The 52,649-nt window shown below is 42.1% G+C and overlaps 1 protein-coding gene across 1 annotated transcript; it reads right to left on the bottom strand.

The window, feature by feature from the left end:
* Positions 1-3,142: 3,142 nt before the first annotated feature.
* CLMN (calmin) lies at positions 3,143-46,194 on the bottom strand. The gene is made up of 13 exons (XM_053475262.1): positions 46,032-46,194; positions 16,971-17,032; positions 12,542-12,637; positions 11,758-11,841; positions 10,330-10,422; positions 9,904-10,094; positions 8,466-8,659; positions 8,026-8,108; positions 6,522-7,865; positions 5,623-5,783; positions 5,202-5,253; positions 4,667-4,728; positions 3,143-3,918 (listed from the first exon to the last, which is right to left on the bottom strand). Exons 1-13 carry the CDS (start codon positions 46,111-46,113, stop codon positions 3,732-3,734), a joined length of 2,691 nt encoding a protein of 896 aa, XP_053331237.1. The 5' UTR covers positions 46,114-46,194; the 3' UTR covers positions 3,143-3,731.
* Between the last annotated feature and the right edge of the window lie 6,455 nt (positions 46,195-52,649).

Here is a 52,649-nt window from a genome sequence, read left to right as displayed (position 1 = left end):
CGACGAAACTAGAATAGGCAAAGGCGAACCCATAGATTAGATAAACACGGCTTGGCTTGCCAGTTTACAATCTAGAGGGAAGGAATAGAGCGAAGAGGAACCTAAGATATTGAGAAAGAAGAGGATGGATGGATGATCGGTGGGAGCGAGTTCCAGGGGCAGCTAGAGCAAGGAAAGGGAAGAGTTGATTCAAGAGGAGAGCCATAGCCCACGGGAAGAACGTAAAGATGGGGGAGTATTTTGTCGGGGGGAGCAGAAATGTGTTCTGGAGGGATTTAGATTATTAAAAGGTTTTTAAATGTCATTCTTGAGCGACTCCGTTGTTTTTAACAAGTCTACTCTTCTCTACGGGATCCTCTCCTACCGGAATCCTTACTATTCAGGAACCGTATGTCTATCCCATGCATGTTTAAGTTCCCTTAATGTGTTAACTTCTACCGCTAATGTTGTGAGGCTGCTCCACCTTTCTACTACCTCCTCAATAAAGGAGGGGGGATCAGACAAGTCTTTTTCTAACCCCTATAACCGAAGAATACATGCAATAGACTGCAATATGTAATAATAAATTATTAATAATACCATTCTGGGCATTAAGTAGTATCATTAATTCTGTATAGAAAAGTACTATAGAGTTTATATACTGATACATTTTCGGGTTCATTTCACATAATGTTTCTAATCATACAGTAGTTTAACCCTTCGTTACCTATCAGTCTTGTATAATGAATGTATATATCTTGCCCATCCATATCGTTATACGTAGCAATCTACCACCAAAGCGGTCTATTGATGATCTGTGTTTACGGCAAAGTTGTTTATTAAAACTATATTAAAATACACATACTCCCAAAAACTCCAATAATCACACGGGTCGGGATTCAGAAATAAATCATTTTTATTAACAAGATAAAGTCACATAATATTTACACCTTTCCGCTCTTTAGTGCGTTCAATTAGTGCATTGATTAGTTCTAAAGACTATTTTTGACGCAAAAAAAACAAAAAACAAAAATCACTGCATCTAAAACCATATTTAAGTGCAAATATTCAACAAATCTTATTAATGGAAGCCCATCGTCACTAAAAAAAGAAAAAGAAAAAAGTACTATACATTGATGGCATTATTAAAATAAATGTGTTTCTCTTTAATATATGGTAGCGATGCTTAGAAGCCCGTGTGGCCGTTGTACCGCACTCCAGAATATGATGGTGCTATATAAATCAATAAATAGTAATCATTAAACAGTGCTCGATACATCCTGGCAATACGGCAAGCTAATGTATAGGACAAGAGAATGAATGATGTATGTCATGTTAAACATCACTGTACGGCCATATATGCAAATGTAGAGCATATCATTTGCATATGGGGCTGCATGGTAATGTCACAGTGTGGGCCCGATTAACAGTCCAATAACCCCTTTTTTCTCTTGATCTGTATATTTGCTTGCAGCTCGACAATGTAGAGATATAACGTTCTGACGTCATTTAGCGTCTTTTTAGACAAAAATTACATTGCTCAGCGTTGCTTCTTTATGGCAAAGATCACCCAACCAGCTAAAGTGTTTCCTAATCAGGTTAATTGTATTTTATCTCAAAGGTGACATTTTTTCTGTTTGGCTTCTATTATGGTACTTTAGTCACAAGCTTCATAATGTACAAAAATATCTTTAAATTTACAAAAAAAATAAAAGTGCAGATAAATAATTATATATATATATATTTTTTGGAATGGGATAAAACACTGCTTTGCAGGATGTCGAATTTATTTATTTTTTATTAGAAAAATTACAAATGCAGGATAAATATTTTAAATTTCCAGCCTACTACATGTCCTTCATTTTGGTAGAAAAAAATATTACTTTACAAATATTGCCATCTTTATTCTTTGAAAATACATGAATAAATATCTTCCTATAGTTACCCCAAAATAGGATATTCTTCTTTATAGAAGCTGTCGGACCCATTCACTCTGTATTCACTCTGCTATATTCTATCAATCTCGCCATATACACATAATTACATACAGTTTTAGATGCACGGATAATTCATGTGTGGCCCCAAATATATTTATGAAAGACTTTTTATTGCATGTTAAAAGAATATAAATAATGATCAATAAGCATCACCTTTGGTTTTGGGGGGTTGGATCCCCTATGCACAGGTGGGGATCTATGGGGGAAAGTCAAGAGGGGCATCTCTGGGTTTATAGGATGCCTAGAATGAGACGTTCTGTAATTAAATACAACTTATATGTTAAAGTAGATATGCAATAGTAATTTAATTATGGTGAATCTGTACCACCTAAACATACAATTTGACGGCAGATAAGAACCATTACGCTCTGCCAGTCTTCCTGCTGTAAAGACTCGGACCTTAATCAGTCCTTGGACTCCTCTTAGTTTCAGGAGCCGCATGTCTATCCCATGCATGTTTCAATTCCCTCACTGTATTAACCTCTACCACTTCTGCTGGGAGACTAATGCACTTATCTACCATCCACTAAGTAAAGTATAACATCCTCGCATTACATCTAAGCCTCTGACCCTCTAGTTTCTTGTAAAATTTCTCCTCCTTTGATATAAGCTTTCCCCCTGGTACTTAAATCCATTTTTTTACACATTCTTAAAACTTTAAAGAGGGCTGTGTGTGACAGCTTAGTCTGTAACATCCTTTAGCCACCGGGTACATATAAAGATTCCTGTTACAGAAAGAGATAATGTTCTGGTCTCTGGTCAATGTAATGGAATCTTCTCAATGGCAGAGGTGGACTTCCATAATACATCCCCTTAAAATAATGATTTCAGGCGACACCGTTCATTGAACACTGATTCAAATCGCCATGCCGAACAGTATGTCCCTAGTTGGGGGGATGCATGGAAACCCATCTACAGCCTTAACTAATGGTGACCGCGTGTAACACGGTTTGAGAAATGGTCTTCTCCATCATGGCAACCAGTTCAAAGTCCACTTTTAAAACGTTGGACCAAAATGGTCCATATTGGTGAACTTTCCCCTTTTAGGGAGGTTCTTTTATAACAGTCTTCTAACTATTAAAAAGCAAGAGTGAATGGTTATTGGGGGTTGGACTCAATTATATCGTACAAGAGAACCTAAGGGTTATCCTGAACAGCAGAAGTGAATTTCTGGATGCAAAGATGTACGAGATTCGCTCGACCCATAGAGGACATCAACCTAATAGCCGTTTCTAGACTCTGAATTCAAATCCCTCTGCACACGAGAACCAAGAACCCCAGATATACATTTCACCTTCCATTCCCACAGAAAAATACTATACAAAGCGTAAGACTAACTCATACTAACTGATTCTCTGAAATCCTTGAGGGCCACTGTTTGAAGGGTCCCCAGTCAGGCAACAATGTGCTAAAACATGAAAGCATCTGGTCAAATGATTGCTTTTCTTATATTTGCTACAACGTTTAGTAGTCTCGCAATGATTATGAGTGTCTCTGGCAGCCGTGGAGTTATAAAGAGGCAGTGAAAGGGTTATTTACAAAAAGGCACAAACTTGACACATGCAGCTATGCTCACACTCATTCCGTGCTCTCTCCTATGAATACACGCTTCCTTAAATGCCAAGTAGGCAAGCAAAGGATTGAACAAACCCCCCATCTTTTTGGTGCCTAAAAGGGGTTCAATTATTGCTGGAGAGTACCCCGCGGATACAGGAGCGTGCCCGTCGTTGATACTTTCTACCCACCGCTCTGATTTTACTCGTTGTTTGAGAAAAATGCAACTTTGCTCATATCCAGTTCAGGAAGAATCAGCATGCAGTAGAATAAGACCCAGAGCAGAAAGATAGCATAGAACATGTCTGGAGAGCGGCTCACGGAGTAGTTGTCTTCGAAGCCAGAAGCATCCATTTCTGCGGCTTGGACGTCGCCGACCCTCCGTTTCCTGCAAATACAGCAAATTAGGAAATTGATAAATAAGCAGACTTATCAATGCACCCCTGTCCCCTACTTGGAAGCCATTCCGTTACTGAACACCCCTTTGAAAATCGAGGGCTTCATTCAATGCTCAATCTCTAAAATCTAGATCCTGCACTGAAATCATGCAAATTATTTACTGCTCAATGTATGTAGGTTTGCCTTAAATATATCATAATGACAGCACAATACGCACAGTTTCCACATCCTAACCACTACACATCAAACAAAGTCAAAGGAAAAGTTCTCATTCATGACAGTACGGGTGGTTGCCACAGCAGAAGCTCATTACAGCTACCAGTGTGAGTGCTAGTATGTTTGCCTGGACAACGGAGAGCAGGGAGAAGTGGACGAAGAAAGAAGAATGAATACAGAAGAGGCGAGGCAAGAAGGGGAGCTGCGGAAAAGGAGAAGGGGACACGGAAGTGGTATGTGGAGAAGGTAGGGAGACATTGAGAGAGAGATTATGCAAGTCTGCGAGTTATTATGCCAACAGCTTAGTAAAGTACACACATTTTACATTTACTATGCAGCCTATTTGTTTTCAAGCCATAGTCTGATATTTTTTATTTATGAGTTTTGGTTTGAAAACAGATTTTTGTTTTAGAATATGAGGGTTTTTTTTTCTTCTTCTGGATCAACAGCGAGGTTGAATTGGTTGAGGTGCGTTTTTTCAAACCAAGATGACTACATAACTATTGTTCCAAAAGACTTACCTGATTTCCGTTTCATGCATAAACTTCCTATCCACGCTCTCACCGGGAAAGGCTTTAAAATTCTATTAAAGAAATGACAATGTCGTAAGTAATCATAATTGAAGTAATTAAACTTAAATTTATCCTGGAAAACACCCTTAATTTGTTACAACATAACTAATGCAAGGCTGGACAGAAACTCGTTCTTAAAATCCCCTTAGATGGAATTTCCCGACTGAGTCTTTCCTTATTGGCTCCAGGATTCGCACAAAGTAGAAACGGTAGCTGGAGTAACTCTGAGCTGGAAGCCAGCAGGTAATAAGGCATTCTTTTATCTTATACCCCCCAACCCTGATCGGCTCCTTTCTTGTCACTCTTAAGACACAATGACTTGCACCCCAAGGCAGGACTTGCCTTAACACAAAAAGATAATTTGGAAAATCGGTGGTTTTGATGTTCCCACTGAGGTGACTGGTTTGGCAGGGTACAGGATATATTACGCATGACTCTTTCCACATGTTCCGTGTTCCCTGTCAATTACATGATATGAACTAACCGTTTGGCCTGGAATATACCGCTCGTTTCCATTGGTATCACTACAAGGTGATCTGCAAGAGAAAAATTGCAATATTTCTTGGGAGGGAAATAGAATATAGTTCAAAAGACACAATTCTAATGATTTTATACAACATATCCCCAAAACTGACAATAAAAATCCTGTTTTGTTTTACCCCATACTGATAAAAGCTACTACCTGTAAGCTACATGCAGTTTACACACCCAAGGTTTTATCTAAAAATATATTCAGGTAAAAGCCATAAACCATAATTTATTGGTAATGAAACAATGGATCTTCAGGGATGACGTCCGATAACGATGGCTTATTGTAGAATTGCCACGTGGCTAGCATTCCGCTGACAACAGACTTTGGCTCAATAATATCCTAATGGAAAACAGGACCCGGTGTTATTACTTACTTATTAATTAAGGGGTCTTTGAGCTTTTCTTCTCCCACTCCACCTTCCGATATACCTCCTTGTTCTATTATGTCCTGGAATTCCTTTCCCTGAGAGAGTCCACCATTATTTGATGTGGGTTGGTCCGAGAGCTTCCAGGGTCCGCCAGCTCTTTCAGAGCTCTACGGGTCATAAGAAAAGAAGTCGATGAGCTCTTGTTACCTGCCATTTTATTGAAATACCAATAATTTTTTGTAACAATGAATATCCTGGAAGAAAAAATGTCTTTTTGGGGGTGTATGCCAAGTGCCTAACCTGTCCAAGTGCAGACAAAGGGTCCATAACAAGCATGACAGTGCCATGGCAAGACTTGGGAAGGTCACCCCTGGACCAGATCCTTATGTACACGCTAATTACATAGTTGGATACATTTACACAATAAAGATACAAGTAAACCCGTATGAGACGACTTTTCTACTAAAGAGCAGTCATTCCTCAGACCAGATAACGCTAATGGGGGAAATTATATATCAGTAACAATTCAGAATCAACAAAATCAATCTGCAGAAGATTATTTCTGGAACTCAGAAGATTAAATTTCTTAGCATATGAGAAATTTGCCTCAGTTTATTTTCTTTATAGTTTCATGCTTTGCTTTTATGTTTTTACTAGACCCATTAAGCCAGTTCTTGGCGATGCAGGAAAGTGAAGCCTAATTTTATTAGCTGATGTTTTCCAAATGTCTGCAGATGTAATTTGTTAATTGTAATCATTTTGACATAAATGTAATAAAGATATATATGTATCTGCTGTAGCGTTGCATAAAAAAGAAAATATGCAATTTCGTGTTTTGATGGACCCTGTGGCGACATAATGATAGAGAATGATATTAAGATTTGTGTCGACATTTGAGAATTTACCTGAATATTCTCTGTAGAACCAAAACGAGACGAGGGGTGGCTGTTTATATCATCGACGGATTCTCGGGAGGCCACCTTGTTGGATTTATCCATGGTATACATGCTACTGGCCGTCTGTTGACCTATCTGGGGGGACATCTTTTCCCACACTCCATCTTCTGTCCCTAAAGGGTAGTCCTCAGGCTCCGTAGTCAAAATTCCTTTATTTTTTCCCTTCTCGGGGGTGGTCTGCATGTACGGTCCGCCATTATTAGTTTCACTTTCCTCTTCTTGTGTCTTTGTTGACGAGGGATCTGCAGCCTTGCTGTGTTTGGGACCATCTGGAGAGGTTCCAACAAAAGCTTGCAAGACATCTGAGATGGGGACGCTGTAATGAGGATAGTAAAACAAATCGTGCGGGATAATAGAGATTTTAGCATCGTCTGCGCCGTCTGTATCAGCTGATTTTAAAGGTTGGGGACTTGGTTCAGGTGTGCTCAGACAAGACTTCTGAAGAGATCCTTTATGGTCAGGTGTATCTACTGTCATGGCGGTACTCGGTTTATGTGCTTGGAACACAGTATTCTGTTTTGGATGGTCGCTGTCCGGAGAGTTCTTGGCAACGTGCAACACATACTTGTATAAATCCACTTCTTCCTCTGGAGTAGTAGGAGATAACGTTTCACCGTTATCAGATATTATTGACAGCTTCTGCCTACCTTCATCTGGCTTCCGGCTTTCCAAGATATTATTACGTTTGACATTATCTTCGTTAAATAAAGTAATTGGTCTCGTTTCTGGGCCCATGGAAATATCTTCCAAAGAAGAAAAGCGGTCGTCGCTAACCTCGTAATTTAGCTCTTGCTCTGCTGATGCCGACGAAAGCGGACTTTCAGCCATACAGTCAATGTCGTTGGTGGGACCTTTTCCATTTGTGATGTAAAATGGCTCCTTGGCATCACCTGAGCTCGGCACGTAGCTGTCTACGATGGCTTTCCTGCCATCAGCAGATACTGTTCCGGGTGTTTTTACAGACCTATTAAAATTGTTCTTTGGCGTTCCTCCTCCGTTCGTGATAGGAAATCTGCCCTTAGCATCTCTTTCCAGCGGAGGAAAAGGTTTGTAATCTGTTGACGGCGGCGAAGGATTTTTGTGGATGTTCGGTTCTTCTGTTATGGAGTATTTCATGCAGTGGTGCATGTCTGTAGGAGTTATATGGGATTTGTCCAAATGCATGACATGGTTGCCATTCTCATTGTTATCCACATTTATAATCGTGCCTTCCTCTTCCGTTGGTCCATCCTTATAATGCACGTACGTCATTTCCAGTGGGAGATCTTCCCTTTTATTCTCTCTATAATCGTCCTGTAATTTAAAGGGTACAGCTTGTAACCAGGTTTTTTTAGTAAATTCTGTGTACAGCTTAATAAAACTTTTTTTTTCTTTTCACATGACAGGTCCATATAAAATCCAACATTCTGGGGTGTAGCACATTTCCTACGACTAAGAATCAGAAGGTACTCACAGCGTCGAGCTCTGGGAAGTGCTCGAGAAATTGAGTGACGTACGTCATGATGGATTGTTCATCAGGTGAGTCAACCATGAGATCTAACAGAAAAGAATGTGAAAAATAATTATTTCGAGCGTGTTCTGGAAATGCAACTGTCACTTTTTGACACGTTTCTGTGCAAATAGAGTGTGTTATGGACTTTTAATACAAGATAGACAATATTTATAAAGGCAAAACTAAAATTATTGTGGCATATACCATCCTCACGCATACTCATTCTTCAGGACAGGGGACACTACAGGACAGCAACAGAACGCTGTCTTTAAGGCAACATTCTGGTGGGATTTTAGCACATCTACTAAGCACGCTTCTCACTAATATAACTTTTCCGAAGTTTTGTTTTTCCTCTAATACTACCAAACACAAATGTTTGCACTCCATAAACTACAAGCTACCTTCGGGCTCCAAAAGTCTGGGTATATTGAGAGATTTTTCAGCGATGTTGAAGGCATCTTCGAGGTTATCTCGTGAAGACCTCTCCAAAGCTTTCTTTATGTCCACCAAGCTGAAATCTATTGCTTTTATTATGGCTAAAAAGGCAAGACCACTTCTCCAGCTACCGGCAAAATCCTGAACGGCCACACCGTACCTTAATAGAAAACAAAAAGAAGAAGACTGGGTCATGTCTCTAGATCACATTGAACAGAATAGATATTTATTTTTACAATTAATTTCTTGGTACAATAAAAAGGGGGAAAAGGAGATGGGGGAGAGTAAGGTGTAGAGGGAGATGGGGATTAAGATGGTGAGAAGAGTAGATCTTAGTGGGACAGAAGCATGAATGTGTGAGGGGGAGATAATTACAGGGAGGGAGCACATAAAGGAGTGAGAATGAAAATAAGGGAGAGACAGTGATAGAAGGGGAGAGCGAGGAGAGGGAGTGTTCTTTACTGGTGTAGAGTATTCCGTGATATTTGAGTTTTATTGTTTGGAAATAAAACAAATTTATCTCCGCCTGCCATAAAATCAAATGTTTGTTTTTGCTTTTAAAATAGACTTTACAGATGTTACATATGGACGCTGGTCCCATTAATGTTTTATTTGCCTTGCTGATGTCAAACAAACCTTGACATATGTTCTTTGAATGCTCTACTGGGTACAGCGCATGCACGTACCTTTATGAGATTAACCCTTTCACTGTGCAAGGGGCATGAATCATATTGTTAATAGGTTTCTCAATGCGTTTTCATTAAACGGCCCGTCCGGGTCTGCTGCCGGTCACAGGGATAAAGTTTATCAGCATAGCTGCTTGTCATACGGACTACGTCTAGAGAGCCTTCAGTGGGTTCTTCTTTTTACTTGCTTTAAAACTTGTTTTTACTTTATTTAAACATAATTTGTGAAATGGACATCCTTACATAGGTTTCATTAGTTTACTGGGCTCCTTTTAAAATACTGAAAACACTTTTTCTTGGTTAAACTTTTTTTTTTTTTTTCTAGAGTCTGTAAATTATATATCCTAAAACATTTTCTAAAGTATTTTTTAATATCTTATGTAACGGTTGAGGTTAGAAGCGGCCGCATTCCATCCCAGTAGGGAGATTAATAAAACCTGGAGCGTTAGTGTGCCTTGAGGACTGGCTGGCAACTTGTCTTAACAATAATTTACTGTAACTGGGGGCATTTAGGGTACAAATTATAAATCCAATTTCCTTAAACAAAGTTTTCAGAGTTCACATAAGGCTGCATTCAATCCTCCACCTTCAATACACATTTACAACAAAATATAGTAATCTTTTGTATTTTTTATAAAACTATATATATTTAAATGTATACACCATGGCAGCTATTGCCCTGTGGGGTCGTGCGCACTGGCCAATCGCGGTCTCTTACTTTCTTGTCCTTTGTTGAACCCAGTTGAGAAGCGCTTTGATTGCTTTGCGCTGATCCTTAATTGAAACGGACAAGCTTTTCTCCGTGCTGGGAGTGCTGGGCTGAGACGTTTCCGACTCGGTCCCGCTGGGCAACGAGGATAAACTAGATGAAGACGACATTCGGTTTAGGTTGCCTGTGAGTTCTTTAATCTGCGTTCAACAAAAGAAAAACCATAAGGGGATGGAGATTTTTTTTTAATGAGACAATGCAAAAGAGGTCTGAGAACATCCTGTGGTTACAAATGTGTCGAGATCAGGGCAGGAAGAATCTGGCATGATTCAGGGTTTAGTACCCCTTTAAATTAAATGGGAAAACTGGTCACAAATCTGGATTAGCATTTTTTTTTCCTGGCTACGTTTTGCATTTCTTCTGAAAAAGTTCTACCTGCAAGAACAAGATGATGTTCCAGATCAAGCCAAGAACCAGCGAGGGATTCCCATCTGCAATTTCTGCTGCGTCGATGCTTACCAGCTTTACCTGGAGAGAAACATGTCTTTAGAGAATAGCCTCCGACAAAGCATGGGAGCCTACAACATATGCCTAACCCTAAAGGCACCTTCAACCATTCTGTCTTCACAGTAGCGTGTAATATGAATAAATGGAATGACAGGCCTGGTGCTATACTTGTTTTGTGCGGATTCATTAACTCATTAGAGGAGGAAGTTTACTGAAAAGGTGGTAGATAAGCGAATCGCCCTCCCAGGAGAGGAGACGTTAATCCACTGAAAGAATTTAAACATGCGTGGGATAGGCATATAGCTCCTGAATCTAAGACGAGACTGATTAAGGTTTGACTCTTTACAGCAGGAATGATTGGCACTCTAGACGGCGGAATGGTTCTTATCTGCTGTCAAGTTTTTGTTTTATAGAAGGCTGCCCCCCTCCTCCTCCCGGGAAAGGTATCGACCGCAGCTCCATCGAAATCAAAAGCCTACAAGTAAAAGGCAAATCTGATTGAGTCTGAACTCATAAACTGGAATCTGCACAGTTTGCCAATTCCAGCTTAAATAAAATCTTTCTGGTTCAAGGAGGCCGTTAAACCCCACAAATCCGATCAGAAACCATGGCGCCCGCCCACTCCTACTGAGCCGAGGAAGTCACAGGGTCGGGCAACTTTGTGTTGGCTAAGGATGACGGGAGTCTCGGCTCAGAAACATGATTTAATGTTGCTGGCTTGCACAATTCTAAGAACAATGCCTCCACATAGAACAATGGGAGTCGTGTTAGGCCTAGCAGACAGGCCCTGGGCTTTTTTGTTACCCATGGTGTTTAAGTGTTATCAATAAGCTGTTTACTTGCAAATGTCAAGGAGCAGGGTATAAATGGATGGACTTAGATAGATATATTTTTAGAAGACCTAAGCAGCGTACATTACATCATGGAGTCTCCTTGCCGAAACATTTTCGGGCCATTCAATCTTTATATCATCTTCCCCCATAGCCAACCTTCATGCTCTTGGATTGTGGTGGGGCTCCCGTGGCCCTGTGGTTGTCTAACATGCATAATCAATGGGATTTTTGCTTTCAGTGAAGGTACAGGACATCGGTGATCGAGTATCGACGCCATAGGGTTCTTCTGAAAGCTTAAACCTACTTGCAAGTCCCCGGCAGATGTGGTATGAGGGGCCCGCTCCGCTGTAGAACCATTCCCCAAATAAATAGAACGTCCATCGAAAATAAAGACGAGCTTTTGATAAGTTTCAACAAGGCCCACCATGAGTCTAATCTAGAATGGCCGCCAGACGTTCATAAGCTGCGTCTGCAGAAACCTGCCCATTGATACAAGTCGCTTGTTACGATCACAATGACTCACGTTGCTGTCTTCCAGAAACTTTAGCGCCTTAGCTATGTTGTTGAGCCGGAATATGCGATGAGCTGAGGATTTGTACTCGTGGAGCTGGAAGGGGGAAAAAAAAGAGAGTTGTATTCACTGATTATTGGGCAGATGTCATTCAAATCAGGATTTATCATAAAAATGAATGGAGCAAATTTGACGGCGCAGTCTTTATGGATTATAGTAAAGCTCCATCTGGCACTGCGGTGTTCAAAGAAAAAAAAAAAAAAGATGGACAGACCAACAGATGGATCCTGTTTATAGGACTCTGTAAACTGAGTTTGCACCAAACATGCGTGTGTTACAATCTATCAATATTAGGTATAACTTCTGCCGGCGATAGTTCCAGGAACGGTACAGAGAGAAAATGTCAGCTTTCGAAATATATTTGTGTTCAAGTCACACCTTTAAACGCTGAATACATTATTGCTATGTTTTGGTGGATTCGGACTCGTATTGGGAATTTTGTATATCTGAAAAGTATAAGCCTTTAATTTTGGATTATCGAGCTGCACTGCAAAAATCTGTTAAAACACATTAAAGGATACGAAAGGCTAATGACTATAAGGGTCCTACTTGGTTTAAATTAGTAATGTTGAGCAATCAGTAAACACATTCTATTGGTTTCTATGGTCACTGCTCCATAGTTAGCCTCAAAAATATGGCTGTAAGTAAACAGAATTGGTGATTTTGCACCTGATGATAAATAACTGAATATTTCTCACTTGAGACGTGGAAGGCATATATTACCCCGTTAACTTACCAATCTCTGCCCTGTCAAGACTTCCAATAAAGCCATCAGGATTTTTCCATCTTGAATATCAACAAACAGATCTTTCACTTCAAGCGGTGGGCAGCACTACGAAGACATGATGAAGAAACATCAGGAACCGAGTTTTACAACATTGTGTCGCTGGCAGGGCTCTTTGTGTTTATTTGTAGGGTATCCTGACATATGCAATATGATCTCATCTTAGATATAACCACCAATATTTCATGGACATCCTACTAGCAAGTCTAGAACAGCACTCCGTTCTGCTTCAAGAGAAGTATTTTACAAGAAACCAGCCTTTTCCTTAGTCCTTAGTGTGAATGATATTTGTCCTTGAAGTGGAGCCATGTTGCACTTCTTATAAATTGTTAGAGATTAAGTAGCCAGGGGGGGGGTTATTATAGGACATTAAGAACTGAGGGGAGCTAAATAAAAGTTATCTAACTCAATCCTTAAAATAACAGTCTACCATTATTAGGTATGGGCTGACGGTAATAACCAAACACGGATCGTTGCTGATCACAGAGGCTCCATACTGTTCACAACGAAATTAGATTCAGTGTCCCTCTCAAATACCCCTGGACAGCCTTCCAGCTGGACCACAAAGCTGGATTTCCCTTTGTGTGTTTAGCCGGCAAGGGGGAAGCATTTTCTCATTGCGCATCCACCTGAGCACTTCCTGGACCAGATGCTGCTGTACGACAGGAAAAATCTCCGCCCTTCCTGTTAAATTAACTGCCTATAAAATTTAAGTGTATTAACGTCTGTCAGCCTGTGGAAACATTTGCATATATTTCTGTAAAATGCTTCAAAGTGCTCTCTGATATAAGAGTTCTTTGTATCTCTACTTTAAAATACAAATCAGCAATTCTTTTCTAATCCTTTGATGGTTGATTCCCTTTAATGTCTATATTTTCTTTTTAATTGTCTTGTGGGAGTGAATATCCTGATTTCTTCACTTGGAACTTGATTTATAGTCAATACTTCTGTGCATCTTAAAGCCACCATTGGTTCATTATCAAACAGGGAGCATCTCCGTAATCCCTCCTTTTCAACTCAATTGGGAACTAATTCCTTTAAAATGAGATGGATCAAGGTAATCAGTGATGGAAGGCTTTTAATCAGAAAGCAGATGTGGACGTTCTCAGGCCTTCTCCATGTTAGCTTTTAGGAAGTGGATCTATACTGTCCATAAAGCTTTTTTAGAGTTCTGTGGCTACAATTACGCCAAGCACCACATGTGCGGATCATCAACATCTGCGCATGCGGTTGGCTCGGCATGAATATCGCATAGAAGTGTCACGTAGATGTTATGTCATGTAATTTTAAGTGCTTTAGTTATTTTCCCAGGGGCCATAAGGAACATGAAGCACCCGAGTAGTGCAGATCTGCTTTTAGGGCCACCATCGGAGTACAGTAAGGCTGTCACACCTCTTTTTATAAGGTTCTTGCCAGCTGTCATGACAGGTAGTCCTTTAGGGTCTGCAAGAGGTCAACTGAGACCCTACAAAATTCTGAACTGCCTCTACTGGAGTAACCCACACCATGATAACCCCATGAAACTGAACAGAAGGGATACTTAATCAAATCAAATGCCGAAATACATATACTATGTGAATGCCACAATTTAGCTAAAATGTCTAAACAAAGTAACCAGTGTGCCTTTGATGTCAGATTAGGTACAAAGATTGTTTAAGTGCTAGAGGTGCAGGTAATGTCTGAAAAAGTTTCAAACAAGGCAAGAAACCTATCCGTAATGGTATAGGTGAAATAAAATGCTTTAAGAATTGCCCCCCTCCCCTCTAAATACGTGAAAGCCGAAACTGTCAAAGTCAGACACATCCCGGATTACCGGGCTCTACTTTCTATGACGTAAATGCGGAAACCATACAGTAAGAGTGTGTGGTAGGAGGAATGCCGGAATTCTCTTATAATGCAGACTTTGATCACATGGTAGATCAGTTCACAACTACATGCGTGCTCCGTCATCAATCATTGTCTGATTGAGCAGTGCCATGCACACTTTACTGTCCCGTGGCAGTAATCCAAACAGTTTATAAATCACCCCGACCTGAGAGGGAATAGAGGATCTGATTGTGTGACTTCAGGGTCTGCCTACCCGCGATTGCCGAATGTGGACTCTGCTTCATCCGTTGACCTAGAGTTCTGGGAAGTATCATTCAAAGCTGATGATGTTTGGGAATTAGTTCCCCCCACTCGAGAGTTCACAGAACCAACATAAATCAATATTTCAGAAGGATAAAGGACAGACACTGTCAAGAAACCCATTAACTGCCAGTTCTCTTTCATTCTGGCTGCTAAATCCTGTCTAATGAAACTATTTTAGATCTGTATGCACATTGCTATACAGCCTTCCTGTCCACCCTCTCTGTCATAGGATTGTTTTTAATGCCACCTCCAGACCAGTTGCCACCAAAGATGGTCTCTTTTTTTTAGAGGAGAAGTACAATGGAAAAAATATTGTTATCCTAGAGTGTAAACCCAAGTTTTGTATACAGTAATGTAGGTCGGATTTGAGAAATCCTGGTTTAGTCTAATTTTGTGCCAATAAACTTTATCTGCAAATATTTTATGAGCTGATGCTTTATGGCTATGCTAATGAAGTCCATTCCCCCCAGATTTCATTAGTCACAGTTTCCGACTTGGTGACTAACACCAAGCGGTATCATAAGGCGTCAGGGGGGTTTGTCTAGTAGATTGGGGTCCACATAACAGAGCGAGAACTCATACAAATGGCTGATATTTTTAAAAAGAAAATAGCATAATCTTTTGAAAAACCTATTTTTAATTTACTAGTAATACGATTTTTTCTTGCCATATGATGGTATTTGGGACAAAAAGTGTCCCCATGAGTATAATTTTTCCTTGGAAGCATAAGACGTTGCTCGTACTGGATGTATAGGGTGATAAAGAAGCCTTGACTGGATCTATTCTGGGTTCCATATTCTTAAACCATTCGTTTGAAGAGTTTACCCTTTTTTCCCCCAGCATGCTGTTACCCACTCAAAGCTTAGTGCTCCTCAATCATCGCATGTGCCCCCTTCTGTAACAATTTAAAGAATATTTCTGAATTCTGGATAAGAAAAAGTCTTTTCATAAAAGCTTCAATTTTATTGCTGTTTATTATAAATGTTAATGCACTTAAGGCCCTTTAGAAGTGCAAACGGTTTGAGTGCCAATGCATTTCTCACACTGTTTCAGAAGCCAAATATGGTTTTATTAGGTACCAATGAAGCAGCAATGAGCTAAAATTAAATCTAGAATATGGAAATCTAAGTGCTTTTTATACGCAACAACATTAAGACTCTCCCAGCATCAAAATATAAGTTCAATAGACATTTTATATTCCGCTTTATCTGCGTTGCCAGAAGACGTGAAATGCGTCTGGTTCTTGATTTAGTTTTTCCCCCTTAAGCATTACTGAGTGCAGTTTAATGAACAATTTAGCTTGACAGCCAAACGAGGGGTATGAATATAACCAGGCAATAGTTTGCTTAACAGTTTTATGCCTTTTTTGTGTAAATAAGAAAAAAAGTAAAATTAAGGAAAAAAAAAAAAAGACACGGTCAGACAAACCAGCACTTGTAATGTTCCTAAGGTTTCATGGGGCTGGCATGGGAATAAACACAGACCAGAAGGTTTTCTGCATGATTTAATTATTCTTCGCACACTACCAGCTTTCAGGGAAACCAGCGGCTTCGTAAAAAAACCCTTGACGGCTATCAGCCACGGTTATTCGTGGCGCAGAGATCAATCCACGGAGGGAAATGGATGCGCTTGGCTTGGAAACTCCAAGAGACCAACTTTTTAGAAGTGATTGGAACATCTGCTCCCCTTTCCTCAATTGGCACTTTACCGAACGGCATTAAACTTAAAAAATAAAAAAAATGCTGGACTATTTTGATTAAAGAATATCAAATGAATATTGATGTCTTTTTTTTTTGGATACGTAGAAGCAGACTAGTATGGATCGGGTAGCTATAAAGTGTCCGTAATTTAGCCCTCTTCCTCAGTATATAAAATCCCACTGGCGGTGAGCTCATCTCTCATCTCTCTATTGATTATTGATATCAAAGTCTGTTTGAAGCCAATAATAAGAATCCCGATTGCCGGCTGCCAAGGAGAACCGAGAGCTCCAGATCTGTTGATCACCGATGAAAGGCAGAGCTATGTTAAAAATGCAACATTTAACGCTAGTAACTCCGAAACAAAACGATACAAGAAAGAGAAAGAATCAACATATTTCCAGATGACGCATCAAGTTCTCGCAGATAACATAGAAAGAAATGGACTTTGCAGTTTGGCACCACCTGGCACCGACACGCTGGTATGATTTCCCGGCACACGGATGGTTTACACAATGTTCACGCTGATTAACTAAAACAGACAAGCGTCCTACCTTCTCCAAATGTAGATTCATCCATCGGGTAAACGTTCTTTTCTGTACATTCTCCCGTTCAACTAAAAAGAAGAAAAAAAAAAAGTCTCTTAAGATGCTATTTCCCACGTTATAAGAACAACTAGAAGCCAACTATTTGACAGTAACAATACCTTTATTACAGGTGCTAAATATAATGAAGCATTGTAGCAATTTAGACGTTATTTCTCACTCTAGTGTCATAAAAATGACTATTGAATCAATATGAAATCAATATAATCAATATGAAATGCCATGACTATTTTATTGCTCTTCGAAGTTATTGGTGAATGGTAACTAATCTGGGCCAAGCCCAAATGGGCTAAAGTCGGCAGCCCGTGGCACAGAGATGCCCGCATCAACATTGAGCTGGCCCACAAAGAACGCTCCGGGGGTTTGCACCCTGGTATCTGTCACTCCGGGCGTCGAATGAAGTACTCTATAAATGAGTTTTAAAAAAATGGTTCACAATCCAGCCAAAAACGGTTATTAAGCCATTATGTCGTCACCCCTGTTACCAGACGCCCCGTAGCGGTAATCGTGCATTTGGCTGCGCACAACAGAAAGACCCTTAAGAGATCCCGTATAGTGTATTATGTTACTAAAAGTGTTTGCTTACATTCCGCAGAGCCCGATAAATCGTAGAAGTTCTAGGAACGAAATATCTCGTAGAGGTATAATTCAAAAAAGTATGTTCATGTACAATAGCCTTGGTCCGTCATCAAGTCAGCAATCTTTTTAATTTATTTTTGCTCTTAATGCGTTTATTGCAAGACTGTTCTATGTTTTCCCTTTTTTTTTTTTTTATTAATACTGGTTTAGAAGAAGCCCGGTAAGCAGAAAGCATCTCCTTCTAATGTGTAAAATATGAAGAGTATATGACTTGTTTACCACCATATAAAACCAGTGACAGATGTGCGAGGAGTGGTAACGCAAATCTGTTGAGTAGCCCTATGGTACTGAAGAGGTTAATTCATTAAGAATTAGAGAAGCTGAGGATATAAAACTTACTCTCTTTTTCTGAGGTTAAAGTAGAGCTTCATACCTCCCAATATTTTAAACGTTCAAAGGGAGACTTTTGTTTCGAGGCATGGTCATAGATGTTGCTAGTGGTGGGACTTTACCAAATCTGTGACCCATTAACGTTTCTCCTAACACACTTCTGCTGTTTCTATACACATTATCGGGGCTTTTAGGGCTGTAGAGCCGTCATACCCAGCAAACATTATGGGCACCTAGAAAAGAGGGGCATCTGGGGAGTTAAGAAGGATTTGGGGCTCAAGGAGGGACTGTGCCTCCATTAAGAACAACTAAAACCGCGTGAGGCGGCAGTGAGATGGGATTAAACCCTTTTTCATTGTTAATTAGTTTAACTTCAATTAAGTTCAATTCAAAATCAGCCAATTCCTACTGGCACAAAATGTAAGCACAAGTAAAAATAACTTTTAGAAGAAGAGATGTGGGATGTCTAAATAGGTCACATGCAGGCCCCTGGGCCTCACGCTTCTTATATGCCTATTTAAACGGAATCTGATATTAACTTTAGAATTTCAGTTATAAAAACAGTAATAAACAGTCCTTAGTCTGTTAGTTCAGCCAGATTTGTGGCTTCTGAGATTCATAAAATGAACCGCTACAACAGCGTATCGTTAATTTGCATACAGGGGCAGATTGGAATTCATAAATTCTACTCTTTCATCCCAAATACTGTGAAATACTTCTAGGAAAAAGACGCATTTTCCCTCATACTTACACAGCGTCCACCCAGTGATATGTTTACCAATGGAGGGTAAACAATACCGCTGCCCCTCTTTAAGAAATTGAGCTCTACGATATGACATGTTTTAACAGGCAGTTTTTGGAAGATCAATGATCTCACTTGTACCTAGCACATTATGCAGTGGGATACCAAGGGACATGATCGCCCAAGAGGGTCCTCTGCCACCCCCGGTTTTGTACAAGAGGGACTGCTGTCTGGTAGAACCTGTCACCCTAGGCTTAGGGCCTAGGTCAGGATAAGTCCCTGCGTCCACCTGCTCACTGCTCAAGTTCAAGGAATGCGTTCCACCCCCTAATCTGCTGCTAAGGAGTTAAGTAAAATGATGTACAAAAGCCCAGTGGAATTATTCTTGTTGAGATTCACATGAACTTTATTTCTGACAAAGTTTTTCACAATCTCAGGGGAAATCAATTGACGGGAATCTGTCGGGAAGAAATAGAAAAATTCATTTTGGAGCTGTAGAACCCCGTGATACCCTCATATCCAGCAAACATTCTTAAAAAAAAGACCACCAGGGAGGAAGAAGGGCACATAATTTCCCTCCTAAACGACTGGTCTTAAAACAGATTTTGTATATAGGACATAGCATTAAGCAACAAAACAGATACTTTGAAACATAATATTTCTTGTGTCACTGCTTGTCCTCTTAGATTTACTTTACGAGGTTCTCTTTTCATATCTTTTCTCCCGTTTAATTTAATGGCTTCCATTTATCCTCTGTAACAATCTGATTTTCAATTCCTCCAAAGTGAACTGGCCTTTGATGCATATTTAATGAAGACAAATCCAGTGTGCGTAGCTCTCTGGGTTTCAGAGGAGCTCTGTTCAGATATGATTATTTTATCTTATCCAAAACAGGAAATAATATTTAAAAAAAAAAAGAAAAAAAAAAACACATTTCCTGATTAACTCAGGACACATCAAATGAAATCACCCTTAATATGTTACATTAATGTTTTGAAAGAATGGTTGAACAGTTCTCATGAAATATCTAATGTGTATTATAGTATAATGTGTATTGTATTTGTATATATCACAAGAATGAACAAACACACTAATAACAAATTATTGTATTGTTGTTGTCCATATTGAGTACATCATTCAAACATTCACAGTGTGAATTGGAAAAAGTCTGAACCCCTAGCCTAATCACTTCAACAAAAGCTAACTGGAGTCAGGAGTTAGCAAACCTGGAGTCCAATCAATGAAACTGGATTGGAAGTAGGGCTGCAACTAACGATTATTTTCATAATCGATTAGTTGGCCGATTATTTTTTCGATTAATCAGATTAAAAAAATGAATGTAAATTTTTCATTTATTTAAAATAATTTAATAAACAAAATGATGTTAAATACAAACAGCAGAATTAAAAAACATTTCTTGTCTTTATTTCCCAACCAGCCCCCCCAATTTATGCACATTTGAGCCCAGGCTTGCCACGCTGCCTCCCACATATGCCACTCCACGCTGCCTCCCACATATGCCACTCCACGCTGCCTCCCACATATGCCACTCCACGCCGCCTCCCACATATGCCACTCCACGCCGCCTCCCACATATGCCACTCCACGCTGCCTCTCACATATACCACTCCACGCCGCCTCCGACATATGCCACTGTGCCTGATACGCCTTATACCCCCTGATACACCACTCCATCCTCCCCAGAGATGCCACACTGCCTCCCACATATGCCACTCCACGCTGCCTCCCACATATGCCACTGTGCCTGATACGCCTTATACCCCCTGATACACCACTCCATCCTCCCCAGACATGCCACACTGCCCTCCCCACATATGCCACTCCACTCTACCCCCAGATATGCCACTGTGGCCCCAGATATGCCTTATACCCCCTGATACACCACTCTGTCCTCCCCAGACATGCCACACTGCCCTCCCCACAGATGCCTTATATACCGTATATGCCTTATACCCCCAGATATGTCTCTCCATCATCCCCAGATATGCCTTATACCCCCCCAGATATTTCAGTCCCTTCAGAGTCACAGACCCGTTCGCATCACACTGACACCATACTTTTATAAATAAGTACTGAGTTAATCTTCACTGCCCCCAGGATTTAGATTCCCCTTAGTTTGCCCCCCTTTATCTCTAACTTTATTAAATTAACCCTCAGTCCTTATTAAATTAACCCTAAACACCCCATTAACCATAACTGCCCCTAAATTAACCCTAAACACCCCATTAACCACAGCATCCCCTAAATTAACCCTAAACACCCCATTAACCACAGCATCCCCTAAATTAACCATAAAGACCCCATTAACCACAGCATCCCCTAAATTAACCATAAAGACCCCATCAACCACAGCATCCCTTAAATTAACCCTAAAGACCCCATCAACCACAACAGCCCCTAAATTAACCCTAAACACACCATTAACCACAACTGTCTCAAATTAACCCCAAACACCCCATTAACCACAGCTGCTCCTAAATTAACCCTAAACACCCCATTAACCATAACTGCCCCTAAATCAACCCTAAACACCCCATAAATCATAAGTGCCCCTAAATTAACCCCCACCTCCCCTAACTTTCAGCAGCCAAAATATTAATGTTATACTTAGATGAGTGTCACAGCCATGTGGTTCTGGAGAAGGAAGGGGCAGGGCCAGTTGTCACAGTGATTTCAGGGAGGGACTGGTAAGTAGAAGCTGCTGCTGTGAGTCACTGAAACGGATTATTTAATGAGGGGTATTTTTCAGAGAATGGTGGAGAGCATCATGTTTTGCTCAGGGGCTGGACAGCTTGCCATCATCGAGCGGACAATGAATTCCGAAGTTTATCGAGGCATCATACAGGATGACGCCAGGGTAAACCGTAAATCTACAGAATAGTTTCAAAAAAGGAAAAAACTCACCTTTTGGGACTGACGAGTCAGAGCCCAGACCTTAACCTATTAGAGATGCAGTTGAATGATCTCAAAAGAGCCGTTCACAGCAGACATCCTAGGCATATGGCTGAGCTTAAGCAGTTTTGTAAAGAATATTTGTCTAAAATTCCACCTAAACCTTGTGCAGGTCTGATCCGCAAGTACTGATAGCGCTTGTTTTCGGTTATTGCTGCCAAAGGAGGTTCGATTAGTTATTACATCCAAGGGTTCACTGTGAATGTTTAATGGGTGTGTTCAGTAAAGACGAGAGATTATCATTGTTTGTGTGTGTGTTAGTTTAAGCACATTGTGTTTGTCAATACTTGTGACTGATGTAGATCAGATCATGTATTTTGAAATCTAGCTACTTTTCTAACAGGTGCAGGGGAGTAATGAATGTGATGTCATGCAATTTGTTTGTCCGGTTCTTGGTACCCAAAGGGTTATACAGACCCAATCTCTTTTGTTCTTACAAGTCACCTGCTGTGTACTATGCTGCCCCGTACACGCTCAATCGATTGTTCCTGTTCAGGTCACACTGAACCTCCTGGTTGTAAATGCACCACTGCCATGTTTAGGCACAATTTGTTTGTTGGCCCATAACAAATAATCTACACAAACCGGTCTTTGTATAAACAGGGCCAGTTGTAAACTTGTGTGCTCAGCATACACATTCAGTCAATAGGAGTCGGCCAGGGGATCCCAGCAGGAAAGGGTTTCTTATGTCAGTGGTTTAAAACGCATCGTTTGGGAAAGGAAAACCACCAGTCATAGTGCATTCAGGGAATTTAAACATACGTTAGATATGCGTATGGCTCCTGAATATAACAGAAGACCGTGGCTTGGTGTCGTTACAACAAGCAGGCAGACTAGATGGGCTTAATGGTGGTCCTGAATCCGAAGCTCTTGCTCTGTTCCAAAAAGCAGGACAGAGGTAGAGCTCAGCTGGACAGCGGGATAAAGTGGCAAAATCTGTGTACTTGTGTGTGTATTTGTATGACCATGGAACAGAGAGAGAGAGAGAGAGAGCGAGAGCGAGCATGTGTATTATATTATCTTTTATTTATATAGCCCCAATAGTTTATGCAGCGCTTAATACAATATATAAATTCAAGGGGTATGACAAGACAAGGACTGACTAAGACAAACCGAGCCCTGCTCGCAAGCTTACAATCTAGAGGGAATTGGGTGAGAGGTAGTGTGGTGATTGTATCAATGACAATGAAGTTCTAGCAGCTAAGATGGTTTGGCTTCTCTGAAGAAGTGAGTTTTGAGAGGTTTCTTGAATGTCGGGAGGGAGGGTGAATGCTGAAGGTTTGGTGGAAGTAGATTCCAGAGCTATGGGGCAGCTCAAGTGAAATCTTGTAGACGGGAAAAGGAAGAGGTGATAAGTGAGGAGGAGAGCCTTAGCCCATGCTTAGAACGTAGGGATCGAGTAGGGGAGTATTTGCTTATGAGGGCAGAGATGTATGGAGGAACAGTATTATGGATGGCCTTATATGTCAGTACCAGGATTTTAAATTTGATTCTAAAGGTAATTGGGAGCCAGTGGAGGGTTTCACAGAGTGGGGAAGCAGAACAGGAGCGACACGCAAGGAAGATAAGCCTAGCAGCGGCATTTAGGACAGACTGTAGAGGAGAGAGTCCAGACAGTGGAGTGCCAACCAGAAGAGTGTTGCAGTAGTCAAGACTAAAATAAGTGAATGAACCAGAGGTTTTGTGGATTCTTGGGTGAGGAATGGGCAGATACGAGAGGTGCAAGTGGCAGGATCTGGCGAGGGACTGAATGTGAGGGATGAAGAAAAGGTTAGAGTCAAGGATGACCACAAGGCATCGGGCCTGGTTAGTAGGAGAGATAGTCGTGTTAATGGTGATTGTCAGGAACTGGGTCCATACAGACGACTGTAATGACCCAAGGCGCCCAAAGATGGAGTTCAGGATGCAGTAGCAGAGTCACAGGACCTGGTGCAGGGCGACTGCACTCACCCGGGTGATGAGCATCTAGGGTTGTGCAGCCACATACCAGCGCCCTGATATAGCAGCAGATGATGACTGAACAGAGCGGAACTTGGACATATCCTGCAAGCACCCTGGAGCAGGCATGATACATAGCACTGGAATCATGTGCAGGATGCTACAGGCTGGGAGTAGGGAAGCTAAGCAGAGTATATAGCAGAAACATAACAAGCAAGGGTCAGGGAGACCAAGCAAGAAACATAGCCAGACAAGATATACATAATACAGGGCACAACAGGGAACAAGACAAGGAATACTAAAGATCCGACATGAACAGGACAGGACACCCCTCTACCTGGGATTCCAAGACAGGACACCCCTCTCTACCTGGGATTCCAAGACAGGACACCCCTCTACCTGGGGTTCCAAGACAGGACACCCCTCTACCTGGGGTTCCAAGACAGGACACCCCTCTACCGGGGATTCAAGACAGGACAGGATACCCCACACATTACATCACAGACTGACATAAATACAGGTACTAGCCTAGGACTATATGATAACTATTGGAGATTCCGTCACATCTTATGGCCATAGTATGCTTAGCCCACCACTACGCCAAAGTACTTCAATGACTGTGGGTCCTAACGCTAAACCCAGCATACAAAAGGTACTAAACAAACTAAACATGAAATCACAACACAGAGACATACCTGCAGACTGAGACAAACAGAACACATGGGTGGAGTACACGTTATAAAAGAAACAGAGCTGAAGCAAAGAGCAGGACTGGAATCAAGGAATCAGAGGTTCAGGACAGAACATACATAAATCCAGAAATGGACCACAGCAAGACAGGGAAACAAAAGACATGCAGCTCCGCAGCCTGGGTAGAGCGTGACAGTATCCCCCTCCGAATGAGTGGCCTCCGGACGCGAACAGGGTCATCAACAGAATGAGACCCGCTCTCTGACGGGAGAACTGAAGAAACAAGTCAACCCAGGAACCAGCATACTCAGGAGTCTGGAGACTCTGCAGACGGAGTCCTTTAACGACCAGCCTACCGCTTAGCAGACCAACTACCTCCAAGACAGGAATCAGCATATCTGACAGGAAAATGAGGAAGCTGTCTCTAGCGGAGAACTTCTCATAGCCACCTTAAAGAGCGACCGCTGGCGACCAGCACTACCTCTTTGCTGGCTGGAGTCACCATGTACGGATTCCCTGGTCAAGGTGGACGTCCTCTACATAACAGGGGCAGGAGAACAGGAACACAGTGGACTAGCTGCATGTGCTGCAGACTCCACTCCGCGAACTCCTGGCCTTTTGCCTGCGGCCATGTGTCACGGCCTGAGTCCATACAGACGACACCCCTCTACCGGGGATACAGGTTACATCACAGACTGACACACAAATACAGGAACTAGCCTAGAACTATATGATTACTATTGGAGATTCCGTCAAATCATATGGCCATAGTATGCTTAGCCCACCACTACGCCAAAGTACTCCAATGACGGTGGGGCCTAACGCTAAACCCCGCTTACAGAGGTACTAATAAACTGAACATTGAATATATAGGACAACCAAGGACATACCTTTAGACTGCTGACTGAGACAAACAGAACACACGGCTAGGGCACACCTTATAGAGGAAACAGAGCTGAAGCAAAGAGCAGAACTAGAAGCAAGGAATGGAAGATCAGAACAGAGCATACGGAAATCCAGGAATGGATTGTAGCAAAACAGAGAAACTGTAGCAAGACAGATATGCAGCTCCACAGCCTGGGTAGCGCGTGACAGTGATAAAGAATTCAGGTAGTGGAGTGGAGGTGGAGGGAGGGAAGATAATGAGTTCAGTTTTGGAAAGATTAAGTTTCAGCTGTATATGTGTGTGAGCATGAATGTGTAATTGTGTGTGAGCAGGGGTGTGTAAGTGGGTTTACATTTGTTGTATGTTAGAAGGAGGAGCAAAGTTCAAAGAAGGCACAGACAAGTTGTTTGGGGGAAATGATGGCCTAGACTAGCTGTTGAGGTTGGGGTGCCCGGGGGCAATTTTCGCACCAGGGCCCTGTGGCTTCTAGTTACGCCCCTGCTTGTCACCTAATGTATCGGTTCCTCTTAGTTGTAGTTTTATCAGACCTTTTGACTGTATGGTCTATCAGAAGCACTGTGGAAGTTGTTGGCACTACATAAATAAAAACTAATACTTTTCAGAATCATGTGGAGCTGTGTATGTTTTTTCAGACCTTGTCCTAAAAGATTTTGCCGACATTGTGACCGATTTCCGCAGCCTTAGCAATAAAGCTCAGTGAGCACGGGGTCCATGGAGGGGACTGGGTTAACGGCCAAATGCAGGGTCTGGAGCCTGTCAATGCGTTTTTAATATAAACATACTGAATAAGCAAAGTCATCTATATCCGTGAGAGTTCAGCGTGAAGCCCGTCTGTGTATTTCACACAAGTAAGAAGGCGCTGTGTGTTTTGTCAGATAAACTGTAAAGCTGGGGCTGAGTTCTTACACCAACAATACCGTCAGATGTTGACACAAGGTGCTTCTCACAATAGAAGCTTTCATAACGTCCTAGAACAAGTGTTTGGCTTCTCACAGGGTTCAGCACCTCCCGAATTACCTCCAACAGTAATAATCCAATGACCTCGTCCAAATGAGAACTTACAACAGCCCTGCCTTATGATCGAGGCTTTGTTAGGTGCTCGCTTTTGGGGCATGTAGTTCCATTATGACACTTCACAGGCGCAGGGTTGGTCCTTGGAACGCCAGACAAAATAAGTGAGAAACTGCTTGTATCTAGCATTTTGTATTCTTACAGAGGACATGTCAGGTTTAAAAACCCAAATAAAAGCTGTTTTGTGCTGTTGCTGGTGACGCATCACAAAAGTGTCTATGGTTAATCGTATGGTCTACATGCTCCTAGTGTAGAAAATCATTTTATAGCAGAAGCTTGTAGAACATGCATTTAACTATAAACACTGTTCTGAGTCTTGCACCAGTTAAAAGTAATTAAAACAAAATAGCAGAAAAGTTAGAAAAATCAATCTAAAACAAGATACAAAGTTACCAAAATGTTCATTGAGGAACAGTTTGCTCAGCACCACAAGGTTCTCAAACAATTCACTGTTGGGTTTAATGGTGCAAGCCACCTTCACCCTTGGAATCCAGTATGTCTTGTAGACACAGCAGGTGCACCTTGTCCACCTTGCATACTTTTTATAAGGTGGGCTCCCGAATGAAATCCCTTTAAAACAAATCAAGACTTCACACAAGAAAACACAAAGGGCATGAGATGGTCTATTAATGGTAAATTCAGATCCTTTCAACTGTAGACCCCAGTAAATGTCTCTCTAACTTATCACGACTTTGCATGTTTGAGACGCAGTTTGAGTTAATGAGTGTCCTTCAGCATCTCAACGGCTGCCAAATATCAAGCCTGGAGCTTTTAGAATTTTACAGAAACACAGGAAATTACATGTCCGTACAGATCCCTTAAATATTAATATAAGGAACATTCAAGAGCACTGTGGCCCTTTAAACATTTCCATTACCGTTATGGCAATTGCACACACATGTCACCTGCTAGCATTCACTGCCACTTTCCATACCGAAGCAGGTTGATGTAATATTAACAATGGATGAATGGGTTTCCATTCCATGGGCACAGTATTAAAGCTACACTCATAGACCCACTGGGAAAATCACACCATAACTTTTTATGTTCCTAACATTTCCTAGCAAATGGTGGCAGGCGGCAAGACCGGGAACTTGGTGCATTTACGGATGGATGTAAGGGTTATGGCAACACAAGCCTTATAAATTTCGGAAATCTATATAAGCGACAATAACTTAAGTGCCTTTATTGCCAATACGATTCAGGAGGCCACCCGTTCTTTTAAAGCATATAAAACGGGAGAAGGATCCTTAGCCAACTGTAGTTTACTAGAGAGGAAAGGTTTCTCATTAAACATAATCAAAAACAAAAAAATACAACCACTTCTGCCAACATAGAGGCCATAACCAACTACTACATGGAACGGACAGGCTACTGTGCACTGTGTCAAACAAAACTTTTCTTGCTGAGAAAAACCCACATAGAAGCCAGATTTAATTACAATCTGGTCTATAATACCATAGAAAACCCAAATGTATATGCAAGTCTAGTTCTACAGCAAAAGTAGGTGGTGATCACATACGTTAACAAAATAAATAAATGGGAAGATTGTTGCTATAGAAAATATTTAAAAAAGACATCTAGGTAGTGGGGTACTTTACTCATTAGGAAGGTGCCACTATTGCCCCCAGAGTCTAAGCATGAGCGAGTATCTGTAAGTGTGCGTGATCAAGGAGGTGTATCTGTGAGCGTGGATGTGTATGTGTGTGAGCATAAATGTGTGTCAGTATGTATGAGTTTTGTGCGTGAGCATGAATGTGTATAGGGATGAGTGTTTGTGAGCATGTATGTTTAAATGTTTGTGTGTGAGAATGGAAGTGTGTGAGCATGTATGTGTAAGTGTGCGCTAGCATGAGGGTGTGTGTGTGCCCTGGGTGCCAAATACTCTAGCAATGCCCCTGCAACCTGGAAGTGGATCGAAAGTTTCTATAATGATTAGAGACTTTATACAAGTTATTGAATAAATTATATTTTTGGACACAGTGGAAAGAATTAAGACAACCCTGGTCATGAGAGCTTTAGTGTTTTAACCTAGTCCCTAAGAGTAAAAACGTAGCCCAGACAATGAAGCCTTTTTGCTTGTTCAGCACGGGACGTTTTGCTAGTATTTTGGGTATGGATTGTTAATACCAGTGGGATCAGTCTGGTAATTGTCATGGAGGATTCTCCGCTCTAACAGGACAAGCACTGGTACAATGAATGAGACTTTGTCGGCCCGTCTACTCCTGTTTTTCCTGCTGTAAAGACTCAGTCGTTGGTCTCGTCTTAGATTCAGGAGCCATACGCCTATCCCACGCATGTTTAAATTCCCTCACCGTATTAGCCTCAACCACTTCTGCTGGCAGGCTATTCCACTGATCTAATACTCTTGCATCACATTTAAGCATCAGACTCTCTAGTTTAAGATTACTAGTTTTTGAAGCTTCAAAACGCACTCCCCAGAATGCTGCCCGTAACAAAACATTCACGTAAACGGTAAACAGACGAAAACAAACAATAACATCGACTTCACACACAGAGCGATGGATATTATTACAGAATACAAACAAGACGTATAGTCTGGCATAACGGGTTCAAAGTAACAGAAATGTTTGTCTACGAGAAATAAATAAAAACCATAAAGAATGTCCTCTATAAACAGTGACCAGATTCTCCTCGGATTACAGAAGCAGAATGTAGCAGGAAGAAGAATTATTACATATTTACCATCAGAGGAATATTTTAACATTTCTGTGATTAACTATGTATAAAAAAAAACTGGAAAACACAACAAAACAAATAAGGACCACCATCATACAGGAAATGTAACGCAAAGTAGAGATATGAATATATATAAATATATTATATGAATATGTAATAATTTATAAATAAGTAGCATTTTGAGTTCCCATTTTATACTAATATAGTGATAAATGAACTTTTTTTGTTCACGTGTAGAATCAGGACTGATACAGGGGTAAAACTTTTCAAAGTGGACTGATCACCATAGCAACCAATGGAATATTTTTATTGGTTGGTTCCACTGGTTGCTAGGGTGAAAGACCACAATTTTCATTTTGCACCAGAATCACTTTTTCATCTCCAGTTCTTAACACCCTAGGTGATAGCAGCAACACGAATACTAAACTCGTCCCCCCTTTCATCCTACAAGAGGCATGTTTGTGCCACGGAAATGCGCCCAGGGCACCGCTAGAGAATAGCTTGGAATAATGCATTTTTAATGCCGGGGAAGCATTTGTAACAGTGTTCACTTTTAGAATCTGGTTGGGAAGAAATGTTTTCAATGTGTTAGCAAAGCTGTTAGCATCGCAGACAGCTGGGAAGCATGGCCCAGCTCCTCGGAGCTCATAACTTAGGAAAGGGTTAAACGGCCACAGGAGACGAGGCGACTCCCTGGTGTTTTGGGGGTTTGTATCTTTTTAGGAAAGTCCATAGGGGTGCAGTAGTGTTAAAACCCATCTCAAATGCCCATTAACCCTCAATAGAATAGAATCCATGTCTATTAATGAAACAGGAATATCAAGCAGAATGTTGTATCCCATTGTACAGTGCTACGGAATATGATGGCGCTATATAAAACAAATAATAATAATCTCAGTTTACAGATTATACTATACTATAATCCCCAAGATCTTCTAACAGCCTCCGGCATATAAAACATCACACTAAAGTAAAAGATTAATAAATTAAAAAAAAACAAAAAAAAAAACTCATGCATACACAAATACACACATTTGCAGGTCTTTATTGGGGGAGAAAAAGGGGCTTTGCACATATATTTTTGTTTACATACTAGAAATATTTTTTGTGACAAGCTCCTTGTGTTGGATTCATGCGTCGGTGGAGTACAACCCAACTAATCTGCCCCCCTCTATCTTCAAATAAAATTCAGATGTGTTTGATTTCGATATGGCCAAGGATTTAGGATTCAGGAATTTTGTAGAAGATAAAAACAAGACCTTTGAGGCGATCTAAGCCAATTGTTCTGAGAGCAGAGTTTAGCTTAAGGTGGATGGGAGCGCCCATTGTGTTCGTCAACACAACCAAAAATGACCCAAACGGCTCTCCTGCTCTGCAGATCTTACACACACAGAACACCGCAAGATTATTATTCTTTTTACTCGTTTATTTCCTAGTCTTTATCCCTCTGTTTTAAATTCCACACAATCCCGGATTTGGCTGCATGCTTTAACCCTCATTTGCCTCCCTCTCTCTGTCGCTGCTCCCGGACCCCCGATTAACAACCGAGCCAAGGTCAGACAGAGAATTCGCTTGTTAAAGCGTCAGGCTCCAAATACTTTCTACGATGTTATTAGATACAAACATTGCTATCATTTTGCAGCTTTATAGGTTGTTAAGGAAGCAATCCTTAAATAATATAAAACTTTTGTAATGTAAAATTTAGGAAAATGGTTGTTTTAAAGATGGCCACTACACAGGTACAATAATAACTACTAGAGTCAGTGCTAAGGTATCTATACTGGTCCTTTCAACTGGACATCAATAAATTAACTATTTTAAGGGAATTTCCCTTAACTTAAAGGGGAATTGTCAATGTCGCAAAAATCTTGCATTTTGCATTTCTATAGACTAAATATATTATGGTGGGTAAAGGTGATGGAAAACCCTTCCACTAAAATTAAGGGGGTAGTAGAAGCATTATTAAAACACTCATCTACAGACAAGATGCAAATATATAATTAGGAGCCATGGGGTCCTTTAGTAAAAGCTGATTGGCTCCTGCTAATCTTGTGGGGGGGGATTATGCCATGTTTTGGCAAAGTAAAATGATCCCCTCACTGGCCAAAATAGTGATTTTTTTTGATTTTTTTTATCACCCATAGCATCTTTATAAATAACCACCACTGTGTTTCAAGTAAAAGTATATATTAGGAGAAAAACGAGTCTGCACTATTTCAGCCATTAGACATCCTCCCCCAGCAGTCAAAATGCTTAAACTAGGTAGCCGCGCTTTTAAAGGACATCAACCCAGCCTGCAATGCAAATAACCCGCGTTTAGCTTTTGCTCTTTGTTTGCATTTCAGGTTCATGGTATAATGGATGCAAAATATGACCAATAATAGATCTTGTTTTGCTTATATTCTCCACACACAGCTGGGGTGTTATTCAGTTTGAAAAGTAGTTCATAAGATAGGATGTGGCATTCTTTGAGATGTCACCCGATTCAGTCGTCTGACTTCATAGGGATCTACTCCATACATTCTATGCCCTCGTTTTTCGGGAGGGTCAGTCCATCGATAGGACCCAAATCACCCTGTCCCTTCTGGGTAATTCCGGTTGCGCCTGCACCCCAGTGTAATCTATTGATGAACATTGTTATTGAGTAATTATTACATGACAACAACAGGCGACAGATACATTCTATAGGAGCACAGAAAGGAAACTAATGAATCTGTCATGAACTTTTTGATTAGAATGGACCCCAGCCCATTGGGAAAGCCACACACACACACACACAGCTATCAGCACCCCCAGGATTATATCTTGGGGGGTCTAAATAAAAGGAATTAGAGGAAATTTACAATAAACTAAGACATGCAATATTTATGAAGTGTTTTCTCTAAAAAAAAAAAAAAAAAAAAACCCAGAGCTGGGAGCTCCAGAATCAGAGCTGATTAGCAGCCTCTGGGTTTAAGTGTATAATCTCCAATCGGCAATGTGGAATTGGTTCTACCCACCCCCTTTAAATTCTAATTGCGTCTGATCCTCATAACAGCCCCACCTGCCCAGACTTTAAGACGTAGGACCAGGGGAGAGGCAAAGTGTCCGTACAAAGACACCAGTGTCCGTGGCAAGGTTTGTGTAAGGCCACAGAACGTCATTCAATTTTCATAGACCCCATTAAATGTTCACCATAAGCAATGTGCAAGTGAGCAAGAAGTGGGCTAAAACTTGAGACTCTTGAGTGGGATGCTCCATAGGGCATGTTAAGTGGATGCCTATCCTCAGTTGAGTTGTCCTCAATGTTTTTTTGTATGTGAAGACTCCACCTCTGGACACCTCTATGAATTGTAGAAATAGGTATCTTATTGCTCTTTTGAACCCTTTTGAGTTCCAGGGGATGGGGTAACCAAAGCCTAAGGGCACTCAACGCTTTTATAATCAGAGTTGGATGGGGGGGGAGATACATACCTGGAAACAGGTAGTATTAAAGCCCAAAATTATTAACTGTTATTAACTTTTAATTTTCATAAGTGTTCTGCATAGAACCGAGCGCATCACTCATCACCCGCTAAGAAATCTAATTTTCACAGCCAGTTTTAACCATTTTTAATTTTAAAAAATGCATACCCCGCTGCGTAAATCTCTACACGGGAACAGTTTCAGCAAACAGGAGGGGGGCCCTGTTTATTTATTTGTCATATCAAAGTGCCAGGGAGTATTGTAAATTTCAACAGCCACAGAGAAGAAAAAATAAACCCCTTTCAACCAGACGGTTCGAACAAATGATAGTTTTAATAAGCGACCTACATTCGGCTCCAGCTTGCTTGCTAATTTCATGCTTTTTTTCTGGTTGTTTTGAAACTCACAGGACTGTACAATGTCACGGTTTAGCAGGTCGGCACCGCCTGGGGCTGACGGTGGCATTTTGACAGCAAAGGGTTAGTGTTTGCTAACTTCTTAAATTCTATAAAGTAATTGCGGTGACCTCTGCCACCCAACGCAAATTAAAGCCAAGAATGAATGACGCTGTTTACATCTGAAATTTCGAAACCTTAGACAGACAGTAATGCCTCAACATGCATAATGTTATAAAGAAAAAAATGTTTATGGTTTAAATATATATATATATTAATTTATAGAATATATGTGGTTGCTTTGATTGCCCGAGGACGTGTGCCCACAGTGGGTTGAGTTTTAATTTATCTGTGGTCAGTGATGTCTATTATAGACGTAAATCTGATTTCTGAATCAAATACCAAAAGCTCTAGATCTCTAGATGTTTCACCGGCCATGTCCACGCTGGGGAAATCCATGGACGGTGGGCCTTATCCGCTTACACAATCTGCCGGGACTATTTCCAAAATGATGGCTCCTGCTGTTCTCAGCGGAATGTTGTTGGAATACCTGTGACAATGGCTAACCGTATCACGGCAACGGAATTAACCGGCGAGACAATCGCAAACTTCTTGCATTGTTTTCCGAGTTTTAGAGGAAATGGTCTATTTTGACTTCTTTTTCTAACGCTATTTAAACCCTGACAGTTCTCATTTCTGTGATTTAGGAGATAAAACCTCTGTTACTACTTCCTGCTTCACAAAGAGATGGAGAACATTCTGCTCTCCGCCATCTTTTTCTGTAGGAAATTGACTTATCCAGGGACCATAGACCTTCGTCTCTCAATGAGGAGGGAAGTAGAAGCACGTGCTGGGTTTTATCCTCTATAGTAGGACAATAAAGGCTGTCAGAAGTTGTAAGTGCAAAAAAACAGAACCAATTATTTAAAGGCCAAGAAATATACTTCCACCAAATACACGTAGGTCTTAATAGATACTAATATTAAGCTCAGCGAGAGAAAGATTCTAAAGTCATTGGGTCATTTGGGCTCATCCATGATCAGGCATGATAGTCGCCTCTGGCCAAGTAGGAATTCCATATTTTTTTGGAATTAGCAGCACAGTCACACAATCCAAAACACAATCTCTAACAGTTTATATGAAAGTTTCAGTGTTGGGACCCCCAAGAAACATAACACCGTACATTAGTTGTCACCCAATATTTCGCTAACGATGTCTCCGATTAGCTCCGATGTCTGTCTTTTCAGGGTCTGTAAACCTCGATTTCTGTGTTATAAAGGATTCCTGCATTAGCTTCGTTTGGCAGGCTGGTTTTATTTATAGAAGATATGTCTTTAAACATCTTTAAGCATTCCGTCCATGAGCTTACTACACCCGCATTCACACCCACAGTGTCATACTGGTTCGCCCAAAAATCATCTGGTTGAACAAGCCCTTGTGAATCAGCAGAGAAGCCATGTGATCTGTAACATCAGTGAAAACAGAGATCTATCGACGCCATGGGGTTTATTCACTAGAGGGAGAGTTTGCAGGAGGGTTGTGATTTTAACTCTCTCATACCCTATTTGTTACGAAGGGCCATCACTGGCACTGTTCTCTAGCAAAAAGCTGAACTTGCCCTGTATAAAGACAAAATGTTAAGAAATCTCACTGATTTTACTATACATTATCCAGGGCCAGCCAATCTCTTTCTACAGCTGAGGCTTATTGCTGTTTAGACCTTCATAATGTATAGTGTAGCCAAGGAGCTGAAACCCAACTTTAATGACTAGACCCCAATGAGATTAAAGGGCACACATCATAAAACCTATTTACAAACAGTTAAAATAGTAATAGCTTGACATAGTGTGTGTGTGGGGGGGGTTAACGTGCTACCGGTGTAATGTTACAGTATGTTGACACTTTCGTGTTTACATTTCCAGGCGTCTATGATAGTATTAAAGGCACAGTAAGGGTGTATGGAATTAAAGGGATACTACAGCCAGCATATGCACTTTAATGCATTTGGTAGCTGAGAGGTCCCTTTAATTTTCATGGTGTCCCCCCTTATTATTTGCCATGCAGGGGATGTGTTCAGCTGAACCCATCTCCTAACCATTAGCGTATTGACCTTGGGTTCTGCTCCAGGCCTGACCCAGCAATCCCAGCTGCCATCTCCACGGCTGCCGTTCTCAACGAGGAACACCGGGATGCTGAGCTGCTGGGGGTGATAAGAGACCTCTCTTGTAACCAGCCCATTGGGCAATGGCACACTGAGGGGTGCTGATCACCCAAGAGGGGGGGATCAGCCCCCATGTTTTGTGTCAAAGTGACCGCTGCCCCCATGGACCTGCCTCCCCAGGCTTTGTCAGCCTAGGCTAGAATACATCACTGCTCTTGACACATCGTATACTTAGAAGCATACTTGGAGCGCTCCCATTTACTTTAATGGGGATGCTTTCCTGCCCCCGATTGGCTGATTCAAAAAGCCAATAAGTTGCGCAAAATGTTGGGCCATCTGCAATGGAGCTGCAGCTTCTCCATCCAAGTACTTTCATATTCATTGATCGTTTAGGGGGCACCATGGGACACTGCAGTGTCCCTTTAACCTTATTACTGCCCTTTAAAGATATTATTATTATTATTATTATTATTATATGAGTAAAATCTCTTGCCCAATTACAGATACATTTTAGTATTTTCTGGAAAATGACATCAATGTGAAACAAAATACCCCATCCCTAGCATTGCATGACAATGCAGAATATATTTATCCACATAAAAATATATTAAAACGGTAAAGACTTTTTTTTATCGTCACAGCACAATTTGTTCTGCTTATTACAACAAAATTGATGTTTTATGAAAATGCCAAGATAGTAAATCTGGGAAGTTATGCATATTAAACTTTTACATACTTTCCTATCCAGAGAAAAAAAACAATGCAAGAATTCTCGGTATAATATAATGTCCTTATATAGAGAAGAGAAAAAAAAAAAAAGACTTAAGCAATTTGGGAATAATCACTTCTGTAAAATCCCACAATTTGTTACCAGGACACGAAATAAACAGAATGATTACATAATAATGCTTTAGATTAATGGAGATTAGAGATAACGGAAAAACTCATCTCCAACATCCCCCTGCTTTTGTGCTCATATTTAATTTGCAAAGCCTTAATATTGCATTGTGCCTTCGCGACACACGCACCTGTAGAACAAATGCATCCAATAAATGAGATGCGATTACATTTTTAATAAGATGCAAATGCCGATTAAATCGTTTAGAAGAGACATTCCATAATCTGTGACGCAGGACAGAAAAACAGGAATCACAGCCTTACCCCGCAGTCAGGAGTCCGTATTACTGTTCAAAAGTTTGGGGTCACTCAGCTGTTTTCCCAGAAAACAAGAACATTTCTCGCTGTAACATAATTCCAAAAGGGTTTTCTAACGATCCATTAGCCTTTTAAACTTAAACGTGGATCAGCGAACACAAAGTGCCATTGTAACCCAGGAGTGACGAGAGTGATAAAGGGCCATTGGCACACAGGAGTGATGGGAGTGATAAAGGGTCATTGGCACACAGGAGTGATGGGAGTGATAAAGGGCCATTGGCACACAGGAGTGATGGGAGTGATAAAGGGCAATTGGAACACAGGAGTGATGGGAGTGATAAAGGGCCATTGGCACACAGGAGTGATGGGAGTGATAAAGGACCATTGGCACACAGGAGTGATGGGAGTGATAAAGGGCCATTGGCACACAGGAGTGATGGGATTGATTAAGGGCCTCTGTACACCTATGAAGAGATTCCATTAAAAATCAGTCGTTTCAGCTACAATAGTCATTTATAACATTAACCCTATCTGCGCTGGATTGCTCACCAATTTCATGGTATTTTAGGGGACAAAATTTGTCTTTCAAAAACAAGGCAATCTGAGTGACCCCAAACTTCTGAATGGTAGTGTACATGTATTACTACAAATGCTATAAACCGACCCTATTAATTTTACGCGGCTCTTTGTCAACCTGGAACTGTCTCTGTGCTCTGTTTGCCATTTGGTTGTTTTTTGGAAAGTAACAAGCTTTTTAAATAATGTATTCACAATAATGCATACAAAACAGACAGCAGATCAGAGCAAACTAGTTTCCCTACTCTATAAAAATAACTTTCAATCCAAATCCAAACAGGTTTTCAACACCTTTTAGAGGACCAAAGTTCATATGAGTAAGATGTAGACCTAAGAAGTCCATTCTTCTGAATCACATGATTACATCATTAAAGCTTATGCGACATCTTAAACTTTGTAACAAACGTCGTTGGGCTGTAAGACTGTAAGCTCTTCAGACCAGGGACCTCCTTTCCTAATGCATTCATAACTCTTGTACCCCGACCACAATGTCTGCATGACTGTGGTCTTATATTAGACTGCTTGTTATACCAGCCTATTATACAATAAAGCACACAGTATATAAGATATATATGTCTTGTCTTAGATTCAGAAGCCATACGCCTATCCCAATGCATGTTTAAATCTCTTCCCTGTATTAGCCTCTACCACTTCTGCTGGAAGGCTGTTCCCTCTCCATCTTATTTGCAGTGAATTGTTATCCATCGTTGAACTATCCCCAGGTGTGTTGCTACACTAACTGCATCCACTCCTTTCTAGTGGATCGAAGTAATAAAAAGAAAGGGTCTGAAACATAATCGTACTGCTGGTTTGTCTGATTAAGTAACTAATAGTGCAGCAGCATCCAGCAATAAAACAGTTAAGTTTTTGGCTAGCAGATACCCCGAGTCCACTTGACAAGCTTCCCTTTTGTCATCTTAAATACAAGGCGGATAATCAGCCATCAGAAAGCATAAGGAAAGGTAGAAAGCCATACCGAAGCGGCCATTCCTATAAGCCATGTTGCTGCCAGCAGCCAAGGGAGCTTCTCTGCGTCTGGACCGATGTCCTAAAAACTAAATGCGTCTCGCCCCTTCGTTCTGTCTGAACCCGTAGTGTGCTAATACACAGGTACGGGAACCCTGCCCTTGCCTATGTGTGTATATAATCAGGTTTTTGTGCAAAGAATAGCCCACACCCTGTGATGCATGCAACCTCTGCGCACAGGAGTCATGCCATGTGAGTAGGCATTAATCATTAGATGAAGGGGTTAAAAATCTAGAACATATCTAAGTTTCTGCATTACAGCATGCGCTAATAAACCAGAGCAACTCCCAGGATCCGGGAACTATAAACGGCACCCATATTTATTCTCAGCGCTGAAACATTCCTCTGTTATGTAACGTTAATTAGTGCAATTGGGACGAGCTCGGCACAGGCAAGGCAGCCTATTATAAATTAACACGTTGAATGCCAGAGATGGGATGTACTATCCTCTAAAGGGTTAGCTAGAAAATTCTTTACCATCCAATTTAGTAAAGGTGATTTTGGAGACCATTAAAACTCACAAATGTTCTTCTTTAGGAGGTGAAGTTTCTCCTTGGGACCAGAATCCCTCTTCTCCTCCCCTGATGCCCCTCTTTCTTTCCTCCCCTGATCCCCCTCTTTTCAAGGAGCTCAGAATGTTTGCTGGGTATGAGGCTATCGCAGGCTTCCATAGCCCTAAAAGCCCTGATAATGTGTATAGAAACAGCAGGAGATCGGTTTATAAATGTAATTGTCTAATTCCCTTTGTCAGTCCGATACGTAGCCGTAAATAAGCAACAAAGTTACATAAAACATCTCGATAAAGTCCTGCTCCGTAGCCGAGAGGCTACATGATCTCGAGGCGTGAGCGTTATGAACCAACATCTCTGCCGACAAGGGTCGCTGGTTTGGCAGTTTGGACGCCTGTGATCTCATGGGAGAGGCCAGCGATATATGTAAATGTATACACTAACACGAAATTAAAACACAGTACGTTACAGACTGGCCCGAGGGATGATGACTTAATACATCCCTGGTGTTAAAGGAGCAGGGAGCCAATCCAAGGGAACGGAATGGACACCCTCTCTCACGATCCCTACCTTCTCTGACGACCGCTTCCGTGTCTCGCAGCTCCACTTCCGTGTCTTAAGAAGAGAGACGCGGAAGTTGTCGGCAGGTAAAATTGTAGCTTTTTTTGCTTCTTTTTCTTCCATTTTGTGGGAGTCGGGCCTCATTTTCAAAGGTTCATACAAAACGAAAAAAAATGTGTTAAATGTGTAATTCGCACAAATCCGAATGTGCAAGTCTACTATACAGTGAGGGCAGTAAAGATCTGGAATGCTCTGGTTTAAGGAATTGGAGGTAGTTTTGTTCATCTATACAAGCTTATATACTGGCCATTATAATAAAATATTTGTAGGAAGACCAGGGCTTCATTATCTTTATTATTATTATTATTATTAAACCCAGAACCACTTGGCCAAACTAGTCGCCTATTTTTCCTGCTCTAAAGACCTTGATCAGTCTCGTCTTAGATTCAGGAGCCGTATGCCGATCCCACGCATATTTAAATCCCCTCACTGTATATGCATTATGCAGAATTGTACTAGAGAATCGCAGTAATACCAAAAAAAAGCAAAGAAATAGTTCATTCTCACACCATACCCAAGACTGCCAGTGAATATTACCCTGGGCAGGGTCACCGGCATCTCATTCAGTAATGTTTTGGGTATTTTACACAATTACATCACATATTCTTGGAAGTCCCTTCCAGGCTGTAAGCCCTGCCAAATGTGGCCACGCATCCGTGGACCTCTCTTCTCTCTCGGTCGCTCCACATGGTGAATAAACGGGGAAGAGCAACGAAGCTGTACTAAGCAACAGCCACTGATCTGGTCCAACACTAAAAATAAACCCATTCCCCAAAGGGCCAGCACTCTTCTGCTTTCAATCCACTGAGCAGATTTAATTCTACATTTAAAAAAAGCACGGAACGCTCATGATTTTATTCCCAAATAAAATGCGTTTTCATTCATCTTATTTTTACTCTTTTTTCATCATCTTACTGTACGCAAGGACAGCTAAAGTCAGCAATTCTCGCTCTTCCTTTCGGAATTTATCTTTTCATCTTAAAATGATTTGGAACACTTTGCTTATATGGGTCATTTAAAAAAGGAAAATGTTACTGATTTCCGTTAGTGTCGAAGTTGATTGGATTATTAAAAAAAAAATCTTTTGAAGCCGATTAGAATTATATGGATGTACATTATATAATATAATACGATTTTATAATTGGCACCTTTGTGAGAAACCGCATACGAGGACGGAAACAAAAACAGTAGATGCTGTGGACAGATGGACTCAGGGGAAGAAAAGGCTATATTTATAAGGGCAATAGTGGGGCAAAGTTCTAAATCTGGAAGAGTCACCATGGAAACGATAGAACCTTCTTAGAAAACTTTCCACATTTAGTACTTTTAGTATGTTGGGGGGGCAACCAGTGGAATGGCCTAATCGTCCTTAACATTTAATTGGTTTTTTTTTATGGTGAGAAGACCACATTTTAAACTTCACGGTAGAATCCGATTCTATGCAGCTGTTCTCTCGGATCTTCTCAGATCTGCAGTAGGGTCTGGTCCACAAAGCCCCAGGCTTAGCAAGGTAGTTGGGCTTCTAGAATTAAAGATGCCCCATCAACGCTCTACCAAAACCATCTTTCTTTCAACAATCCTTGGAAACTCTAGGTGCATCCCAGTGGGATTCTGGCCTAGGTCGACTAAGCCTAGAGCAGCAGGTCCAGGGGAGCGAAAGCCCCTCTGCACAATAGAGCGCTTCTGGCTCCCTGCAACACCACTACTCAATGGGCCGGTTAAAAGGGAGATCGTTGACCGCCCCCCCACCGGTCTATTAACACAACGCGTACTGTGCTGAGCTTCAAATGGTGTCACATCCCAGTGCCTAGAGATATGGACAGTGGAGCAGAGAAATGGCAGGCGCTGGTACCCTTGGTTAGACGTAGTGCAGCGCCAAAGGTTAATACATCACTAGTATTTCCTTTAATGGGACCAAGAGGGCCGCATCACTTTTAACATAGGGTCCATGATAAGGCCATGTTATGGTTCTAAGAAATAATCCACGAAGCGCCTTCACAACACTACAATGTAAACTTCTATACGAAAGTAAAAGGAGCTTAAAAAACGAGATCAACAACTCAACCAACTAAATAAAGCAAGGAAAAGTTTGGACGAGATATAAACTCCTTCAGGTTTTACAACATTCCGGAACAAAAAGCACAAAACTAACTAAAAATAGCAAGGTATCCGTAAAGTAAACAGACGGTATATTAAAGCTCTTCTTCTTGGCCGTCAGAGACTGAAACAAGTTGTACGACCAGCAGTTCAATTTGTAGCAGGTGATTCTGCGAGGCTTGTGAAAGAGGGTGTTCTTCCAGTGTGACTTCATAGGAAACGACCCAAACCACGCAACCTGAGTGTTTACTCCTAACAGTTAAATATTAACCTAATGGCAAAACATCCTGTCCCTTCACTGCCACAGAATCCTAAATGCCTACCAACATTACTGTATACGGCGCAGGGGGGTTATTACTGTATACGGCGCAGGGGGGGGTGTTCTCTATACGGCGCAGGGGGGGTGTTCTCTATACGGCGCAGGGGGGGTGTTCTCTGTACGGCGCAGGGGGGGTGTTCTCTGTACGGCGCAGGGGGGGTGTTCTCTGTACGGCGCAAGGGGGGGTTTCTCTATACGGCGCAAGGGGGGGTTTCTCTATACGGCGCAAGGGGGGGTTCTCTATACGGCGCAGGGGGGTTCTCTATACGGCGCAGGGGGGTTCTCTATACGGCGCAGGGGGGTTCTCTATACGGCGCAGGGGGGTTCTCTATACGGCGCAGGGGGGTTCTCTATACGGCGCAGGGGGGTTCTCTATACGACGCAGGGGGGTTCTCTATACGACGCAGGGGGGTTCTCTATACGACGCAGGGGGGGTTCTCTATACGACGCAGGGGGGGTTCTCTATACGACGCAGGGGGGTTCTCTATACGACGCAGGGGGGTTCTCTATACGACGCAGGGGGGTTCTCTATATGACGCAGGGGGGTTCTCTATACGACGCAGGGGGGGGTTCTCTATACGGCGCAGGGGGGTTAGGGTATACAGCAATATACTTTATTTACCTTTTAAGGAATCTGAATAATAGTTTCAGCAGTGACATGGCAGCACAAAATCTAAAAGAAAAATGGATTTTTAGCAATTTTTTCAGTAACGATGAGTTTGTTTCATGGATTTCCATTGAGTCAGAAATGCTACTTCTTGATTTTTTCCGCATGGCATCCATCTGACATCCGCTTGCGCCAGCGCCCAGAATTTATAATAAAATCAATAACAGAATAATACAATTAATAACGGAATAATACAATTAACAGACTAACAGTGTGTGCCACACCATCCTGCTAAACATATTACCATATACATGAAACTATACTATTCATTATGAGGGGCCAACCCCAGACAGCTTCAGCTTGGGACATATTTCATGAAAACCTAGATTATTTTTTCATCTATTCTGTAAAAAATAGTGGAACCTCCAATAATTAAAAAGCTTTGTAATATCTTTACTAAACATGTTTATTATACACAGCTGCCGTGCCCATAAAAAGTCACATTATCGGGTAATCTTAAACCTGGTCCACCCTTGGCCGTGTATTTTTTAAACCGTATACATGGGGAAAGGGATAGGATAGCTAATGATTAAATAATCTTACCACTTTTCTAAAGGTCACATTAGTAACACATAAGTTACTCAAGTTAATCAAATTGTTACATGGAGTTGGATAGTTCGGCGCGGTCTACCAAGCTTTCACCATCCGTGGGGGCATAAGAAATGCTGAAGAAAAAATGTCTGATTTAATTCCTGCTCCTTAATGTGCCCTGAAAGTGCCCAATCGAGTCAGATCTTGGGGAATAAGCGGTGTCAGGATCAGTTATAATCAGCATGGAGCTAAGTGTTGAGAGCCACAAGGTCAGAGAATATTTCTGGACAGAAGCGTCCTTTTAACTAAACTCCATTAACGTAGATCCGGAGAACGTTAAAGGACGCTCCAGCCATCATATGCACTTTAATTCACCCCTTTAAATGGTTTTGCAACTCTGCAGCTTCTCCTAAATACAAGTGTTTTTTACGTCAGCTACGTGGTCCCTTTAATTGTTTTTTTTCTGCAGAATACCCCCATATGCATTTGCACCTTTCTTCGCAGCCTAGCTAGTTACCTTACACATCTCCTACCTGCGTCCAGGTCATCTACTCGCCGCCAGAGAGCTCCAGAGTTGGCTCACGCGAAAGCTTTGAGGGTGCAGTCTTACGAGACCCCCCCCAAATACTCAAAAAGAACTCCCACTGATTTAGTGCAAGAGGCACTCATGAGAACAAAAGTTTGTGTGTCGCGGTTGACCTGCTTTTCCATTTATGAAGTATTTAAACTGGTGACTAATTAAGAAATACTTTAGTATTTGAGATTTCCGACATCAAAGAGAATGAAATGGCCGAGTACGGAGATTGTTTTAACCGCGGCATAAGATTTGGTCCGTAGCCTCAACAGGACGGTGTGAACATTCACAAAACAATGATCTTCCAAAGTGTCCCACATGAAGATGTCTTAAGCATCACCATCACAAACACTTTCTTCAAAAAGCTCCACCTTCACAACTCTATCATCTCAGGCTTTGCAGCCATCATCTCAACAACAAGATGTCATAATTACAGCTTAAACACATAAATATCCGAGTATCACATCCCGCATAGACGTGTGATGTAAAGTGCGGACAGCAGCAGACCATGTATCCCTTAGGCCAAGTGTCCTCCTCAATACCTTTACTAGCAGTGGGGTGTTTAAGTTGGGGGGGGCTCCTTAGGACCTTAGGATATATTCCATCTCAGAAGGTAATGTCATCAGGAAAAATATACTAAGGAGGCCGTGCTGGCCATGGCCATATCTTCCTAGTGTAAGTGGGACGGCTACAAAGTAGATATACTGCTTCCCCAACTCATTTAGCTGAGGTGCACCAAGGAGTGTGATGGACAGAGATACCTGCCCCTAGTTTTGCAGCAAAGCGACCCCTGGACCGTCCACCTTAGACATAAGCCTAGTCGCCCAAAGCCAATATACGCTGCTGAAGTACAGCATATGGGAGGAGGGTGGCCTCCCTTCCATGCAGTGTCTTATGGGGGGTGGCTCTTTAGGCACGCTCGGTTCCAGCTCAGATAGTCCTCTGTTTTCTCCAGGATTTGCCCACCTCTTGTCTTATCAAGCCAGAGTTTCTGCCCTTGGGCAGGCACCATCCTATTTTTCCTGGGCAAATATAACAGTTTGGCCCCAAAACCATGACAAAAATGCCAACTAATGTGACGTAACAGCTGAGACGTGTGACATCACCACTACATTCTGTTTTTATGGACCGAGACACACATTTCCATCTCTTTAAGGTCCGTATTTTCATGATAAACTTTCAGAAACATCTTCATCAGGACAAGGTTCTGGAGGTCATCTGCTTTACAACATTAGCAACGTTCAGATGCCCTGCTTTACAAGCACCAAGCCTCCTATGTACTGGATCTACCATCACTGCCCTGATAACGAACACCTTGTATTATCCAATCACGCGAGCAACAACATGAATTAAATCTACTACTCCCGACAGTCTCATAATATTACATCAATGTTAACAGCGTTGCCGGGTTACAGAGAAGGACGATTCGCTTCTACTAGCGTATTCTATAGGATGGCACCCTAGTGAATTTATAATACAGAATAATCTATTTTTATGAAATAATCCCAAATTATTATAACATTAATCGGCCATTAACCAGTCTGGACGCTCGTAAAGAAATTCAATTTTTTCGTTATTTTTACTGAACCGGCTTTTAAAAGAAAAGATGATTCTAGAGATATTTAACAATAAAAAAAAATGGTTCTGGGTTGGGTTCTACTTGTGATCCAGTAACCAAGGAAACCGCCGGTATGTTCCGGTTGTATGTATGCATGTATGCGAGCTGTTCGTGGGTTACGGTATGATAGTGGTGTCATGTAATAAGTATTGGGGAATAGGTATGAGTACATAAGGAAGGGAGGTCTCTGTCCTGCAGAGCTTACAATCTAACTGTTGATTTTTACTATATTTCAGCAGAATATAAATGTTTTTTGTATATACAGCCCCATTTCCGGAGGTATGTTCTGGTCTGATAAACCCATACATTGTGATTCACTGGAAAGTCCCTTTGAAGTCTGTCGGTACAAACGTTTGCCGGGATGTGGCTCCTGAGTCCAGCGGCTGTGACAGATAACCCTGTGAGTGCCAGAGGGCTGTGAAGCACCCCTGAGCAACGTGATGATGCACCGCAGGCTTTAAACAACCCGAAGCAGGTGTACTCACCACGTCACAGGCAGTACGGAACTCTCAAGGGCCCAGAGCAGTGTCCAGGGGCAAAAAAGTGGGGCACATGTCTGTCAGTTGCCATGGCGATTGCTCCACTTTTAAAGAATAGAAATAAAAACAGATTCTGGGATTATGTATATATGTGTGTATATATAATATAGTGTACCGCTATAAATTGATGCAATCACCATGGCAACCAGGGCAATGTTCTTGATTATTGCTCCATTTTTAACACATTATGTCCAGTTCCTTAATTATCACCCCTAATGTTCTCAGTAATTTCTATGTAAAGATGCGCGTCGGTGTTATTATTATACATTTATATTGCTATATTGTGTAAACAATGGTAAACAGATACAGCCACTATTAACTGTCTGAGTGCCAGAGGTATACAGCACAAGCAGTGCTGGCACTGAAAGGGTTAAGCTAGTGGTTTTTGGTGCAGTAATAGAATGTTTTCTATCTAAATGCACAAAATAACGCATATATAATGTTTGCTATAAACACCAGCAAATGTAAATAAACTACTGTCTATAAATATAACAATGTGTATCGCCTACAGAGCCAAAAGTTGTGGGGGTTCTGGGGCAACTAAGCCATTAGGGGCAGGATGGCATAGTTGATAAGGGGGGCAACAAACCCATTGCTCCTCCCCTCACCCAAAGAGCTGACTGCTAATCCCCTGTGATGCTGAGCTGTCAATCACTGCAAAGAGGTTCTGCAGCAGCTGATCAGTGGGTTGTGCATGCTGCCCCTAGAAGGAGTGAAGAATCCACAGCGGGGGGGGGGGCATTTAACCATTTACTCCCCTTAAGAAAGTTGAATGGTGTATTATTTACCTTGCAGGTTCTGGACCCTGATGTCACTGATGTGTCCTATCAGCTCCTCTCGCTGGAACCAGTCCCACTCGTGTCCAGCCATGAGTGGAAGTGGGAGGGTGGGCGCTGAGAGTGTAGGGGGCAGGTAGAAGAGGGAATCCTAACCACAGTCCGCACAAGTTAGCGAGGAAGTGCCGAGAAGCCGTGGGAGAGCGCGGCTCCTCCTCCCGGCGGAGGGGGACAGGTCCGAAGCGGGGGGCAGGAGGAGCGCTGGGTGCACGTGTCCCGGCCCCCCGGCTCACCCTGCTGCCCGCCCGCCTGCCCTCCCGGCTCACCCCGCTGCCCGCTCGCCTGCCCTCCCTGCTCACCCCGCTGCCTGTCCTCTACCTGCTGGGGGGTTGCGGCATGCCCTCCGCCCTCTCCCCACCGCTGGCTTCCAGGTAAATGTCCACCTCACTGCCTGCCCACTCCCTTCCTCCCTGGCAGTTACATGCCCTCCCCTGCCAGGGGTTTCTTTCCCACCCCACTTTCAGACCACAGCAGCAGCTTAATGCCTGACACACTGCCAAATAATTGCCCCCCCATGCCAACAGCCATCTACCCACCCTGCCAGCCCCATTGCCAACCAAATACATGTCCTTGCGCCACTCATTGCCAGCCAGATGCCAATCCGGCCAGCTAAACAACCACATGCGGCCGACTTACAATCACCAGATTGCCCGCTCCTTGCCGGTAAATGCCATCCGCTCTGCCCACTCTAACCAGCGTGATAAATGCCAGCCTATCTTTACCTGCCTCCCAGCTCACAGCCCCTTTATCTGCCCCATTGCCTGCTTACATCTGCCCACATCTGCCACCCCGCCTGCTGCACTGCAAACATCTTTAATTACCCACCATAGTCTCAGATACCCTGCTGCCCAAATCCCTGCCATGCCACCACCTGCCCCTATTACAGAGACCCCAGCCAGTCTGTCCCCTACTCGCATTCCTGATCACTCGCTGCCCACACGTCTACCAGATGCCCTTTCACGATAATGCCAGTCCGAGTGCCTGCTTAGAGACAGAGGAGCTGATTGCTTGTTTGCCGGTCCGCTCACGCTCATCACTTTCAGATCCATGGATCTCACATTCACACATTATGGAGCTGACTCCTTATTCTACCCCGCTGTGACCCCATCTGACTCCCAAATTAGTGCTTTTGCTACCCATATGTTATGGTTGAGATTCCCTGCTTGAATGCAGGTGACTCAAGTGTATCTAGGCGTTTTCAGGGCATTAAGGTGACCCGGCTAGTGTTTTACTGGCGGATGAGTGAAAATACAGTTTAGGGGACACTAGGAATTAAGGAAGATCCACAGCAAACTGGTAACTTTCTACTCAAGACAGTTACTGAAGACGCCCCACCTCGTGGCGCAAAACAAGATTGCCTCTCCCACAGGGGTAAACATAACCCGTGCACAGTGCTGATCTGTCACACTTAGAAAACACAATTTTGTAACATTCCACGATGCACTTGTTTAAAGAACTTAATGAAATGTTAGATATTCCGCACACACAGGTTTCCAGTGAGCTGGGGGAAGCAATTTCCCTGCGCGCTGCTCACTTCCTGTCTGCCTCCACTACAAAACATCTAAACCTTAAACGTATAGATCCGGGAATAGAAAAATAGTTAAATAGTCAGTATTAATATGAATTAACTCCCTAATGTCCGGCTGTGCTGCCACCTTTTAAAAAAGGGCACTTGTGCTACATTTGGAGCAATTAGGTAGAATTCAATTCGTTTCCATGGTGACAGCTTCACATTTCGAAGTTGGATGCCAAATTGCAAATCTTTCTTTGAAGAGGCTCTTCACTCGAAAGGAATGGCTAATTGTGAAAATAAAATCACAGGCTCTCTCTGTATGGACAAGCTGTCCATCTCAATCAAAGTAGTTATGATGTCAAGCGGAATATCGAAATTTGTGTAAAGACCCATTTAAAAATAGTGTTTTATGTTCACAATAGTTTGGTCAAGAGAGCACTTGCCCCGTCAGCACCCCCCGTCCCATCATTTCTTCCTCCCCCAGTTCCATATGTTAAATAAACCTCCTTTATGATCTTTACTATAAAACTAGAGGGTCAAACGTTTAGATGTAATGTAAAGAAGTTTTACTTTAGTGAGAGGGTGGTATGTAGGTGGCACTGCCTACCAGCAGAAGCGGTAGATGCTAATACAGTGAGGGAATTTAAACATGCGTGGGATAGGCATACGGCTCCTGAATCTAAGACAAGACTGATTACGGTCTGAGTCTTCACAGCAGGAAAATAGGCAGACTAGACGGGTACAATGCATACCTCCTAACTTCTACCCCCGGGGGCGCAGCCTGGGAGGTAGCATCACACAGAGTCAGGACTGTCTCATGTAAAACAAGACAGTTGGAAGGCATGCAAATGGTTCTTCTATGCCATTAAATTCTGTGTTTCTTGAGATACTGTGATGTATTGTGTGATGTCATCGCACGTGTCATTCAAATTAATCACTCTACACTTCGGAACAACATTTTCTGTCTGTTCTACATGAAATGTATTGTTTTGTCTTATAACTCAGGGATGTTTACGTAAAAGTGATATTTTAGACATAATATTATTTGGCCCCTGGGCTGGTTACAGAAGCCGGTCTGTCCATCAGCGAGTTATCAAATGGTACTTTTTAAATATAAATAAAACATTCTATAGAACAATGATAACATTTAAGAACACAAGTAAAGTCACGTTACATCTTTTAAAATAAAAGAAAAAAAGCTTTCCGCCCTTAAATTATTTCATAAAAAAATAAAAAATACAACCAAAGCGCCCAAGTCTGAAACCGTATCTGATTAAAATTTGGGGCCGGATTCCTACTTCCATGAAGTTGATTTCAGAAGCAGAAAACAAATTGATTTTAGCACTAGAGATAAATATATCACGGTTAAGGGTATAAGAAGCGAAAAATACTTTGTGGACTCTACACCTGATAATATTTTTATGATTATCCTATTAAAACGTGATTTTATTAAACCATACCTAACCCACTGGGTTCCGGAAGTTAAGGGGTTAAACTCCAAGCACACTATTCCTGAACTACATGGCATTTTGGACAGTTTCCGTTTATCTGGCAGGATGGTGATGATGATTCATGTTTAATAGTATAATATATGACTTGTATATTAAACAAGCTCCAGATATATTAAGGACAGGAGGAGACAAACCAATTCAGTGTCACCTGTGCTCAAGGAAATCTTTATCTTGCTTGTTTTGACTGATGACCTGTGCTCATGCACGTAAAATGAAATTACATTTATTTTAATTTTTATTTTTTTTAATTCTTTAAGAAATGCGGGCGAGATCTTGCTTATAATTACTGGTTCCCTTACGTGCCTTTGAATGATGTTTATGTCTTTCGGAGAGTCTCAGACAGTCTCGCACTCTCTTTAAACGGTTATTAAGGGTTCTTGTCAGTTTGCAGAATTCATTGTCGAACGTTCCGATGCCAAAACCTGAAGCTTCGAACGCGGTGAGATCTTTCGTTTGGTTGTCTGCACATCTGAATATTTAATCCCCTTAATACCAAGCTTCACAAAATAAAATGTTGACATAACCTTGGTAAATCTCCAGGCTGCAGATAAATTGGTATCAGAACTTTCTGCCCCTTGGTTTTTGTAGGTTAAGAAATAACAAAACAAAAAAAGGAGAGAAGGGTCACTTTTTTTTTAGCAAAGTTTGTCTCTGAATGTGGAGTTTAGGAAGTAATCAGCTAATGACCGGGGGAGCGAATCGCAGAGCTGAATCAGACCTGTTATAGTCTATTATTACTGTTATTATTAAATAATAATAATGATGATTATAGTACTTTATTGCTGTGTTATAGAATATCAAAGCGTGCCTACATCCTCCTAAAATAGGGCATAGGGCCCATCGTATTTAGTAGCTCAGTACGAAGATACCAGGTGTAAAGAGTTGTTATTGTAAGGGAAGACTGGAACATCTTCAAGAAGTCACCAAGCCAGTCTCGGCAGATATAAGCATAAAGCAGGATTTGCAGCACACCTGTTGAAGAGCCTCCTGAATGCTGTCCGGTACCTAGTGGTATCCCACGATCCTTCTCCTCCTCTGAGGTCAAGTTAGGGTCCCGGCTCATCTCTAGTTCAGTTCTAAGAACTCAACACCTTTTAATTCGTTGTAGAGCTTAACAGCGACCCAATTTAAGATCAGCTCAATGGTAGTATTGTGTGGGTATCTTTCGGTGGCCGTCAAATGTTGATTTTAGCTCACTTGTGCCATTACAGAGTAAAAATCATCATGGACTAATCAATCTCATCCCACCTGCAAGGGCAGTCCAGAACATATATGGGTGGCTGTCCGCTCTCAGTTGAGTTATCCTCAACAAGAATCATCATTGGATATTCTTCAAAATTATCACTTTGCGTGCAGAATTAGACTTTCGTGAAATACCCAGAATATACTCATCCAGGAGGAATGACATGTCTTTATTTTCCTGCTTTTTTTTGTTTTTCTTCAGATGAACTTCTTGAGACTCCGGATTGTTAATCGTCCTCCAAATTCTAGATGTTAAACCCCATTAAGCAGCAGAACTTCATTAAATTCTGCATTAGTTGACAGCTGTATCCCGCCTGATTCATTGAACCAGTTTCTGTGAGAGACCAGGCCGGCCAGGTCATTAACCCATTCCTTATTTCATGGTGCATGCAATAGCCATTTTACATTTTTTTTGGTACCAAGAAGCAAATGCATAGCAGTTAAAGTTTAAACAATAATGTCAGCAGCCAAATGTAATCAGATCAACGGCTTTGAATGTTGGTGGAATTATGTTGTCAAGATGAAAACAACTCTGACCTTCCTTTTTCACCAGTCATGGCTGATATTTTGATTTGATGGTGGAGATGTTTCCTCGGTAATCACATTAGAGAGCTAAAGCCTGAGATGCTCCCTAGTCCCCACCGTAGGACAGACTAATTAGCTGTCTCTTATCGGCGAGTTATTCTCAAGCCCTATGGTAGCTTAATATCTATCCTCCATACAGGGGCTTTACTAAAAACCACAGGACCCTGGTGTGAAAATTGTGCCAGCCTCCCCCCCATGTCATCAAGCAACATGTCCCACAAAGCCACCTTTATCCCCCACCTTTCCCTAAGCATCTAGTGCCATCCTAACTCCCAAACATTCTGCCTCAAAACAGCTATTTGCCATCATTGCCAACCAAGCAGCTTGTGTGTACCTTATTTGCCCTTTGCAATATACACTCTGGCACACATATATAGACACACAAATTTACACATGCTAACATATACATGCTTACACATACACTTACCCATACTCACCAACACACACACACACACCCTCTAACACCACCTATGCTATCTCATGCTCAAACACAACACGTCCATGCTAATACCCATACATCTATGCTAACACAAACATGCATTCATGAACAAGGAGATGGGAACAAGTGTAATTACACCACTGCCCACATATGTTTAAATTCCTTCATAGTGTTACACTTTGCCACTGTGCCTGGGAGGTGGTTCCACTTATCTATGTCACAAACCGGGTCCATACAGGGGACTGTAATGACCCAGAGCGCCCAAAAAGATTGTGTTCAGGAGTTACGGTGCAGTAGCGGAGTTGGACAGGGCCTGGTGGAGGGCGACAGCACTCTCACGGTGGGCATCTAGGGTTGTGCAGCCACATACCAGAGCCCTGACATAGCAGCGGATGATGACAGAACAGAACTTGGAGATATCCTGCAGGCACCCTGGAGCAGGCATGAAACATAGCACCAAAATCATATGTAGGATGCTGCAGGCTGAGTGTATGGAAGCTAAGCAGAGTATATAGCAGAAACATAACAAGAAAGACAGGGAGACCAAGCAAGAACCATAACCAGACAAGATATACATAATACAGGGCACAACAGGGTACAACACAAGGAATACTCAAGATCTGACATGAACAGGACACCCCACTACCGGGGGCTCCAAGACAGGCCGGACACCCCACTACCGGGGGGGCTCCAAGACAGGCCGGACACCCCACTACCGGGGGGGCTCCCGGCCTGGACACCCCACTACCGGGGGCTCCAAGACAGGCCGGACACCCCACTACTGGGGGCTCCAAGACAGGCCGGACACCCCACTACCGGGGGCTCCAAGACAGGCCGGACACCCCACTACCGGGGGCTCCAAGACAGGCCGGACACCCCACTACCGGGGGCTCCAAGACAGGCCGGCCACCCCACTACCGGGGGCTCCAAGACAGGCAGGCCACCCCACTACCGGGGGCTCCAAGACAGACAGGCCACCCCACTACCGGGGGCTCCAAGACAGACAGGCCACCCCACTACCGGGGGCTCCAAGACAGGCCACCCCACTACCGGGGGCTCCAAGACAGACCACCCCACTACCGGGGATACAGGTTACATCACAGACTGACACAAATAAACAGAGGACCTAGCCTAGGACTGTATGATAACTATTGGAGATTCCATCACATCTTATGGCCATAGTATGCTTAGCCCACCACTACGCCAAAGTACTCCAGTGATTGTGGGTCCTAACGCTAAACCCCACTTACAGAGGTACTAATAAACTGAACATTGAATCC

This window comes from Spea bombifrons, chromosome 9 (genome assembly GCF_027358695.1).
Source record: "Spea bombifrons isolate aSpeBom1 chromosome 9, aSpeBom1.2.pri, whole genome shotgun sequence".
NCBI classification, from domain to species: Eukaryota; Metazoa; Chordata; class Amphibia; order Anura; family Pelobatidae; genus Spea; species Spea bombifrons.
The sequence above is the reverse complement of the archived record's forward strand: the minus strand, read 5'-3'. Positions and strand labels throughout refer to the sequence as shown.

Excerpts from the sequence above, each read along its gene's own strand:
- CLMN (XM_053475262.1), bottom strand. The coding sequence starts at position 46,113 with ATGGCTGGACACGAGTGGGACTGGTTCCAGCGAGAGGAGCTGATAGGA. Across the intron at positions 10,095-10,329 it reads ACATCATCTTGTTCTTGCAG|ATTAAAGAACTCACAGGCAA; the intron begins GTAGAACTTTTT and ends TGTTGAACGCAG. Across the intron at positions 5,784-6,521 it reads GTTCTACAGAGAATATTCAG|AGCTCTGAAAGAGCTGGCGG; the intron begins GTAAATTCTCAA and ends TATGACCCGTAG.